This window comes from Leucopleurus acutus, assembly GCF_964270905.1.
Source record: "Leucopleurus acutus genome assembly, chromosome: 13".
Taxonomy (NCBI): domain Eukaryota; kingdom Metazoa; phylum Chordata; class Mammalia; order Artiodactyla; family Delphinidae; genus Leucopleurus; species Leucopleurus acutus.
Genome location: NC_139155.1, coordinates 3,557,303 through 3,629,391, shown reverse-complemented (window position 1 = coordinate 3,629,391; position 72,089 = coordinate 3,557,303). Strand labels below are relative to the sequence as shown.

The window sequence follows — 72,089 nt, the reverse complement described above, 5'->3', positions numbered from 1 at the left end:
CCAGGTACCCTTTACCCAGTTCCCCCCAATGGTAACATCTTACAAAATGATGGTACCGTAAGCACAACCAGGAAACTGACATGGGTTCAGTCAAGACAGAGGACGAGTCCATCCCCGCCTCCCCCCATGCCGTGGCCCTTTTATCTACAACCAGGTTTCTGCAGCCCCACCCGCTCCTTTACTCCTGGCAAACCCTAAGCTGCTCTCCATTTCTATGATTTTATCACATCAAGAATTTATGTAAGACGCACACGATTACAGATGCAAACTATTATTATAGGATGGATAAACACCAAGGTCCTCCTGTACAGCACAGGGAGCTACGTTCAATATCCTGAGATAAACCTTAAGGGAAAAGAAGATTAAAACTGTATATATATATGTAGAACTAAATCACCTTGCTATACAGCAGAAATTAACACCACAGTGTAACTATATTTCAATTTAAGAAAAGAACTCATGTAAATGAAATCAAACCGTATGTAACTTTGGGGATTGCCTTTTTTGACTCAACATAATTCTCTGGAGATTCATCCAGGTAGCTGCATCAACAAAATCCCATTTTATTCCTGAATAATGTCCCATTGTGTGGGCGGACCACAGCTTGCCTAACTCTTCAGCCACTGACAGATACCTGGGATGTTCCCAGTTTGGGATTATTACAAATAAAGCTACTCTGAACATCCATGTGTAACAGGGAAGGGCAAACCTGACTCCGCACTGGATCATTTCCTTTGCTGTAACCTTCGTATTCTATTGCTTTAGCGACAAGTTAATCGCTAAAGGAATGTTGCCTATGGCTTAAAGTACACATAATGGCCCATCTCCAGGAACCCTGCCTCCCATGCCTGTGTCTTAAGCTAAAATACCTTTGTTTAGCTCACAGGAAACATCCTGACCAGGCCCACCTGTGAATGGCTGCAGGAGAGAAGGAATGAACACATCCCCTGCGGAGTCAGACCAAAACCAGGAAGTATTTTAAGAAAATGTAGAAAGAGACTTACAGGTAATTTTTAATGTTGACAACTAATCAAAACTCTTTAAAAATACTGGTTTAAAGAAACTTCTGTGCCTTTTAAAAGAACTGAAAATAGGGACAAAAAATTCAAGGTGGCACAGGTTCATAGCAGCTCTATGCAAAACAGCCGAAGTGAGACAGCACAAGTGTCCATCTACAGATGAATGGTCCATCCACACAGTATTATCCCACAATAAAAAAGGAAGTGCTAACACACGCAAAAATGTGGATGAACTTGCATCGGCCTGATACCAAAACCTCTGCGCGGCCAGGAGTGGAGACCCCAGAGCGGATCCACCCACCCACCCCCAGACTCCCAGGGCCACCGGAAGAAGCCTGGGAGCTCGGGTGGGGGTGAGCACGGAGCCCACTGTTTACTGCTGTGCCCATAGTTTGACTCCCAGGCTGGTGTAAACCGGGAAACAGACGCCACATCAACTTGCTCTTTTGTGCAGGAACTGGCTCGCGTGCCGGCTCCAGGCCCCTCCCTGAAGCCTGGGGGTCACTGGAAAGAGCGGAAGGGCATCTTAGGCTCATTATCGAAAGCCAATGTTAGCACAGCTTTGTGGGTTCTTTGGGGGTTTGTCCCAGGATGACGACCAGAGACTGGAGAAAGGGGCAGAGGAGGTGAGGATGGATGCCTGGCTCGGAGCTCAGCATTCCCCGCTCGCATCTGCTGCCTCTTTGGGGCTGCAGTTTGAAGCCACATTAAATGAAATGAGTTCAACGCTCCCCAGACTGGTCAGGCTATGCATTTGGTCTCTCCTATCCCTCTTTCCAAAGATGGCTAAACTACAACTACTAGACCAACTGTCCCAGATGTACAAGAAGGTACAGCGTTTTCAAAAGCTCCTCAGAGAGAGGGATTCTATCATTTCCCAATCTTACTAACACTCAGTATTTCCACAATTATTTTCCTGTGTCTCCTTCTTTAACTAATAGTTTTCATGTATTTGTTTATTTGCTTCATTTCTCAAGATCTTTTACTATTATGGGAAAACTTTGCAATGATCCCAGCCAGCTCACAAAATAAATTATCTTAGGTTACTCTCAAAACAATTGACCCAACTGTCATTCATAGAGTCTTCATGCCATTAGCCCGTGATAAGTATCTTTGAAGTAGGTAGAGTGAAAACTATTTTCTTAGCCTCTAAGAGAGGAAACTTAGGAAACTGGGGTTGTAGAAATGAAGGGTAGATTTCCTTTCCCTACAAATAACTGTTTGTGTACACATCCTTCAAATAGCAGAGCCAGATATGTAAATAGTTGCACCTGTGAGAGGTTATTTACAGAAAAACATCTGTTCTATCTGGGGTCAAGATACAGAAGAAAAGTAAATTCACTTCCTAGTCTTTGTACAGAGCAAAAAGATATCATTTCTGAGGTCTCTTATATCCTATGTGCTTTACTTGCCATCGTTAGTTATCATAATACCCTTAAAAATTAGTCGGTTTTGATCCCATTTTACAGAGAAACTGGGGCTGAGAACTTGCTCAAGGTCACATAACTTGTCATCGTCTCTCTGCCTAACCCAGGACCTGGGTGGCACGATGCCCTTTGATTGACAGGCAAATGTACCAGTTAGCTATGCCCCAGGGAGGACCACACATTGATAATAGTGTGGATTACTCTATCTGAATCTGAAAATTTTAACATTTTTCCTTATATGAGACTTCTACTTAGTTACCTCGACCTTTCCTAGAGAAAGTGTGTGTGTGTGTGTGTGTGTGTGTGTGTGTGTGTGTGTGATCTCATTTTCTATAATCACTCAAAGTGAATGTTTGTTCAAGACCAGAAAAACCAAGTGACCTGGCACTAAGCCTCCTTCAGGCTTAATTTCATATTTCTTTGTTCTGATTCCCAGACTGGCTGTATGTTAGAATCACTTAAGGTACTGAAAAACACAATGCCTGGGCACATTCCCCAGAAATTTTAATTCGGTATAAAACAATGTAGAAGAATTTCTTATGAAGCAAAAATAGTTTTCAAAAATGAACTTAAAGGGCTTCCCTGGTGGCGCAGTGGTTGAGAGTCCGCCTGCCGATGCAGGGGACACGGGCTTGTTCCCCGGTCCGGGAAGATCCCACATGCCACGGAGTGGCTGGGCCCGTGAGCCATGGCCGCTGAGTCTGCGCGTCCGGAGCCTGTGCTCCGCAACGGGAGAGGCCACAACGGTGAGAGGCCCGTGTACCACAAAAAAAAAAAAAAAAAAAAAAGAACTGAAAGGCATTTATTCTTGTTCTGTATACCTGCATAACAGGAAATGCCAAATAAATTTTCAGGCTGAAGATAAATGACACCGGACAGACACCATAAGGAAAAACTTGCACTAGAAATGATATATGTTACTGTAAAAAGTTATAATTTTATTTTTAAATTCATTCAAGACATGTGATTATTTAAAGCAAATATTATAGCAAGTATTATAGGGATAATGACATATGTAGTTGTAATATATAATAACTATGGCACAAAGTTACAATATGTAACAATAGTGTAGTGTAGAAAACTATACTATTGTACATTTCTTACTTATTCTGTAAAATAGTATAATATTAACTCTAAGCAGAATGTTATTAAAGACGCATTGTAGTCTCTAGAACAACCACTAATAAATGATGCAAAGTGCTATAGTCAAAAAGCCAATTGAGGAGTTACATAACCCAAAATAAGGCAGAAATGGAGGAATAAAGAGAAAAAAAAACCTCAGAAAACCAAAAACAAAAGAGTAAACCTAACCACATAATATTAGTAATTACACTGGATGTAAATGGATTAACACTCCAGGTAAAAGGCAGAGATTCTGAGACTGGATTGAAAAATAAATAAATGAGACCCAACTCTGTTCTGGCTACTAGAGATATCCATAAATATAAAATAAAATATAAACATACAAGCTGAAAGTAAGGGGATGGAATATATATTATTATCAAAATAAGCTGCAATGGCTACATTGATATCAGAATAAAATAGACTTTGAGACAAGGAGTATTATCAGGATAAAATACCTTTTCATCATGATAAAAGGATCAATTTATCAGGAAGACAAAATAACTATAAACATGCACATACTGAATAAAAGAGCTTCAAAATACCTGAAGCCAAAACTGGCAGAACTAAATGGAGAAACAGATGCAAGTATAACCATAGCTGGAGATTTTATCACCACTTTCTTAGTAATTTATTGCACAATTAGATAACATGGTCAACCACACAGTAACTATAAACTGCACACCCTTTGAACTGTACATGGATAGTTCATCAGGATAGACCATATGCTGGGCTGTAAAACATGTCTCAGCACATTTAAAGGGACCAAAGTCTCATAGAGCATGTTCTGTTACCACAATGTGGTTAAATTAAACGTCAGTAAAGTAACTGCAAAGCTCTGGTTTTGGAAAGCAAGTGTGATGGCTACTTTTATGCCTCAACTTGTCTGGGCCACGGTGCCCAGATATTTGGTCAAACCTTATTCTGGATGTTTCTGTGAGCATGTTTTTGATTGAGATTTACATTTAAATTGGTGGACTTTGAGTAAAGCAAAGTGCCTTCCATCATGTATATGCCTCATCCGTCAGGTGAAGACCTGAATAGAACAGGTTGACCACTCCCGAGCACGGGAGAGTCCTCTAGCAGACGGTCTTCAGACTTCATCTGCAACGTCAGTTCCTCCTGGTTCTAGAGCACACAGCCTGTGGACTCAAATCACAGCTCTCTCCTTGTTACTGAGTCCAAGCTTGCTCTGCTAGCCGCAGGACAGGCCAATGAATCGGAGACGAGGTGTTGAGGCCAGGAATACGACTTTATTCAGAAAGCCAGCAGACTGAGAAGATGGCAGACTAGCGTCTCTGAAAAACCATCTTATTGGAGTTTGGATGCTGGTTTCTTTTATAGCACAGAGATGGGGAGGAGATGAGGAAGTAAAGTAAAAAGGTCATAAGTGTTGCAGATGTCCCCTGGAATGGCCAGTCTTGGGGAGGGGACGTGTTAATTTCTTCTGTCTTGCATCCATCCACAGGTGGACAGGGTCAGGAGGTACAAAGGCACTTTGGTTTAATATTCAGGCAGTGGGGCAGGGTTCCCTGAGGCAGGCCATTATGTATGATTATATAACAAAAGCAACGAAAAGCAAAGGTTAAAGTCAAAGACACAGACCGAACATGGAGTCCGATTTAGCTCTTTCCTGTTACATCCCCACTCTCCGGCCTGCCGACCCCGCCCATCAGATTTTTGGACTCACCAAACTCATTTATAAGCCATGATGTGAGATAGATAGATAGATAGATAGATAGATATAAATATCCTGTTTCTCTGGAGAACCTTGACTAATACAGCAGGTGACACATGTCAATACATTTTAAAATAACAATAAGACTCAATATAAAGGAAATTAGAAAATATTTTGAACTGAATGATAATAAAAAGTATAATTAATTTGCTAGAGTGGCTCACAGAACTCTGGAAAGAGTTTACTTGCTATTGACCAGTTTTTCATAAAAGGATGTGATGAAGGATATGGATGACCATCCAGAAGGAAGAGACACATAGGGATGCTAAGTGGAAAGGGGCGGAGCTCCCACTCCCTTTCTGGGCTAGCCACCCTCTCAACACCTGCACATGTTCACCCTCCTGGAATCTAATCAAATCCCACACTTTGGGGATTTTTATGTGGGCTTCATCATGTAGGCATGATCAGTCATGGATTCATTTCCAGCCACTGTCCCCTCTATGGAGAAAGGGGGGCTGGGATGAAAATTCCAAGCTTCTAATCTCGGATTGGTCTTTCTGGTGACCGACCCCCATCCAGGAGCCTACCAAGACTCACCTCCTTAGAACCAAAGACGCTGTTATCACCCAGATTATTCTAAGGATTTAGGAACTCGGTGTCAGAAACCAAGATCAAAGACCAAATATTAGGATAAAAGATTCTCCTAGTGGTCTTATCACTTAGGAAATTACAAGGGTTTTAGAACCTCTTGCCAGGAATTGGAGGTATGTGTATATATATATATTTTTTTTTTCTATTACCTCAAATTATCAAAACTTCTCATAAAGAAAATCTCAAGCCCACATTTTTTCACCAGTCAGTTCTATCAAATATTTACCAAAAAATTTAAACCAATTTTATATAAGCTCTTTCAGAAATACAGGATAGATCATTTCCCAAAGCATTTTATGAGGCCAAGATAATTATCATAACAAAACTTTTAAAGACATGAGAAAAGAAAAGTACAGATTAATATCTCACATGGACACAAAAATTATTAATACAATTGAGCAAATTAAATCCAGAAATATATAAAAAGTAGAGATATGCAATGTTCACGAGTTAGAATCCTCCATATTGTTAAGAGATCAATATTCCACAAATTCATGTATAGATTTAGTTCATTCCAAATCATACTCTCACCATGTTTTTCAATAGAAATTCACAAACTGCTCCTAAAATGTATACAGAAATGCAAAGAACCCAAACAGTTATAAAAAAAAAAATCTTGAAAAAAAAAAGTGAACAAACCTGATTCTAACACTACCTGACTTCCAATATTATTATAAAGCTACAGTAATCAAGAGGGTATAGTGCTGGCATAAAGAGAAGGAAAAGGGTTTCTTTAAAAATATATAGATTCCCAAAAGAGACCCACACTTCTGTAATCAAATAGTTTTGAAAAGGACATTCAAATAATTAAATGGGGAAAAGAAAAGTCTTTTTTTAATGGTTCTGCAAAAATTGGAAAAAAAATTGTTGAAAAAAATAAGGACCCTCAACCTTATGCCTTACACTATACACAAAAATTAATTTGAGAAGCAGCATGTACCTAGGACACTAGAAAGTGATAACTATAAAGGAGAAACAAGATAAATTAGCCTTCAGCAAAACTGAAAACTTCTGCTCATCAAGGGGTGGAGGGAGGTCCAAGCGGGAGGGGATATAGGTATACATATAGCTGATTCACTTCCTTGTACAGCACAAACTAACACACCATTGTAAAGCAATTATACTCCAATAAAAAAATTGAAACTATAAAAAAAAATCACCATAGGCTAGAAGAAAAGACTTAAAAACAAATGTCTGATGATGCATTTGTCTCCAGAACATATAAATAACTCTTTCAAGTTAATAATGAGACAAATACACTTTCTTTAATTCTTTAATCATACTTTCCTTCCATCTTTAGACATGATTTCCTTTAGTTCTTTGAATTTACTTGTAATAGCTAATTTAAAATCTTTGCCTAGAAAGTCCAATATCTGGGCCCCTTCAAGAACCATTTTTTTTCCCCTTTATATGGGCCACACTTTCCTGTATCTTTGCATGTCTTCTGAAATTTCATTGAAAGTGGATATTTTGGGACTTCTCTGGTGATCCAATGGTAAAGAATCTGCCTTACAACACAGGGGACATGGGTTCGATCCCTGGTCAGGGAACTAAGATCCCACATGCCATGGGGCAGCTAAGCCCACGTGCCACAACTACTGAGCTTGAGCGCCTCAACTAGAGAGCCTGCATGCTGGAAACTACAGAGCCCACACACTCTGGAACCCATGAGCCACAACTACAGAGCCCACGCACCCTGGAGCCTGTGCACCACAACTAGAGAGAAGCCCACGTGCTGAAACAAAGAGCCCACATGCCTCAATGAAGATCCCGCATCCCACCACTAAGATCCGATGCAGCCCAAAATAAATAAAATAAAATAAATAAATGATAAATAAATCTTTAAAAAAGTGGATATTTTACATAATGTTATATAACAACTGTAAAAACCAGAATGCGCGCACACACACATTTTGTTGTTTTGCTTTTCTTTGTTTGCATAGTGATTCCTGGGCTAATTCTTTAAAATCTGTACCCCTTTTAGTGTGTGGCCAATGGAGTGTCTGTTCAGTTAGCTTAGTAGTCAGTTAATAATTGGTAAGGTTTCTTTAGGTGCCTTAAAGCGTAAGGTTCCACTGTTTGACGAGGAGCTCTGCACAGGTTGGGGCATGACTTCAAGGCTCAGGCTGTGGAGGGGCTTGTCTTAGCCTTCACTTACGGCTTGCATATGAGCTCAAGGTCATTCAGAGGTGAAAGGCTGGGTGGCTCTCAGGCCTTCCCTGGTGGTGCACACAGCCCTGCACATGTGTGTGACCTTGTAGTTTACCAAGAATATAACAGCTTTCCAAAGCCCCCATGGACATTTCATACCAAGGATCTTCCTTTCACCAAATGGTATCACAGCCTTAGGCAACTATGTCATTAAACAGTAACTGCTGATTGTTTTCTCAACAAATGCCCTGGGGACAGAGCTTTTCCTGTAGGGTGAGCTGAGTCAAGTCAAATGATAACAATATGTTCATGGGGCTTTTCAAGGGAGCTGTGGGGCAGGTCTAGTAGTGGCAATGAATTCCAAACCTGCTTGGTCTCCTTTGATAGCTACCAGGCTGCTGGTTTCCAGAGCAACCATGGTTGCATGGCTTCTGGCGTTCAAGGCTACTATGGGGCTCGGGAGATTTACAGGAAGACGACATGTTCTACCACAAACCCCATCATTCTAACTGAGTCTCAGTCATTTTTCTTTAATACATGACTCTCAGATTGTTGCAAGCCCTTGGTTAATTTCTGGAGTTCTGAAGAAGTTGATTTCGAGCATTTTGCATGCCCCCCCCCTTTTTTTTTTTTTGCTTTTATAGAGGAGTGGCATATTACTTTCCCATTGCTGCAAATTAGCACAAATGAGGTGGCTTAAAACCACGCAAATATATGATCTTAGTTCTGAAGACCAAAAGTCTGAAAGGAGTCTTTCAGGACTAAAATCAAGATATTAGTAAGGTTGAATTCATTCTGCAGGCTCTAGGGGAAAGATCTGTTTTCTAGAATTTTCTAGCTTCTAGCAGCTACACACATTCCTTGGATGGTGGCCACCAATCACACCTCTGCAACCTCTGCTTCCACCGTCACATCTCTTTCTCAGATTCTGACTCCCCTGTCTCCCTCTTCCACACTTACATGACTCGTGATTATACTGCTCCCCTCCCCAGAGAATCAAGATCATCCCTCAACTCAAGATCCTTGACTTAATCATGTCTGCAAAACCCCTTTTGCCATGTAAATTAACATATTCACAGATTCCAGGAATTAGAACATGACCATCTTTGGGGAGCCATTATTCTGTCTGCTACAAACAAATCTAAGGAGGTCTTCAGTCTGTCCTTCCAGAAGTCCTGCCCCTATCTCTCCATTCTTAACCATGTAATTCCATAGAGTTGATTCTATCCTCTGACTCATGGAAGAGCACGTGCCTCAGGCCTGTGCTGACTACGTGTATCAGTCAGCTCTTACTTGGTCATTCCTCCTAACAAATGATCCCAAAGATTGCAGCTGCTTATAGCAACAGTGATTTATTGCTGTCCATGTTATATGTTATGATGCGTCTACTGTAGTTCTACTGGTCTCTGCTCAGCTGTCTTCTTTATTCTGTCATCCCAGCTAAAAAGAATTCCTCACCTGGGCCATGTCAGTAATATCATTTTTCCTTGACCTAAGACAGTAATTCTCAATCAGAGGTTATTTTGTCACCCAGATTCAAAATTTGACTACAGGTGCATATGAATAGGGAGGACATTTTGCATCTCTGAATAAAATTATAATTTGCTCTGGTTCTGGAGGATAACTTTAGAAAAAAACTGTAACAACCAAGATGAAGCTTCTTTCCAGTTGACCCATTCAGCATTTTGTTCACATGACTGAGATCTTCCAGCACCACAATAAGTAGGTACAATTATAATGAAGAAAGAATTGAAGGGAAGATACAAATCTGAAACATCTATTGTCTCCAGTTACTTCTTTAGTTCTAAGAAAATAAACTATATGAATGTTTGAATTAAGGAGGAACAGAAAGAACACTGGAACGAATGTGAGCTCAGGAGGCTAAATGGATTATTTGGACAGAATAGTCTAAATTTCTCATGCAAAAAGAATTTACCAAGCCCATGTATTTGCTCAATTCATGGATTCCTCAAACACTTAGGAAGATCCATGCACATAATCCCAAATTATTTGCCCTGAGATTGTATTATACAGATTTTGTAGCACATTTGCTATCAAAGTGAAGTTCTGTTCAAGCTAATGGTAAAGTTTTCTTGCATTATTCCAAAGCAAAAACCCCAGATGATAAAACCTCAGGCTGGGATGAGCGTCCACAGAAATGGTCTGCCTGTGCAGAGGTAGAATTTGAATGTAGTTTATTTTCTCAAGACACAGTCTCAGAGTGAAATGTTGTGCAGCCTCACATATGTAAGTGTGGAATATTATGTATGTATCGTTATGTTCCACCAATAAATTCAAGTTTAAAAAATGGAACAAATAAAACACAAAGATTAATTCACTATGAAAGACCAAGGGTAAATCAAGGTGTAAACGTTTTCTTAGCATGATTTTGGTGATGGCCGTTTTTCTCCACCCAAAGGATCAAGAATCTATCTTTATGGGGGCAAGAGGTTCATTCCTCGCCTGCTTCAAGTTGCCTGGTCTGGTGCCAGCCAGGCTCGGGTCACGCTATAAATGCTTACTGAATCTAAACACAGGTCTACACAAGGAGCACTGAGCCTACACAGTAGACTAAACGTTCGCTTCTCCCTAAGGACGTGGGCTGTGGAGGATTGAGGCCAACGTGGCTGTTTTCATCGAAATGTCTAACAGAGGAGTCCTGTCCTTGAAAAACGGAAGGAACAACATAAAGAGACTTGTGTGATTCACTCCCAATCTGACCAAAGGAAATGCCTTCCCTCTCTCTCCTCGCCTATATTTCATTGGTCCTGTAGTGTACATGGTAGAGTTCTCTTTAGGGTAAGAAGGTGATTCCATGTGGGTTGCAGGTTGAAACCAAGCAGGACCCCGTGGGGCTCCTGGGCACAAAAGCTTTTCTGTGTACCCCCGTTTCTTGATTATAGGAAATAGGCTCCATTCAGCCTCCAAGACCTTCCCTGAGTTCCAGTGGGCAGGTTCAAAGAGTTGCTAATTAGGGAAGGGAGGGGATGCAGTCAAGAGAAACAATAGCGCAGCCTTGGGGAGGGTCCTGGTCCCCCCTCAAGGGATACACAGAACAATATCTTCCAGCTGTTTTGCAGCTGGAGGGGGTGGGAGAAGTTAACTGTTTGCTGCCCACAGGCACGCAGACCCGAGACTGGTGGAACCAGAAGGTTGGTGATGCCAACTCCCAATTGCCTCACTACCAGCCGGTCAGGAGAATGTCCACGAGCTGACCACGCCCTCCTTGAACCATGGCTATAAAACTCCTCACTACCCCGTCCAGGTCGGGACACACAGTTTTGAGGGCGTGAGCCCGCTGTAGTCCCCTTTGCCTGCAAAAGCAATAAAGCTACTCTTTCCTACTTCACCCAAAACTCTGTCTCCGAGATTTAATTCAGTGTCAGGGAACAGAAGCCAGAGTCGGCTTCAAGGTCAGCTGTTAGTCACACTCCGAGGCCCGGAATGAATGATTCTGACCTAAAAGGCCAGGAGGGGTTTCTCCATTAAAAGTCAAACTGCTTACTGAGTGCTTTGATTTCAGAGGTACAGCCTAGAGAATCCAACTGTGAGGTTGCTCCTTCCCGTACACCCCGGATCTCAGGTCAGGTTTTAAATCCGAATCCAAAGGCCCGGGGTCACTACCCAAAGCCCACAAAACTTCCACCCCCTAATAGACAAGAGTCACAGACCCTGTGCCTAGAGGGGAGGCTTGAGGCAGGGAAACCGGATGTGGTGTTTCTGTAAATACCTAAAAGAAGACCACTGAACTTCAAGGGGTAACATTTTCCCAAGGGCAGCTCAGAGAACCAGCTTTGTGGAGGTGAGACGTGCACAGACAAAGCGCAGCCTCAGAAGGAGGCGGAGTGGAGGAAAACGCACAGCTGAGCCGCAAAGAGGGGAAGAGCTTCTGGGAAAATGAAAACCTAGCGCCACACGAGCATCGAAAATACTAAAACAGCACAGACCTGAGACTTGGAAAGAAATCACGAGATAAAATCCAAAGAGATCTAACTGGCAGTAGCCTGATTTCAATTTTGGAAAGAAAAAATGTGGCCAGACACCGCGAGATGTTTCCTCTGAAACCTAACATAATCACGGCCGTGGGCCTGACACAGCTTCACGTCTGGGGGGGCCTGACGAAGCACTGGTCCAATGTTTTGAGCAAAAAAAAAAAGGCAAATAGAATGGATCTTTGATCAGATTTAAATGATAAAATACAGAAAAACCCTGTCCCACTGGGGAGAGGAGGAGATCTCCATCACTTACGGAGATATGTTCCTTTTTGGATCCAGCTGAAATCTGGGAAAATAACAGAACTTTCTGTGCACATGAAAGCAGCCCCGAGGGGATTCTAAGCTGCTGAAACGCCCTCATCCCCTGCAAGAGACACAGATCTGACAGGGTAAAGGTCATGGGCTCTCAGAACAAGAAAGATTTTATCAGCATTCCAAGACGGCATCCCTACCCTCCAACGGAACGGATTCTTTAGGAAATGAAACACTTGTTTTAACACCTTCGCACATGTTTGCACTTCTTTCTCTTTTCCTTGGAGCTCCTTGGGAAGCCCCCAGAGTGAAAGAGAATAAATTGTCCTCTGCGATCAGTTCTGTGCTCCTCCATCTTCCTGAATGGAAGCCAAGACTCATGCGAGACTTTCCTGTGTTTGGGTGTAAATAACACTGCTCCTCCTTTCCCGTTCATTACTGTCACAGGTTTGAAAAGGAAAAAGCAGAGGTCATTTATTACGGGTTATTTTTCATGCAAAACACCCCGTGTTAGCTGTCATTCAAAAGGATGTAGTCTACGCCTTCACTCATATATTAACAGAGCTTTGGGTCATAACCTTTTATGGCATTTGGAATTCCAGAACCTCTGATTAGTGCAATATTTACATATCCTTCAGTAAAAGTGTTCCTCCCTAGAAATGCATGAAGTGCTGTAAATTCATTTGGCCTTTAGTCTAGACTCTGCGTGAACTCTGAATTCAAAGCAGGGTGCATTAAACCATATGACTTTGTCTCGTGATGGTGTTTCCATTAATGGGATGCCGGTTAACCCCTTAAAGATGGGCAAGTCTTTCAAACCAGTAACATCAACCCAGGGAGGTCTTTTCAATAAAATTAATAGTTGCCACTTACCTGAACTACCTTGACCATCTGATCCCACTTATATGTTACCGTATAAGAGAAATATTTATGTCCAAATCAGCCTTGATTTAATGGCCTCAATAAGATTTGAACCGGTGGAAATTTACTGGAAGTTTTAAGAACATCATTGAATTATTGCATCATTGTATAGGAAGAGATCACCGGTCAGGACTCTGGGATGTTCGATAATAACGGAGCATCTCCTGTTTATGTGACACGATCAATGTATGCTTTTTTTTTTTTTTTTTTTTGAATTTGCCAAATCCCATTGTTGCATTAGCTGAGAGAGCTGTGCCGAGTCTTAGGCTGGCTTGTTGCTGCTGCATAGACCCTTGAAGCCTGCCATACTCCAGTACTGAAACAGTGGCCCAACAGATCTATCAACTCCAGGTTACTTTGCTGAGTCATTTTTTTTTTTAATAAAATTTAACCTAGAAAACGTGTCCATGAGGTACGGTGGAGGTCTCCCAAGAAACAGAGCATCGAATTCCTCTACCAGTGAAACGGAGGAATCTCCTGGACTTCGTCAGAAACAGAGTTTAGAAATCTCCCTTAATCTGCTGCTCGAGCTGCACTGTGGTTTTGAAAAGACAGATATGTTACTGTTATCTTCTTCCCAAAATGGTCTCTCTCCCGGGACATTCGCACGTGTGGATGCCTAGTGGAACTTCATATTTCAAGAAGGATTTTCTCTCTCACGTATCTTAATTCCCACCTGAAGCTTTTGAGCATCGTTTAAAATACGTTTGGTTCAATAGCGAAACAAGGCTATTTTTAAATTTTATGTTTTGAAGCTGTCCAGTCTGCCCTGGATGATGAAAGTGGGAATCTGTCTCCCACCCGTAAAAATGACGGGGCTGGTAGACGCACAGGGGTAAGAAGCAGGACGACGTTGAGAAGACCGGAAGTGGGTGCGTCCTGTGGACATTTACAACACTCCTTCCAGACACGGGGCGGCTGACATCCTTCCCCTACTTCCTCTTCAGATCTTGACTCATAACCTGCTTCTATTCTTTCACCTAACATTCCTCCTTATCCCCATTTTCCACCCCTATTCCTCTCTTTTCTCAAAACCTTTTTCCATCTTTCTGATTATCCACATAGAACCTTGTAAACAAAGTATAAGTATCTAACAGAGCTATGTTTTCAAAACACCTGAGACAGTAAAGGATATCATATTATACTTCAATCCATAAAATCAAAGAATATCATCTTTGCATTTTATTAGTTAGAAAATATATTGTTAAAATGTAATGCTGGGGGCTTCCCTGGTGGCGCAGTGGTTGAGAGTCCGCCTGCCGATGCAGGGGACAGGGGTTTGTGCCCCGGTCCCGGAAGATCCCACATGCCGCGGAGCGGCTGGGCCCGTGAGCCATGGCCGCTGCGCCTGCACGTCCGGAGCCTGTGCTCCGCAACGGGAGAGGCCACAGCAGTGAGAGGCCCGCGTACCGCAAAAAAAAAAACAAAAAAAATTATGCTTTCTCCGTAGCTTCTAGAAAAATATGTTAATTTTTTAGCTTGGTTAGAGAAACAAGTATGGTTGAAATAATACACATTTTCTCGGCAAGGAATCTTCACTTTAGCATAAGAAGCATTCAGACTTTTTCGTTTTGACTCCTGCATATTTGTTGCAGGCAGGAAGCTGGTTTGCGAGGTAAAATTATCATTTATTAAGCGCTTACTATATGCCAATATTGGTGCTACCTAAGTTATTTCCACCGTATTACTTAAGACTCACTGTTATAACCTCTATAGAGCTGGGAATTTTATTCTCAGCTGGGGACCCTGAGGTTCAGAGAGGGAAATTAACTTGTCTAAAATCAGAGCTAGGTTGGTGATGGCAAGAAAGAGATTTGAACTTGGGTCTGACCCCAGGCCGTTGCTTTTGACCGCGAGGTCATGACAAGTGTGTATTTCCTCTCCCTTCATTGGTTTCATGCCTTGTATCTCAGTTGTGATGGACAGGACACAAGGAGGTTGAAGAGCCCCTTGTTCTGAAAATATCTGATCCAAAAGAGTTTAATGTTCCTCCCCTAACCGAGCATGAAGGGGGCAATAAATTGTGTCCGAATGACAAAATACAGTGAAAAAGCTGGCTCTCGCCACTTTCAGAAACAGACTGGCCGTATCCAGCTTCGTTATGGGTTGTGTAGTCTTCTTGGCTCTCATTACGATGCAGGTACAAACACACCTTCCCAAAACAGACACAAATGGCTTGAGGATTATTCTCAGTTTGGAATTATCCACTCCGAGGCACACTTTTATTGCTATGGGGAGTCACAGAGTCTGCCAAGGTCAAAAGCGTTTATGCAGAGGAGAAGAAGAAATATCTGACCAAAAGAGCAGCCCTAGATCCTGCAAACGGGGCCGTTCTCAGCACCGCCCTCAGACCTCAGCTCACGTCGGCAGCAGCTGAGCAGTCTGTAAACCTCTGGGAACAACTCAAGCCTCCCCAGAATAGATGGGCTGTGAACATAGTATCTGAGAAGAAAGGGAGAACACCCGGAAGTCCACAGGTACTAGCATCATTCATTAAAACAGGCGAGTCCAATGGACTTCAGCACTGCGCTCTGTCCACTCTTTCGAGGGTAAGAACCCGACTCTGATAAGCATCCACGAGCGTTTTCACATCGGTTCCAAGTCCCAACAGCTCACTGTGTGTGCACGGGGGCAGAGAGTTGGGTTACTTTGCTTCCTTATGCATAAAAGTGAATCCTAACATTTTATTTAAAAGAAAACAAACACCCACCATTTCTGTAGAAGGATTTTACCTCCATCTTGGTCATTAAAGGCCACATGAGTGGGGAGCTTGCAGAGGAAAAGGGGAAGAAGCAGATGCGTGCAGAGCTCCAAGCCAGGCGGTTTGGAAGATTCTGGACGTGGAGGAAGGGGCAGGCTGGGGAGTGCTGGACTATTGCTGCGGGCTCCTTGAAGAACCTGGGACGAGGCCATTCTCTCCGGGTCTGTGGACAGCCTGTGCTCAGCACCTTGACGGCATCTTCTGCCTGATGTGACCGCATCCCTCCCCTTTCGACAGCAAAGGCAGGAAGACTGGAACCCGACACCCCGGCTCCCTCAGCCACCCGGTGGCTTGAATTCTTGGTCGCCTTGCCTTCGGATGAAAAGTGGATCTTCCTGTGCAGCCCGTGGATTTGATGAAGGTGCCTGGGTGCTGACGTAAAAGCGGAGGAGGACTTATTTCACACGTCAGTTAGGACCCCAGGTCGGAGCGACTCTCAAAAACGCTCCACGCTGTAGCACAGCTTGGCCGTGAACTAGCTCCTTATGGCAGAGACGGCTACGTTCGGGTGAGCTTTAGAAACGTGCATTTCTCGTTTTCAAGGGAATATTTGCTCGACTGATCCCTGACAGTTTTGGAAACAGATACAAATGCTTTTGCTTCAGCAGACAAAGCCGCACACGACACTTATCCATTACACTGATGGAGCGCTTGGCCGGTGGGGCTCTCGCCGTGTGCACTGAAGGAAGGCCCGTGTGCACAGACTTCGGTTTTCGACCAACACTTCGTCTCCTCTTCAAAAGATTCCCATCAAAGACCAGGCCCCGAGTCCAAGGGGAAAATGCCTGCACAAGAACCACCCTGCCACATAGACGTGTGTCAGGCCGATTTTTAAAATTAAGCGCAAATACACATTCTTTTCTCTACATGGTGACTGAGGCAAACACCCAGTGAAGGGCAGCCTCCCTCTGGGTTCACGTGTGCGCGGATGTTTGCTCGACTAGGGTAACCACAGCGACAACACACAATTACACTCTTCTACCCAAATACACCCTGTTCCGCAACATTTATCTTCTTCCCCCTTCTCTAGAAAACACTCCTACCCGGCGAGAAAATCACCAAGGCACTGAAGTTCAAAATGATTATATAAAAAGGGTCTGTTCCCTGAATACTTTTCTGTCCCTCTTTCACAGGTCCTTTCACAGGTTGTCCTGGAGGCGCCAATGTCATCACAAGGGTCCTTATAAGGGAGAGAAGGAGGCGGGAGGGTCAGAGATGCGAAGTCGGAAGCAGCTGTGAAGAGCAGCTGGAAGGTGATAGGCCGCTGGCTTTGAGACGGAGGAAGGGGCCGCCATCCAAGGATGCAGGGGCCTCTGGGAGTTGGGAGGGCAAAGACACAGGTTCTTCCCCAGAACCTTTGGAAGGAGTACAGCTCTGCCAGCACCTTGACCACAGCTTGTGAGACCCATCTCAGATTCTGGCCTCCAGGACTGTAAGATAAAATTTGTGTTGTTCTAAACCATCAACTTTGTGGTACTTTGTTCCAGCAGCAACAGGAAACTGGAATATATATACATACGTGTGGATTTCAATCATTTAAATATGTGTTTATGTAGTTCCTCTTCCCCACCAACTTTATTTCTTCCTTTACATTTTCTTCCTTTATATGAGGTCAATCCAGTTTAACTAATCCTTTACCCAACTAAATCTTCCGTTGCATGAACCATCGCTTTAACACCACATAGAAGAGGCCTAAATAATATATTTTAAAATTGCACTTTATAGATTGTCTCAGTGAATAGGTTCCACTTTAGACTCCTCTCTGGGGTCAGACAGCCCTGGGGGGGATTCCCGGCCACACCACTAACTCGAGACTCAGGCGATCAGCTCTGGCTCCAAAGGCGCGGTTTCCTCATCAATATGACGGGCATCATAGGATGTGCTTTATGAAATTGTTGTGAGGGTCCATGAGCTTATGCACAGGAAGGACTTCCCATCACATGTCACCACTGTTTCCAACACGGTAGCTGAGTCATGGGATAAATTATAGAAACTGCTCTATACCTGCATCCCTAATACCTTGCCAGGGTCACCCCCTTCCCCGCCTCCCTCCTTCACAGTTTTGCAAACTCCCAGTGTCACCCCCCCACCCCGTGACGTCCTCAATTCTCCCATTTCCAAAGGAAAATTAACCCCTTCTGCAGCATTTTCTTTACAGACACAGAAAGTACTTGTATTATGTGAACGATGGTCGTGTCTCCATTTCTAACAATGTGGCTCGTACCCAGCGCTCAAAAACCGTGTAAAACCTACTTGTGTCCCTTGGGGCTCATGGCTGGTAATCCTCTCCGGAAAGGCAGGCAAAGACTTTGTCTTGGTCGTGGTCGTTTACAGGAGTGTGACAACAGAGCTCCCTGGTAAATAGCATTATGTAGCCATATGCAACCAATTCTGAATTTGCTGTGATGCGATGAGGCTTCTCCTTGGCAACAGCAAAGATTCTTGGTAATAATGTAGGAGAACTCACGGGGTCTTCTCATAGCACGGTAGCCGGCGTCTCCATTTCTTGGCCATAAAAATTCTCAGAGACACACTTTAGGTGAAACGGATACATTCAAGATGTGTGCAGAGGAGAACGTTCAACTTCAACGTGAAAATTACAGCACACAGGGAGTCCTCTTTTCGTTTGGAAAGCTCACGCTCCTTTTGCCAAGTGACTAATCAGGTCAAATGCTATTGCACCTACGGTAACGGAAGCACCTCTTTCTTGAGAGGTTAAATGTTGCTTGGAGCGCACAGCGCAGAGGCTGATCCTGCTGGGTTTACGACTTGGGTGGAAAAGTTTGACGAGATGACCTAGATGATGCTACGTAACTAATTACAGAGTAACTGATGCGTGTATGACGGCCAAGAGAAAGTCCGGCTAACTGTACATTTTTTAAAACGTAATTATAGAAAAGTCCTCAATTCAGAACCGATCTCAACAACTTTTAAAAGATGTCCCCCTGTTTATCAGGAACATTTTAAAAGGGAACTTTTTACAGCTCTGTTGTCTTAAGAAGCATAACGAGTGAGTACACTGGCACATTTTTAAACACTCAAGGGAAAATATTTTTGCCTTTTGAATGTTCCAGGGGAAGATACAGAGAGGCAGTCCTTTGTGTTAAGCTGTATTAACCTGCTTATTTAAAAAAGAACTCCATGTTTGTCAGGCTACTCAGTCTTTAAAGTAAAATATTCAGAGAGTTCATTAAAAAACAGAGAGAAAACTGAAACCTTCCAAGGGGACTATCTCAATTTCTTCCAAGCTACACAATTTAATTCAAGCCTTTCTCTAATGGCCTGGATTTATTCAAAAGTGGTCTAAGGCAATGACCCTGTAATTACGGTGCCCTCCACACTGATCCAGGGCTGATTCCCACTCAGGATCTTAAATCTCAGTAATCTCTTTGAAACATTATTAAATATTAGGGGTTCGTGTGATTTGCTTTGTCATCACTCTACTTGTAACTTCTCTGCCACTCACTGCCAAGAGATTATGAATAAGAGCTGCTACTTTAATCTCAATTCGTTACACTAAAAATGCAAAATTAAAGAAAAATGGGGAAAGTGTAATATTACCAGGGAATGTGATTGATAACATTGTGTCACGTTACGAGCTTTAATATTATAAACTCAGTTTTATGTTACTCACTTGTAATCGTGACACATTTAACATTTTAAGACTGGATATAATAATTTTATGGGGTAAAATGGATATTATTAGATGATTATACTGTAGTACTTTGTCAAATTCTTGTATATTAAATACAAAAAAACTACAATAAAAATAAGAGGAAGTTCTGCCTTCAGCTGAGTGAAAAAAGACGATTCATCCCTGATTCTCTTCTTTGCTCAAGTGTTACCCTGGCCCACCTTAGGGACCTGAATCATGTCGTTTCCGTGGCATCGGATAAAGGCCACGAATGGTATTTTATCCCCATAAATAATTTAAAATCATTTGTTGCTGGTATCGTGGCTGTGTCTTCAGTTTTATTCTCAGGCAGCAGTCCCCCACCCTGATCTCATTCCTATCTTGGAATGCATTCTCAAAAGTCATAAAGAGCAGGGTGTATATGGCCAGTTTAAGAAAGGCTGCCAGATGACATTGCAGACCCTGGGATGCTGAACTTCTAGAAGAGTCTCTTCCAGCAATGCTGCTTAAACCTCTGGAATTACAGTGAAAGGCAGATCAAACTTCCGTAGAACACCTACCACAGAGGAGCAGTTTTCTCCGGGGGCAAAGATTTCACATACTGCACACGGCAGGCATGTGTAAGACCTGCTCAGGTAAGAGCCACAGAGGTGAGATGAGAAAAGGGGAGGAATCAGGCTTTGCGCTCCCCACTGAGATTTCGGGAAATTCTAGTCCTTCCGACCAAACACGGAACACACAGCGGGGTCTGGCGGCGGGCACTGAGACCAGGAGCAGTGTTTTTTTATGCCGTTTATACGCACTCTCTTAGCCTTTCCATGTGCTGGGTAGAGCCGACATTTCAAACATATTTGCACTCATCTCCACACTGTTTCAAGGGATGTGGCACTACTACTCCTTTGTGGATTAAGGCACATCTCTCTCTTCCTCACCTCCCTTTCCCGATACACAGCCTCCTGACTCACCGCTCCCCTCAGGGCAGGAGCTCACGGTCTCATCCCAAAGGCTTTCCTCTCCTCCCTGATCCTGGAATAGGCAAGTGGCAGTCGATCTTTTTGCTTCCTTTCTCTTTTTCAGAAAAAAGGGAGGAAGAGGAAATTAAGAAGGTGAGGATGCCGGGAGAAAAAGCAGAAAATAAAGCCAGGTCTTCCTACTCATCAGTTCTCACACGAGCTTAAGATTTGTCACAAGCCTGAGGGTGTGACGGGGCGTGATCTGAGAAGTGAACCCAGCCGTCTTCTCAGTGTGCTGCCGTTGGTTACCTGGAGAAAGGCACTGAGAAGTCCTGTTCGCCTTCACCTCAGGAGGGAGCAGGGCTGTGTTCAGGTGAGGACACAGAGAATCGCCAAGGCTTCTCCACACCAGCTCACCTGTCAGTGACGCTCCACAAATCCACTGTTGGTGCAGAGGCTTTGGGTCACCCCTGAATTCACATCCATCCTTTTCTGAAAACAAGAAAAGTGAAAAGCAAAACTTTACCTTCACTTTCCTTTTTTTAAAAATACATTTATTTATTTATTTATTTCTGGCTGCAGTGGGTCTCTGTTGCTGCGCGCGGGCTTCCTCTAGTTGCGGCGAGCAGGGGCTGCTCTTTGTTGTGGTGCACGGGCTTCTCATTGCGGTGGCTTCTCTTGTTTCACATCACGGGCTCTAGGTGCGCCGGCTTCAGTAGTTGTGGCACGTGGGCTCAGTAGTTGCCGCTCGCGGGCTCTAGAGTGCAGGCTCAGTAGTTGTGGCGCACGGGCTCAGCTGCTCCGCGGCATGTGGGATCTTCCTGGACCAGGGATCGAGTCCATGTCCCCTGCACTGGCAGGCGGATTCTTAACCACTGCGCCAGCAGGGAAGCTCAGACCTTCACTTTCAAATGCTAAAAACACAATTACATCCCAAACACCTTATGACTGTCTCCTCCAGGCTTTCTGTTACTCTCGAACACACATATTCTGAATATCAATACAGATCTAAATACAATATAGATTTGGATATAGATACAAATCCCATACAGATAAAGGCATAGATACAGATAGAGATTTAGATGTAAATTTTATCGACAGAGATATATGTGGTTACCTTTCTGCTAGCTTCATAATTTAAATATCTGTGGTCATAGTAGCAAGCCTAGTAAAAAAAAAAAATGATCCAGTGGAGAGATGTCAAAAAATAAGAATACCCACCATAGGTCTGCTTGGCGCACCTTACATCCTCTCAGCCCATTGGAGAGGAAAACAAGGCCCAGCAATGTCTCATCACTATCGTTCACTCAGAACACCTATGATAAAAGCAGGCCCTGCAATATCTAAAAAATTCCCTCTGTTCTGATAGTAAAGCACAACATAGGAGTGAATCCAAGGTCCAGTCTACGTGGAAAAATTCCTATCAGGAGATGCACACGTTAAACCTCATTTCCAGTCCAAAAGACAGATTTCTAGTATGATTTGTTACTTCAATAATTCAATTTCCCTGACTCCCCTGATTAGAACTTAAAAGAAATGCAAGCAGCCTCCAGGACCCAAGCCCAGGGCCTCACGAAGATCCGGCATTGGAATTAAAAGGTGGTGATGTCACCACCTGGTGTCTTTTTTTCCTGTCATATTTGGCTTTTATGTGGCACAATGTCGGTCAACGTCGTCCATACAACCTTTCAAGACCAGCGTCTTTTTCCTTTTAGGCTGATGATCAGAAAAGGGGGCTTAAGGATGGACATTCGTCAGGATGGGAAGGAAGGGTATTCAACAGACTGTGGTCCAGGGATGGGAATTTGACCCAGGGCAGCAAAATGTTTGCAGAGCAGTTTTTTTGGAAAATTATCTGGAAGGCTGTATGTATGTGTTTTTCCTTCTAAAATCTTGTTAGTATAGAACTTTTCCCTTTACCTATATGGGAAAAGACAGTCAACATGGGTCCAGCTCAAGGATCCTGGATTAACCCCAGAGTTTTGACCAAAGCATCAAGACATATTTGAATTTGAAGAAAAGTTTATTTACAGTGTTCTTTCTTAAAGAAACCCAATCAACCTACCACACAAAGAACAAAAGATAGAAGCCAGAACTTTGCCTGAAAACTTTTATCGATATTTTCTAAAGACTAAAACAGTTAGACTAGCTTCTTCGTTATACAGGTCTACTCAAAATTTAACTACTTAAAGCTTTCAAATGGCTGAATTTAATAATCATAAGAGTAAACAAATTTGCATTTGTGCACTGGCTTCATCAGGGGCTCAGGCTCATCTCGCTGGAGTGTTTTACAAGGTGAGCCCTGTGGTCTCTTCAGGCTGTGGACCTGGGTGGGAAGAGCTGAAACCCCTGATTCAATCCCTTTCCAGTCTCCCTCGCCTCTCAAGTCTCGGCCCGGGAACCAGGGATCCCTTCTTGGGAAGCCCTCCCAGAGAGCTCAGCCGACCCTCAGGACACCTGCCCTCTCGTCCACTCACGTATCACAACCTGTGTGTCAGTGCAGCCCGCTTGTCCTTCTGGGTGCTGGGCTTCCGGAACCAGAAACCACATCTGTCCTGTCCAGGTGTGATCAGCCTCTTAATGAATGAACAGGGCCACCTTTCCATCACGTGCAGGCGACCGACACCCGTAACCGTGCAATGCTGGCTGTGTGGCCTGTGACACGAGCTCACAGAACATGCTGGCAAAGTGGACAAGGCGTATGGCGGCTGCATTTATTAACAATGACTTTGAGTTCCAAGAAAGCCGCATGCACATTGTGCAAAATGCTCCCTGTGACCCCCAGGGGCTCTGTAGCACTGGACAAGACCCCAGCTGTCTTTAAGTGGTTGAGTCTGAGGCCCCCAGAGCATTAAAGCAGCAAAGCTCCAGAGAGAAGAAAACAGTCAGTCTTTGGAACTAGACAGATGCAAGTTCCAATCCTGGTTCTGCCACTTTACATGGGGCGCCATTTGATAAGTTAATTAACCTCTCTGAGCCCCAGAGTGGTGATATTAATAGCTCTGACTCTCCAAAGTACAAATAATAAAATCATCCTTAAGAGGTAGATATAAATAAGACGTGTATATGAAGACCACAACAAGATATTTTAGATGAAAATAACTCATTAAACTGCCATGAAAAGCCAGGGTGAGTGGGAAGAGGAGAGAATGAAAGGCTGGCTTCGAACTTGGCGAGAGAAAAAAAAATTGAGAAGACATTTAGTGATTCAGCTGCGCTATTATTAATGTTATTATTTATCAAGCATGTTAAATGAGTAAGACATTTTACCAAACACAGACAATAACATGGTCTCTATTTTTACTTAACCATCACAAAGACATAAAACCAACCTCCTAATTGTCTCAGTCAGATGTTTCGGTGGTGTTTTAAGTAAATATAGAGTTCATGGTGCTATTGTAATGCTGTGTGTGACTTATGTCTGCGAAGTACAGCATCACACACACACCCCAGACCACCTGGAGAAATGTGGGGAAAAAAGAGAAGGAGGCTTACTGTTGGCTGTATCTTTATCCCATAACTTTAAAGTTTTTTAATAAAAAAAAAAAAAAAAACAGATTCCAACCAAAGCTAGAATGGCACCAGAAATGTCGAGAAATATGAAAAATAATTACTCTTCAGGAAGAAATTACTAGAAATACCAGTGAGTGTATATTTTAGATCTGATTTCAAGCCTGGGACAAAAGATGGAGGATGTAGAGAGTCAAAGTCGTCTTCCATTGATGTTCCGTGTAGCAGAATCCATCCCCTGACTCGTGACAGACGGATGATGGTGTCAGAGGCCCAGACGGGAGGGGCACTTCCTTGTTCGACCCAACTGTTTCTGTGGACTTTTTGCCTAAACTCTTCTGGGGGTTCTCTACCCACCACTGCTTGTGAGAGATGGAGACGGGGGCTTCTCTTGCCCTCCCCCGCATTGAAACCCAAGAAGCATTCATCTCATAAACGAGGGTGTTTGTAGAGAGCGCTTTGGTTGAGTTTCAGATTGTCCAAAATTATGAAGCAGCCATTTTCTAAGTCTTAGCACCACCGAGCTAATTGCAGGGACCATTTTATATTATGACATGTTCATGGCACAGCACAAGGGTGGCACGTGGACTTGTCAAAACAAATAAATCTCTTGTTTTTTTAAATGAAATCTATTGCACAAAGAGCTAAACAAATTACAGGATAGAGGCAAATGTCTACCTCCCTAACAGCATTTACTACCTGGAGAAAAACAGTGGAAACGTTCAGGAATTGACTGAAAAATTAACTGAGCACAGATGAAAGGTGAGCACGAGGGCAGTCAGGATAACATCCTCCTTTATCATTCAGGGACCCGGGGTCCCACCCCACAGGCCTAGACACAACTCACTGCTGAGACCGCAGGGGACTCTGTGCAGAGGCCCAGGAGAGGTGTCAAGGCCCTGGGGTGGCACAGAGAAGGGAAAGGAGATACTTCTCAGGTTACAGGACTGGGTCCATCCTTGGTCCCTGAAAGTCAGAGACTGGTTCAGCATCCAAATCTCTACCTTCTTGTTTTTAACCAGAGATGAGAGAATCGGCCCGAAACGAGAATGGCAAATAGACAAGAACCAGGGAGTCAATAAAAATAAAATTTAGAAGAAAGGGGCCTGCTTTAGAACGAAATGAATGAAATGTTTAGTTTGGAGGGCAAAGGAGCCAGAGCCGAGGAGAACCGATAGAGCCTGTCTGGATGGTCCCTGACAAAATGTTTCAGTTGCTTTTTCAGATCAGGGTACAAGAAAGACTGGAGCAGTGCCCAGAGATGGGTGAGCCAAGGATGCTTCTCAGAGCTTTCCGTATATTAACTTTTTTCAAAAATAGAAAATAATCTATAGGCCCTTCAAAACAAAGCTGGTTAAGTAAATAATACATCCACAAAACAGCTGGCTTTGCAACCACTAAAAAGGATACGGTAGACAAAAATTTATTAGCATGGAAGATGTTCACATGATAGATTAAATAAACAGGTTACAGAACACATGTAAAATATAATCTCATTTTGGAGAACGTAGGGTACTCTATCCTATTATATTAGCTATCACGTCATATATAAAAACTCTTTGGAGACATAGTGACCAAAACAGCAGTGGTTATCTCTTCATTGTGGGATTTCAGATAGTTGCTTTTTCTTTTTGAGAACCAGTCTTTTCTAATTTTTTAAAAAAATTAACGTGTTTAGTCTAATTTTTTTTTATAGATTTATTTTACTTATTTACTTTTTGGCTGCATTGGGTCTTCATTGCTGTGTGCTGGCTTTCTCTAGTTGGGCGAGCAGGTGCTACTCTTTGTTGCAGTGTGCAGGCTTCTCATTGCGGGGGCTTCTCTTGTTGTGGAGCACGGGCTCTAGGCGCACGGGCTTCAGTAGTTGTGGCATGCGGGTTCAGTAGTTGTGGCATGCGGGCTCAGTAGTTGTGGCATGTGGGCTCAGTACTTGTGGCTCGCAGATTCAGTAGTTGTGGCGCACGGGCTTAGTTGCTCCATGGCACATGGGATCTTCCCGGACCAGGGCTCGAACCCGTGTCCCCTGCATTGGCAGGCGGATTCTTAACCACTGTGCCACCAGGGAAGCCCTAGTCTAATAATAAAGGGGAACTACTTGGAATTTTTTTAAAAGTAAAGTGAAAAGGAAGAAATAGCCAGACGTGGTACATAGTAAAAAAAATAAAGAGAGAAAAGAAAAAGAAAAAGCCCACAAGCACACAGCAGAGGAGGCAGGTGATACAGAAATGCAGCTGCTGTTACTACAGACAGACAGGCTTCCTTCCTTCTGTCTATGATCAGCCCCATCCATTTGTTTCCAAAGTGTGAGACCAAGTCATGGTCTCCTTCTCTGTTTCTGAACGTAATAGAAACAAAGCCTGCAAAACCAGCCCCGGGTGACGGCAGAACATGCCTGGCTTTCCGAAGCACATTCCAAGTTTAATAGTCCATCATTAGCTAGAGACAGAGCACACATAATACTCTACCCGTTGACTTTTTTTTCCTCCTAATTCATTTAAAAGAATAGTGTCAGTAAATCCAAAATCAGGCAAGTCTGCCCGGACAATAGTCATTCATTAGACAGGTGATGTGTCTTTAAAATAAACATGGGTGTGTGATGCGGAAGCAGACACACACACAGATCTATAATAAGACCGTCGCTGGCAGGACGAGGGAGATGTTTGGATCAGTGGTACTAGCAGCGTTATCCACCGAGGGACAGCAAGGGACACACCGCACGCGGTGGTGGGCAGGTGCTTGGAGATGGTGGCCGCTTCGGATGGAAAAGATGCCCCTCTCCTGGGGAGCCTGGGGGCACAGGTGAGGGAGAGCCGAGGTAGCCCAGGACCACAGCCCCCCACAGAGAACACTGCAGCCTGGCAATCACTTCCACCCCTCATCAATATCGAGGCCATTCCCATGGCATCTCCTGGGTGAAAAGCATTTCTTTCATCAACCTCATTTCTATGGGGAAGTCAAGCTCATTGCAAGCTGGCTGGACCTTGTATGGCTTTCTCCAGACCAGATTACTGGAAATGCCTACTTTTTTTTTTTTTTCAAATAATTTGCATGGTTTTGGTGTTGCTGCCAAGACAAACCTATAAAAGGGTCATTTTCCAAAAGAGACAGGATGTGAACGACTGTAACAATGACATAGATTTGCTTCCTGGGTCAACGTCCCTGAGAGCCAGCACCACCTCTTACAGATCAGCCAGAGGTTAGTTCTCCCCTTGAACCCCACGTGACGGGGCTTCGTCGTGCTGCTCTGCGCCATCTGAGCGTGTCCTCTTGGGCGTCAGCCAAGGACACACACTGCATCCCTGAAAGAATCAGCCCAGCTCCGCCCTGAGCCTACGGCTAGAGAGATTTCCTGCTGCAAACGTGGCACAAAATCATTTGCACGTGGGGAAAAGGACCAAGCAACTTACAACGACACGTGAGGGGCATGCATCATTTTAATGCAAAGCACAGAAGGGCTAGAACTAGCTCTTCACCTCCACTCTTACTTTTTGGTTATTTGAGACTGCGTTCAGGTGAGTGTCTCACAGGGACACACGCTCTCCGAAGAATCCCCGACATCATCCAAGCTTTCAGTCAACCTCGCTTTCCAGGCTGTGCTGTTTCCAGCTCTGTAGGTGAAGGACGCCCCGGAAGAACATTTATACAAGGAGAGGGACACAGAGGTTAACCAATACAAGCGCGTAACGTGTCCGTTTCTGGGTGAGGTGGGCAGACAACGTGGCACCCTCTTTACCCAGTCTTGTTTGCTCGTAAAACCCTAGGGAACCCAGCAGAGCCCACCAGTTCATCCTAGAACCCCAGGGAAAACGGCACACTTGAGGTTTAAAGCAGACGCGCGGTAAAGAAGAAAGAGCCGAGCCTGAAGGAGAGAACCTGGGGACTGGTCAGTTCCAGCTCCAGCTCATCACAAGGGGCGATAGCACAGAGCACCCCCTTTCGTGCTCCAGGTTTCCAAACTATGAAACAGAGGCGAAAATATTGCACTGACATCCCTCCCAGAGGCCCCAACCCTCAGTGTGAGAGCACAGGACAGCACAGGACCATCGAGTGTCCGATGCTATTCACTCTGCGTCGGTGTGTCCACAGGAACGCACAAAGGCCATGACCTTAGAAGATGGAGAGTTCCAGAAGCTTTCTTATTGGAACGGTTGCCTTAATTAATTTGCGTCCTCTTCGAGCTCTGCCCCCCCTGCCCGCTTTAGGAAGGGGCACCGACAGGTACCTGGATCATTTGGCCAATGCAGTGGGTCCTCCTCCCCTGGGGGAGGAGCTTTGGTGTGATGAGTAAAAGAGATCAAAGCTCTTTGTCCTTCATGTGCTTTTCTTTCTTTCCTTCTCCACATTGTAAGATGATGTTTATGGGACCCGGAGAGAAGCTTGCAGTCCGCGAAGATTCTGTTTGGGAGTCTCCCTTGGGATGAGTCAGCAAAGGCCCGGGAGCAAGGTGTTTTGTCCCCATACTGTGGGTCATGGGGGTCCTTTTTCACCCCCCTCAGCATGTGTCCTGCGTCTTCTCCGTCTTCGTGGGAGTTGTTCATATAAATACAGAAGAGCTCGGAGCCCGAGGCAGCCGCACACAAATGATGGCGGCCTCTCAGCTCCGCTACGCGTGGCTCAAGCCTGACCCTTGCCCTCCCTCCAGGTACCTGCTCCTCCTTCGCTGACTCCCCCGCTCAGAAAAGGACCCCATGGGCTTCTCCTCCAGGAAATCTGGGAGCAGCTTCACACTCCCTCATCCGGTCCCCTCCCGTCCAAAGCATCACGAGATGCTGCGACTTCTGCCCCCCGGTACACATTGGCGTTGGCCTTCCTCACCTCCACCCTGGATCACAACATACTCCTCTCCCCTCACCCAACAGCCATGACGAGCCTTCAGAAATACAGTTCAGATCACGTCATCATCTGCTTTGGAGAGCCATCCATGTCTCACGTTTTCACTTAAAATCAGGACCGGAAGTCCTGGCCCTGGCATAGCAATAGGTCCCGCCTTTCTGGCCACTACACATCCTGACTCTTCCCACATCTGCACCCTTTCGTTTCCCCACTAAGCCATGCTTCTCCCTTTGCAAGCTCTTCCTCCACCTTTCCTGGCGCCTCGCTGCTCATCCTTCAGGATTCAGCCTCCACAGCCCTTCAGCGGAGAGTTCCCTGACCCCTCCTCCAAATCCGGATCAGGTCCCGCATTTTAAAAATATCAATTTGGGGGCTTCCCTGGTGGCACAGTGGTTAAGAAACCGCCTGCCAACGCAGGGGACACGGGTTCGAGCCCTGGTCCGGGAAGATCCCACATGCCGCGGAGCAACTAAGCCCGCACGCCACAACTGCCGAGCCCGTGCGCCACAACTACTGAAGCCCTCGCGCCTAGAGCCCGTGCTCCGCAGCGAGAAGCCACCGCAATGAGAAGCCTGCGCACCGCAATGAAGAGTAGCCCCCAGAGTGGCTGAAACTAGAGAAAGCCCGCACGCAGCAACAAAGACCCAACGCAGCCAAAAATAAATAAATTTTTAATATCAATTTGTCATTATAAATGCATTTGCATAGGGGTTCATTAAATACCTTTTGAGTGAACAAGTAAATAACTCATGAAGAGGTCTTTTCATTTGTACATATGTCCAGGTCATATTTTTCACTTTTCTGCAAGAAGAGCTGGTCACATCCCTTGCTGCAGTGCAGATACATGATTTCTCTCTTAATTTGTCCATTTACTAATGTTTTTAAAGCTTTCAAAGGAGGAAATGCGGTTAGACTCAGCATGATTGTTTCAATAATTTGTATTTATTCAATAGACATTTCCAGAATACAATGATATGTCAGCCCTGGGCCGGGAGGGGATGATGTGGAGGGACCAGTGACACAGTTCTCAGTGAACTGTTTCCTCTTCCAGGTGCTCTCAGACCATCTCCGTAATGCCATCTTCCAGAAGACTGCTCAAGCAAACCGCTATGGACTGTGCGAATCTACCATCTTATTATTTTAAAAAACTAGAGCGACATTTGTCTCTTTCTTGGAACTTCCTCAATTTTCAGAGTCCCTCTAAGGTCGCCGACACCGCTCTCATCTGCAACTTATTTCCACGTCTTCAGATGGACTTGATCCAGTACAGGACATTTAAGGGAATTTCAAATATCTTGGAAACGCTTCTTTTTAACCCCACAAATTCTTTTGACCCCCCCCTCTCTTTTCCCTCCCATCTTTCATCAAAGTGACAGTCACAGTGTAAGGTATTAGACACATAAACATGTCCCTGCCCTTGAGAAACGTTTTACAGTGTATCGGCCCACGGTTACATAATCTAGAATTTATCTGAAAATAATAAGCAGCTTTACTGATGCCAGACATTTTATATCGTAGTCACTTATCTATTTGCCTTGCAAATTATTTTGATGAGAAAGTATTCCAGTGACATTGTAAGTTCATCACAGTAGTTCCTGCAGTAAGTTCACTCTTTTTCTCCCCTGAAGTCTTACATTATAACAGATGCTTCCTCGTGGCTTCCTGAAGTGATACTATGATACAAGAAATGGTCTGAGAATCTCCAATGACCACTTTCTTCCATTTAATAGCTATGTAACTGATTTACGTGGCTTCTAAATGTTTTCTATTAATAGTGCAAGTTTAAATTCTAGTTCTCCAAGCAAACATGTCAAAAGAGGCTCCTTAATTTGGTTCATTACAAACCCAGCAGGTGTCCAGCCAAGGGCCAGACTTGTACGTCTTCTGAGGAGCAAAGGCATTTGGGTGGCAGAAGTTCTGCCATGTCTGGCGCCGTGAAAGGTGCACCCTGCACTCTGAACTCTGTCTCCACACTCCCCAGAAAGCCCACCCTCCCCATTCACAAAGGCGGGCTTCTTCCAAAGCACGGCAGCCTCATCATGGTCCGTGTTTGCCTTGATCTCACTCAGGCATGGAATGCTCCCCGTCCCGGCGGCGCTATGTCTGACCCTTAACTGGCTACAGTTCCTCCACCTTCATTCCTCCAGAAGCATCATCACCTAGCAGTACTTTGATCTCTTTTTCATTTTTATTTTTTCTTTAAAGAGCACACGTATTTTCCCGGTTTTTGCCAAGAGTGACTAATTGCATACAAATTTTTATTTTCAATCTTACTCCCTAAATCTTAGGCCTATGTTTCCAGCTATTTTATTGTATTCCAGGACGCTGTCATTTACATATGAGGATAATGGTAATGGTGAGGACGGTGGTGATCAGGATGGTGATGGTGATGATGGTGATGGTGACGATGACATCATCAGAACCTCACTCTTGCCCTGGACGGAATCCCTGCCTCTGGAAAACATGGTCATTCAGCAGATAATTTACCGGGAGAGAAAGAAGAACAACCTAGTCTAATGAATCTGCAGATCGCTGAGAGATCAAGACACTCCAGGGTGTGAGACAAATAAACAACAACAAACATATGTATATACACATATATGACACACAGTGACAAGTACCATGAAGAAAAACAGAGCAGAGAAGTGCGTAGGGAATAAGGAGGATGGTTCCACTTAGATAAGACAGCGTGGGAGGGGGGGCTGCTCCGAGAAGGGGTGGAATGAAGTGAGGCGACAAGTCAGGCAAAGATCTAGGGAAAGGGCCTCCAAGAAGCACAAAGGTTTTGTCAAGGACAGTAATACTTCTCCCCCACGACGTGCAGCCCACTCGCTGGGACGCAGATAATGCTGCGTATCTGTTCACCAGAATGTGGAAAAGCACAGTGTGTCTATTGGGCTTTAGCGATATTTCCAAATGCTGACCAAAAACGTTAGATATGAGTCTTTCCCCAAAGCAGAAGTACTTCCAGCATTAGTGAAACTAACGGTATTTATAGGTGAGCTCACTGACAAGTTTGATCTAGAAAAATGCTTAAATCTGCAAATCTAGAAAGACCTTACAAGTCTACTCACCTACATTTCACTCGCCAAGCACTGTTTTCCAGAACCTTCCCAGTATTTTTAGTAAAGTAGGAAACCCCAGGGTCGTTTGGAGTCATTCAGGGCAGGCGAATGGGCCAGTTCCAAGGAGGAGGCTGTGTCCTGCCTGGGCCCCCAGCTCGTGTCCTGGGATGTGGCCTTGGACCTGGAGCCATGCTTCTCGCTTCATCTTTGCCAAATTCCGGGATTTACGCTCCCCTCGCCAGGTCTGCACACCTGGATCCCGGGGGGTCAGCAGGACCCGCGCGGATGGGGCCGGCAGGGGCGGGGAGGAGCTGCTGTGTGACCCACGCTGGGCCTGGCCTGGTGTGGCCTCAAAGACACCCCCCGCCCCGGGTGCCCACGCTTCTTCCCCACCCACCTTCTCCGCAGTCAGCACCGTCTTCCCACCTTTAAGACAATTCACTCACTCGCGAGCCCCTGGAGCCCTGAGACAAGTGCGCCACCGACCCACCAAGGCCACATCGGAGCTGAGCGCAGAGGGCCCTGTTGCCTAACCCCACCCCCAAGCCCCGCTGGGCCTTTATTATCGTCCCCGGGACCTGAAGGCCTGTGGGCAGAGCTCCCCGCCTAGACCCGCTCGGTCCAGCCTCTGGCAGAGCGCGTCCTCGGAGGGCTGACCCCAGGCATGATGGGGATGACTTTCTCCGTCTCCCCTCGCCTTGTGCCCGGACGCTGTGTCCAAATGGCCATCCCCTTCTCCTCCTGCATCTCCCCCGCCCGCCCGCCCTCTCTCCCTGGGCTCCTTTCGGGGAGATGTTCACTGTTACGGACTGTTACGGACTGCATTGCATCCCCCATCCACTGGTGATGCCTAACCCCCAGTGTGACTATTTCTGGAGATGGGGCTTTAGGGGCGTGACTGAGTGGGGTCCAACAGGACTTGTGCCCTTCTAAAAATTAAAGGAGACCCAAAACCTCTCTCTCTCTGCCGTGCGGGACCCAGCAAGGAGACAGCCGTCCACAAGCCAAGGAGAGAGGCCTCCCGAGAAATCAGTCCTGCGGACGCCCTGCTCTTGGGCGTCCAGCCCCCAGACTGTGAGACAATGTATTTCTGTTGTCTAAGCTGCCCAGTCTGTGGTGCTCTGTGACGACAGCCTGAGCGGACAGATGCGTTCAGTATTCCATTTATATTACAAAAGATGGACAATTTTATTCCCCGAATACAAAAGTCTGTGTCCTCTGCAGTCACACCTCCTGCACCCCTTGCCCCGAAAGAACGTGGCATTCCAAGCCCTCGCCATCCTCCCCGCCCCCACCAGCCTCGGCCCATCTCCTGTCTCCCCACCCCGGCTCCGTCCTGTCCTTCCTTCCGCTCACACAGCCACAGCGCCCGGCCCTTCTCCCTGCGGGGCTGGCGGCCTCTTTCCCCTCATGCCATGAGAATGTTTGAACCGTGGGCCCTTCCCAGTGTCCTCCAGGCAGAGCTGCCAGCCTGCTCCCCCTTCCCTCCTCAGCGCTCTCTCTGGAGCGTCCCCCGGACTCTGGACCGGAGATGTTGTGTAGACGCTGGCTGCCCCCGCCCTGCAGCACAGCGCTCCTCTCTTGCGCCCGGCGCAGACCACGGGGCCGGTTGCCCTGCCCTGTTCCCGAACCTCTAAGGATGCGAGGTCCCGGCCCCGCCGTTTTGGTAAAGAGCGCCGTGCACATGCCCCGAGACCCAGGCCCCCGTGGAGGCCTCAGGCCCGGCACAGCCCTGGTCAGGGCCCGGGAAGCAGGACGTCCCGGGAGCCTGGGGATGTGTCCGCCCTACAGCCTGTCTGTCCTTCCTCCACGCTCGGGACCCGGGACCCCAGTCCAAGCCCGGTCTGCTCCGAGCCCGAGGGCAGGGTCCTTCATTTCCACGACCCAAACGCTTCCTGCAGGCACGATAATCCACTCCGCCAACAGCAAAGCGAGTGGCCTTCGACAGACAGGAGGGCGGTCACGTCTGCCCACAGCGACCCCCGTCCTCTAGGGTCCCGCGGCCCCGCCCCCGGCCGCTCCTCTGGCTCCGCCCCCGCCGGCCTGAGCTCCTGCAGCCCTGCTTCCCCTCGGCTGCGTCGGCCTCGCGGGCCTCCTCGGCTGCGCACACCACGTGGTTTCCCCTCCAGCCCTTTGTCCTTCTCGCCCTCGGCTTGGATGTGACATTTGTCCTTCTGGAGGAGGGTACACGTCCGCAGAGGCCCTGCCGGCCACCGGCAGCCCTCTTCACGACTCCCGGCCTTTCTCTGTTTACCGCACTCATCTCCTTCCGAAAGCTGTGCATTTGTCCTTTGACCACTGAGTGTGTACCCCCAGGAGAAAGTAAACGCCCTTGAGAGACGAGCGCTCGGCGTCCGATGCACCCCCCCGCATCCCAGGTGCCTGGATCCCAGCGGGAGTCCAGCAGGTGCTCACTTCGGGGACAGCGGAAGGAATGCCATCGCCGCAGACGGCCAAGGCCTGCGCGCCCCCAGCGCCTTCATATGTCTTCATCTTGGCAGTGCCCTCACCAGGCAGTAAGCCCACTGTCTGGCATGCAGTAGGTGCTCAGTACTTGTTTGCTGACAAAAGTGATGAATAAAATGAGTTTGAAATGGGGGTTCCTTTACATTCTAGTGTGACCGCCATCTGCCATCTAGTGGTGAGAGCGGGCAACTTCAGGACGACGAGCTTGGGAGAAGCAGTGAGGGAGCTGAACAGGGATGAAGACCTATGGGTACCAGGGCGACGGCGGGGCTCCCCTCACCTCCATCCTCCGTCTGTAGGAAGAGCCCTGAGCATTCCGCTGTGGAGCCAAATCTTGCCCGTTACTGCGGAGTAGGGTGGGTAACACGTTGAAACCCCAGCAAAATAAATGATGCAAAAGAAAAGGAACCCCAGATAAATGCACATTAAGCTTCCAGTGGTCCCACAGGTAAGACTGTGCGAATATTCGTGGTTGTGTTTGATGCTCCAGTGGGACGATCTGCTTTTCTCCCGACTTTGGGGAGATCAGATCCGTACGGAGTTTTGACTGAAAAGTACAGCAACACTGCGTTCCGAGTTTCCTTGGGGAACCTACAGACAGTGGGGGAACATTCAAGTGAATTGAGAAGGAAGGAAGGATGAGAATGAGGGAAAGGTGAAGAAAGCACGGATTAGGGATCACAGAGATGCCCGAACGACACACACTCACTACGTAAGATTACAAAAATGCCGTAAGACTGCAAACTCCAGGTACCTGTGGGTGTGGGGGAGTCACGTGACCCCTCTGGACCCCAGCTTCCTTCGTATAAACAAGAATTTTGGAAGACGTGGTCTCTGGGGTTTTACAACCTTCAAGTTTCCTAGGCAGATCCCTAACTAAAACCTTAATGTACATTCATGACAGGTGTGAACTTTTCAAATATTTCCTTGAATAGTGGTTTGTTATGTTTCTGTAGGGTTCACCTCAAACTGAAGGGCGCTGATCCCAGATGAAATGTTACATGATTCATTAATACGTTAGCCTGCGCCTCGGTTATGTGGAACCCTAACAAGGCTTCGAGAAAGCTGAAAAGACACAGGATTGAGGAGACGGGAGTGGGCCTGCCACTCTGTGAGCCGTGGCCTACCCCGCACGGGGCGAGTCAGGCCACACAGGTGGCCAAACACAGCATAATAAACAGAATCGCTGTCCGCGATGGTCCACCAGCAGGCGTTTTAATAAATCCCAGGCATTGCTTGACCACAGGCTACACAGACAACCGTGGGATGGGCGCAATCTTATTCTTGGGGTAGTTAGCCAAGAAGCCCTGGGGGTTCGGAAGTGGCAGCCCCTCCCCTCCCCATGCCCACACCCTCCCATACTCTCAGTGCACAGCCTAATCTCTCCCAGGTGTGGTGGTACCTGCGGGGCACCTCAGCCCACCTTCCACGCCGGACGGGCACTCAAACCATCCCAGGACGTGAGCCAAGGCCCCCCGCCCCCCCTGCCCCATATCCAGCCCCCGTCCACCACCCAGCCCCCAAGCAGAGCGTGCCCAGAGAACATCCACCACCTCACTCCTGAGAAAGAGACTTGGGACCAAGACCCAGACACTGGGTGATGGAAAACCGAGCGAGGAGCGAGGTTTGAGAAGAAATTCCACGGAAGGCTCAAGGAATATGAGGAATGCAACATTCCTGTTATTTTGGTTTTTAAAAATACATCCCTCGGAGATGCACAGTGACATATTTACAGTTGAAATGTCATGACGTCTGGGAATTACTTAAATGATTCCAAGTCAAAACAACCACGACAAAAAGTAAAAGATACCAACAAACCTTGGCAAAATGTTGTCATTGTTGGAACCCGGATGATGAATATGAATGAGTGTGTGTAACTTTGCATTAAGAAAAAGTTAGAATAAATGTAGAATAGAAGGAAAAACTAATCACAATACATGACTATAAGGGCCTTGATAACTTAGTTTTAGGAAAGCAGATGTCTGGAGCATGAAGGAGAGAATGGAGAGAGAAGGAAAGACCGAGTCTGGGCAAGATTGGCTAATGGTTCACTGTAGGACCCACCTGGAAGTCACACTCAGAAATCCCAGTCAGTGTTTTCATCTCTATGTATGTCAGTTCTTAACTTACAGAAGGTCAGCCAAGAGAAACTCTGATACTTCTGAAATATGAACGCAGAAATCCAAAATGTCTTGTTCTGATCCAGTGATGGCCCTCCACCCATCTCTTGACGGGCCGTGCTAGGTACACCCCTTACCTGGCGAAGGCTGCGGGGACCCACGGGATGATGGGTGTCAGTGCTTTGGAAAGCGGTAGCACGTCCCGTGAAGTTCATCATCGTTGCTAGGCTGCATGCAGGGCATCACGGCAGAACAGAGCAGGGGGCTCGCAAGCCCAACACAACCGGGCTCTGATGGTGTGGCCGCAAGTTACTGGCTGTGTCACTTTGACTAGGCTGTATCTCCTCCTCTGACCACCTATTTTTTTCGCTTATAAAATGGAGCTAATAATGCCTGCTTTGAAGAGTGCTGTGAGGCTTAAATGAGTTAAAACAGACGAAAACTTTCTACCTCAGTCCCTAGCACACAGTCCTCTAAAACATTAGCCCGTTGTTGCTATTGTCCTGAATATATACCTCAAGACTGAAAGGTGTATCACCTAGACCTAGACTAAGACAATTCACTGTGCAACACGGTCTGACCCGTGTCCTTCCTGGCCTTTGTCTTTCTTACCTAGAAGGTCTCACCCTTTGTGCCTCATGTTCAAGCTTCCCCTTGAGCCCTGGACTTCCACCCCTGGCTTGTCTCTAGTCCTTGCACGACGGCAGACACACACAGGAACTCCGGACAGATGGCAGGCTATCGCGCTGATGCCGGCTTTTGTTACAGCAACTTCCCCACTGATAACGTGTTGTGGATCTTTGCCTGAAGCCTCACTTTGAGTTAATGTCATCAAGGGATAATTGACAATGATCTCCACCCCTTGCCTCTTGTCAGATTTGACAATTCAAAATACGTTCTAAATGTACCGAGGGGCATTTCGCAGAATGCGTTTCCTTAGGCTCTTCCTCGCGGAAACTCACATGTCACTTTTCTCTCTCGTATCAAGATCTTCTTACAGATGATCCAAGTCAACTAAGGTCTGATGCCAGACGCAGATTCTAATTCCAAGTCATCACCCCGAGCATTTTATAAAATTGTTGCCAAAATTTCAGGCGGGTGCCACCCGGTCCTGGGGACACGTGGGCATCTGGTTGATTTTCCGAGCTCCTTGACCTCTCTCCCCAGGTGGACCCCATCCCTCTTCCATCTACACCCCCAGAGCTTGTAGCCCTCTGACTCAGAACTCATGTTGACGTCTGCCTCCCCCCCTCCCCCGACTGGGAGAGCGCCGAGAGCATGTGCTATCTTGTTCCTCTCTCTATCCTGGTATCCAGGCCTGCCTGTACTTGGCCACAGCGGGCACCCAGAATTTGTTGAATGAACGTATAATGTCAAAGTTTCTGCACAATTTCAGAGAAGCCTGAAGTATTTTGATCAGATGAGACTTGCGTGTTCATCTGGTTCCAGCTGCCCTCTCCGTGCGGCGGCCCCGATACTGATCCCCTCCCACGTGAACATGGAGCTTCTGTTTGACCTCTCCAGGGTCAGGGAGTCTGTTGTCCTACTGCTGAATGGCCTGACCCTCAGGTCATCCCGTCTGTTAAGTCAAAGTCAGCCTGTGCCTTCCGCCCACTAGTCCCAGGTCTGCAATGCAAAACACCCCAAGTTCTGACTTGAGCTATGTCTCAGGGCAGACCTCCGATCACCTCGGGACTGCTCACCTGTCTCGTGTGACACCTGTCTTCTCTGAAAGAAACCCCCTCTTCTGGTTTCTGTTACCCCGTCCTGGAAATGTTTCTAGTTTGTCTTAACCACTCTCTAGATGTCATGCCCAGCACTGAACAGAACATGACACAAGGAGACTCGTGGAGCACAGTCAAGCGGGAATGACCCTTCTCGTGACCTGAATACTGCTCTTCTGTTGGCAAATCCCAGGACGCTAAAAGGCCAGCTTCCTCTTGCCCTTACAAGACTGGAACTGTTGGCAGCAAAGCTAAGGGTTCACTCTGATGCCCTTCTCTTAGCAGATCTGACATCCCGTTAGGAGAGGGGGCTTGGAATGGGTCTCTCCATTATGTCTTCTTTAGTTGAAAAAAGAGAGAGAGAGGGAGAATGAAAGAAACAGGAAGGAAAAAAGGAAGGAAGGAAGGAAGGGAGGGAGGGAGGGAGGAGGGGCGGAAGGAAGGGAAAGAGAGAAAGAGAGGAAGGGGAGGGAGGGAAGAGGGGGGAAGGAAGGGAAAGAAAAAGAGGAAGGAAGGAAGGAAGGAAGGAAGGAAATATTCTCAGTGCAATCTTCATTTCACTGCATCTTTCCTCTTCCCATAAAGGAAACTGACCGGAGAGGGGTGTGTGACCATCACAGGCTTCCAGATTCCTGCAGGACTTCCCCGACCTTGTAGCCTGCCAGGGCTGGTGCATCAGTTGGCAGAAAGGAAGCCAGACATTCCAAGAACTCGTCACAGAGGCAACGACCAGCGCATTTCACATTTTGTTTCAATAATCTTGCTGATCTCTCGCCTTTTAAAAAGGTAAGACTGAGAACATGAGCAGCACAGATCAGGAATGCACCGCTGTTGTTTTCAGACAGCAAGACAGCGAGGGGGAAAGAGAGGTGACACCACAAGTGGAGTGATTTGTTTTGTGTGCGCAGCTCGGCCAGATCGCCTCCAGCAGGGCAAGGGGTAGGTTACAGCCACGGCGAACGTTCAGGCGCCGTCTGCCACCCAAATCCCACCGCCAAGGATGACATCGCATGGGCATGTGGCAGGATATCTACACCGCTCTTTGGTGACCAGTGGACGGACAGAGAGAAAGGACAGCCGCTTTCCTGAAGGGGCACGGTCACGGTAGGACACCCCAGAACCGGGGGAAGTGTCTATCTTGGCTTTGACTCCACGAACATCCCACGCCTGTGTTCCCTGGAGGGAATTCCCCACACCTGGTGACACACACAGAGATCTGGGCCTATTCTGGTTGTGTCGCACACCAAGAGTGCTACCAGGCTGGCGCTGCCCCTTCCTCATTTAGAATCAACACCCTTCTGCTCAGAACCCGCCGCCCGGGAAGAGAGAGGTTCTAGATAAACTGAGTCATAAACCTCCCCCGTGCCGGGTTGGTTCTGCAGTTTACAAAACTCACAAGGCCCTCCACAAACTCCTCAAATCGGCGTTTTCATCCAAGAATGGAGGGGCATGCAGGGGCCACCAGTGACCCAGGCCTGGACGCTCTATTTTCTGCACCGACACAATGTGAAAGCCACATTCAGGTCCTCACTCCATCCCTTCCTTTTCCTGCCAATTGGGACACAGATCTTTTAACTTCCAAACACGTGTTATCTTTTTACATTAAAATTCTGTGAGTGCATCTGAGGCCCCCAAGTCCTGTTTCTGCCATCTAAGCAGTAAATCTACTGCAAGTCTTAGAACAGTGTGTGTATTTGGCGTCAGGAAATGAGAGGTGCCCGGGGAAAATGAGAAATGCAGAGTCACCTTTAAAAAAGAAAAAAACTGTGCGTGTCCTGGAGTCCACAAAAGACTTGAAACAAATACTGCGGCCATCTTGGCATCTTTTTAGATGAACCATCTTGTAAATCATCCCCAAACTCTTCTGCTTATGTACATACAGCGCACTAACACTTGGGGTTTGTGTTCAGACAACAGAAATTTTCAAACCACAGATCCGGACGGGCTGTCCAAGGATTTAAGCCACCTCCTGAAACAGGGGAAAAAGGTCTTACAGATCTCAAGAACTCCAAGATGTTTTTATTGATTTCAGTTTCCAATAGAATGAATATGTTTTCTCTAAATATTTTTTATCACACAACTGAAACATTGAATTATTTTTTCAGAAATAGAGTTAAATACAACAATCTAGTTACAAATTCTAATATAAAGAGTACAAAATATAATGTTATAACTTGTATTTTAAAAAAGAAATACAAACTCTATGGTCTTTTGCCTTTTGCTGCCTCAAAGCATAATTAGCAAAGTTGAAGAATGAACATTCTCCCCTCAGTCGCTCCACACAGACACACCACGGGGCGCCTAAACCATCACTTGAAGTCCTGGCCTGTGATTTTTTTATTCCCTTTCTTTTTGCTCGGTGTATAAAATGTCCTGCGATGAGAACACACCCGAGTTAAAAGCAGTGAAACAGCATACGCTGCTTCAGACACGGAGACATTCTGAAAGTGGAAAAGTAAAGTTGTACAAACGCATTCGTTGTTTTGTGCGTCGATCACACCCCCCAGGGGGTGGTTTGCCTGTTTTCAAGACGGCACGTCGGTAAAGAGAATCTGGCCGTGAAAACCCAGGAGGTGTGTTGCGTTCCAGGCACAGACTGAGAACTGCCATTCACCTTCTGTGACCCTGTGGGCTACACTCTATCTCCCGCTGGAAAGAAGGTGCAGCTACCTGAGTCAGGTGCCTGGGAAACAGCAGGCAGGTGTCACCTGCGACCTGCTGGGCCCGAGGCCGCATCCCAGAGGCCTGCCAAACGATGACCCTGCGTGTGCACGTGCCTCCGTGTACTGCCTGCCTGACACTGTACGCAACCTGTGACTCAGCGGCCAGATCTGAAGATGGTTCTCGACATCCCGGGCAAAACCAAGGCTCCATAAGCTTGCCAAAGTGGCGTATGTCATCCCCAGGGCCATTTCCTGGAGCACCTTCGTTTCAAGAAACTAGTGTCTTTCTTGGTTTACAAAATAAATAAGTAAATATTGGGAAGCATCTCTTAAAGCACTGAATACTTTTCAAAACCAAAAAGGCAAAATCCACTTGGCCTGAAAATCTGTACTGTACCATAACCGAGGTGAAACGCCTCCATCTGAGATGGTCCCAGGGCCTTCCAGGAACCAGGGGAGAAAAGCGACAGAACGGCTGGCCAACGCCCGGAGAAGATGCTTCAACAGCTGAGTTTTCAGAGAATTTAAATGTTCATTCTTCAAGTTAAGGAATATGAGTGAATAACCTGAAAGAGTCTCTAAGCTCATTATTTGTGTTACAACAACGAGGAACAGGGCGAGCAGGGGAGGGGGAGGAGTGAGACCAGCAGCAGGAGTGTGCAGGCGGGGGCGGGGAGACACACGGAGAAGCTGCAGTGTAGACAACCAAACCCTTTATTGTCTAAGTTACATTGACGCCAACACTGTCAAATCCTGTTAAGAAACAAGGAAACAGCAGATTGGTAGAGGTAGTAGAAAGTCTGTAACAGTCAGAGGGTGACTTACAAGAGAGACCATGCGGAAATTATCCATCGAAAAAAAGTGAATCAAAACACATTGGCTAAATAAATAAGAAAAACACAAATCGTATTAAATACTATGGTCAAACTGACATAAACACATGGACAAACCAATACAATACTGATGCTCAGTGGAAGAAGGGAAGCACAGTCGGGCCCCCAGACGGCTTGCCTTGGAGGGTGGTGTTCTTGGACGCCGCCCCCCCACCCCGGACCCCCGTCTGCTGAATTCAGGGAAAACCTTATTTCTGTGCTCCGGGTGGAAACAAGTATTCCAACTGGCTCGGGTCGCGTGTCCGGCCAACGGGACCCCGGGACGCGCCCCTCTCCACCATGCTGCCCGCAAAGGGGTCTCCCGGGATGACACCTGCGGCTCTGAAGGCCGCCTCTGAAACGGTAAGAACGTACACGATCGTGTCACTCTGGGTACAGAATTCCTCTGAATAACTAAAACACAGAGAAACAGACCGAATCACGAGCCCCTGTGCGTTCCTGAACTGTCACCCTTCGCTGTCAGCCAAGAAAATAAAAGCTAGAAAATGCAGAAACCATCACCGTGGGGAGACTACGGAAGTGATCAAACGGAAGTCAACAGAAAGGCATGTCGATTTCTAGGGTGAACAGAGGAATGTAGCTCTGAAACTTTGCTCAAAATAACTTTAGAGGACAGTCACTGAATCGTATCTGCAAGGACATTCCTAATGACACCAACACGACAGATCATTCTGGTACATATCCGGTGTAAGAATATCAGGAAAAAATAAGTAAAAAAGTTATATATATATACACACACATACATGCAGCTATATGCGTGTGTATATACATGTATATATATATTTATAGATAGAAGCTAGCCAGTTACATTGCATTGTTTGCAAATGTTGCAAAGTAACCTGAACGGTCAAGTAATTTAAATTCAGTAACAAGGAGAATCCACACCCAAACATTAACTAAGAACAACAACAACAACAATAATAATAATAATAAAATTCAACGAATCATTAGAACAGGAAAACCACACTTTAGGGTGTGTGTGTGTGTGTGTGTGTGTGTGTGTGTGTGTGTGTGTGTGTGTGTGTGTGTGTGTGTGTGTGTGTGTGTTTCAACAAGTCTTTGTATCAGAAGCCCATTTTCTACAAAAACTGCACTAATCCATTACTGTATTAGGTAAACTGTCGCTCTCACCAGTATTAAAGATTAGGATAATTTCTGTACATGTAAAATTATTGCTTTTTTGAAAAATATATTTAGCATATGCTCGTTTTAATCCATTTCCTGCCTTTACAAAATTTCACAATTAAAAAAAACCTAGTAAAGCTTTTGCAAAAAATTTCACAGAACGTTTTCATTCAAGGCAGCAGTAACTTTTGATAATGCATAAGATCATTATGTGCAAAAGTCTGACACTCTCAGAAACGTCACCATCACACACGGTGTCATGGTAATCGGAAAAGAAAATATCTGTATCTGTGGAATACAACTTCAGCTGCGTACACTGCAAGGTTTAAGACCCTTTGTTACGGCCCTTAACTCCCCACCGCTAAAACTGGCATCTGCGCGACTGAGGAAGAGGTATATAAGCTGCCCGACCCACGGGCCGGGGGGGCCTCCACGCTCTGGGAATGAAGGGACTCGTCCCGTGGAGGCCCCCCGGCCCAAGAAGAAAAGACGCCTACTTGCTGGGACAGATGGACAGGAAGGCAGGGAGGGAGGGCGGCGCAGGAGGCCCCAGAGCACCAGGACCCCGGCGACCTGGGCCCTCCCTGGGCTCAGGGGATCCTCCCGCTAGGACTAAAAGGGTCCAAATCGAGGGGGCCTCAGTGGCTAGATCATTGTTAAGACAGGCAGTCTTCCGTTGTAAGCAGTTTGCAGAATGTAGCCCTGTTGCCAAAAGGTCCTGAGAATAAACAAAGAAGCCTGCTTTACTTAGTGCTCAACCAGCTCTCTTTTCCCAAGCACAGCAAAAGCCTTCCCACGGGTGTGTCTCCTCTGCCGGATTCACTGAGCACAGATGGGAGAGAGGGACACACCTGGGAAACGCAGAGGGCCCCCAAGGGCATGCGATGGGACCACTGCGGAAGGAGGACCTTGTCACCCGCCCGCCCCCCATCGAGCCTGTTTCCACAGCACCTCAAGGCCCATCCTTCCTCTTTTATTCACTATTTTAAATACCCACTAAGACAAGGAGAGGCCAGAGCGTCAAAACTCCGTCAACCTGGACCCCTCCGCCGTCTGTTGTGACGTCACCTCCAACAGGCCTCTGAGCAGCGGCGGCGGCTCCTGTTTCAGTGCTTGGCTGCTTCACTCTGTCCGACACACACGAGCATCTTTCTTCCAGTGTCTCAAACCTGTCTTGAACAATATCGATGCTTTGCGCTCCTACCGTGGCTCCCACCTCCACCGTTTATTATAAGAAAATACGGGCTACGGTCGGTGAGCACGTATATGCATATAGAATATCTACATGTAATTCTAAGTCGAGCATCTTTGTTGATGTTTAACGTGTAACAAGGAGAAGCCCTCCCTTCAGCTTCCGCTCCGCCCAGCGGCTGCAGGATCTGAGGTGTCCGGTTGGGAGTTCTTCCACGGGGCGGTCAGGGTCACGGTCGGGACATCCACAAGGGAACTGCGGACGCTGTCCCAGGGCACCGGGGATGGTGAAAGCGTGTCTCTAGGTTCCCTTTCTGAGAGGCACTGTTTGGACAGTATCTGCATTAGAATGGTCTCTCCCCTGGGGAAAAAAGAGACAAGAGAAAAGCTCATTTCTGCCTTTGGTTTCCAAGTGCATTTTTCCTATTAATTTTCTTAGCAACGCCCGAAGCACCAACAGCAACCTTCACAGAGCCACTGAGTCAGGTCGGCAGAGACCCCTGGCTTCAGCTTTAACTCACTGCACACGAGCAGGCTATGTTTGCACTGTGCCTTCCTGCCTTCCAAGGCAGCTTGAGAAAATCACCCCCAACGATCTACAGAGGTCCATTAGCCGTCTCTGTTCCGCATGCAAGAACAGCAAATCATAGCGCCTGAACCAGCTCCGGAGGAAAGGTTACAAAGATGGCCAGATGGGGCCGGAGGACTCAAAACAACAATGGGCCGTGAGTAACACAAAGCGGGGTTCACAGGTGAACGACAGCGCCAGAACAGGGTTGGATTTGGGGGCCACACGAACCAGAAGAACAGCACTCCCACGGGTCTGTCAGCACCCGAGGGAGCGTCCACCCATTTCCGTAAATAATTACCACGTTGGAAAAATAGAAAGGGTTATTCTACAGTCAAGGGAACTGCAAGATGAAAACGAGAATGAAGGAAAGCCGAAGCTTTCAGAGGAGGCTCTCGCGCGACACGTGCAGCATCGCTGTTTGAACCGCGGAGTTTACAATCTGAGGACACGACAGGGCAAGATGAATCTTACCTAACTGCATGCACCTTCAGCTAAAGTCCCGATGAAGTAAAACCGGCAGCTTGAACTTAACATGCACACATAAAATGCAGCGCTCGTGTGAAATTCCAACTGGTTTCCAGCTATGCCTGCAGGAACCCTAGAAATAAGTGTGTGTTGGGGGGGTCTGGTTGACATAATGAATTAAGTGCCTCTCTTTAGTTAATAGTTTCAGAAAACTCCTACGTACAACTAGCTCTGCATTCACGACACCTACCAGTCGACATCTAGCGGAAGTCAGAAAGATACTCAACAAAATTTTATGGGGGGCCGGGGGGAGTGGGCACAGTGGTACGGACAGTAGTTTATTTGAAATGTAGGAAACAGTAACGGAATGAGAGAGGTGATACAACTTCCTTAAGTAGATGGTGAATTTCCTGCAGTAAACTGAGAAGGATGTTTTGCAGTTTTGCACAGCGACATCACGCCGTGGGGAGATCCATCATCGACAGGGCTCATTTGGAACTGGTTCCAGATACGTTCGAGGACGGAAAATGGCCTTTGTGTTTACGGACAGAAAAACAGGAGTTATTGTTAGCTGTTAGGTGGCTGGCCTTGAACGTTTTGAGGAAGTACGTAGCAAACAGACTCGCTGGGGAGTCCATAAATGGGCAAGGAATGTGTATGAACACGTGTGTTGTGTGTGTCCAGATTCTGTATACACAATCCAGGCACCTCCTTGGATTTCCCTTCCTTTGGACCAGAATACACAGACTTGTATTGGAAGAAGGAAAAAGGATGGTTAGAGAAGAAGCATGAAGATGGCCCTCTGTCCGTAAAGGACTGAAGTTTTACACTGCAGGCTCAGAAAGTTTTAAAGCTACGTATTTTAGAGGGACAGAAAAATCTGGCTAACCCGAACAACCAGGTTGTTTAATTCAGTCCACAGATCTAGAGGCACAGATGCCAAGTTTCTCTTTATAAATGAGGGGATGTGTTCAAACAGCACCTCACTTTTAAGAGAGCTGTTTTCACTTCCGATTCGTTGGGACCAACACCTTATTCCTCAATACAGCAGTCCTATATAGGGTTTTTAAGAAATGACTGAAATTCATCTGAGAAATGAGGCCCAGGGGAAAATGCAGCCATGGAAGAAGGAAGTCACAGAAATACTTAAATTAAGTGGACACATGATATCTGAGCGCAAACAAGTTGCTTTTATTCTCCCACAAAGAAAGAGGCATCAGGAAATGAGAAGCACGCTTTCAGAAAACTTGGCTTTTCTTTATTGCAGCTGTGTGAATTGTGGACTCTTCAGTAAAACTGAACAATATTTATTCAGAAATAAATATTATCTTTCTTTAAGGCGTTTCAGCGTTCCAGGGATGAACAGTGACTTATGGAACTTGATGAGGCCTACCTACTTTTTCTTCCCCTTTTGTCTTATAAGGTAAAGGAATGCATATGTGCTCATGTGTGGGAGTAAGTGACCTACACCCACAAAAGCCTATATCCTCTGGGACACAGGTGAGTCTCTCGGCCTCCGTGGACCAAGGCCTGCATTAGACATGCGTGGTGATGCTAAACGCTTAACGATGTACAGGGAACATCTTACTGGCAAGGACCTTTCCCAACAAGCCAACAGGTAGCTGGGACTCACGTTATGACAGGTCATTTTGGATAAATCACTAGTTACATTCACGACTTTTCACCTTATGTTACACTGAGTGGGAAAACGGATACTGTGTTTCAAGACATTTGGTTTACATGAGTAAGAAAATTACTGAGACAAACCAGCTGAATTTTGAAATGCGATCTGTGATACTGAGAATCTAAAAGTGACACTGAAAACAGATCATACATAGATTCAAATATACCAGCCTATGGGATTTCTCCATCGTTTGCATTCTAATCTCCGTAGCTAAAAATGAGACAAATTAGGTTGCCATTTTTCTCCTCAGTTCCCTTTATTTTGATTAATGGAATTATTTCTCCAGCTTAACTATTTTAAAATAACATTTAGAATAATAAATAAACTATTAATCATAGTCTATAAATTTTGGCAAGGAATTCAAACAAGTCGTAACACCAGATTTCGTATTTCAGCAAAAGACGCTCTGGTCTTTTAAGTCCCAAAACCAGGGGAATGGAGGGAGAGAGGGTTAATTTTTCTTGGTTTTAGAAAGACCATTATTTAATTTCTAACATTTAACGAACAATACAATGGAAAAATAAATTTCTCCACAACATTAAAGAAACCCCCCCTACTCTTTTCTCTAACATCCATAGCGCAGTGATACCAATATTTTAAAAAGCGTATTATTTTCAAAAAATGTTCTTTCTAATGATGAATTTTGATGACTACTAGAAATTAAATGTTCAGCTGTGTTAAATCTATGGCAAAGCATCTTGAAAATGATGCTATACGTGAATTCCTCCTCTTACGTAGAGTTTTGCTTGGAACATCAGCTTCTCTTACGATCAGAATTATCTTCCTAATACAACAGGCGCCAGTAGCGGGTGCCTTTATTCCCCAGGGCTGGGAGATTCATCCCCACAGCTAGGGAAGCTCCACTAATGAAGAGGGCTCCTGGCTGCCAGGGCTCAAACCCTTTTACAACAAATGCAAAGGAACGGAATGCCTACAGAATAGATACTGTGCCCAGGAATAAACTATCCGATACCCTACTATTACCCAATCCAGACCTTTAACTTCCAAGGAGTCGGTAATCCTTTCCACCCCACCCAACAGAGGAATGTGCTGATAAAGAAACTGCTCTGGGATCTCCGAGTTCAAGTGCAAGCCTGTAACACAGAAGGGGCTTAGCCAGTGTGCGTGCAGAAAAGAGACCACGACCAAAAACACATCAAAAGGAAACTCTCTGGCGGAGGGGTGTGGGAGAGAGATGGGTTGGGAGGTTGGGATTAGCAGATGCAAACTAGTATATATAGGACAGATAAACAACAAGGTCCTAGCGTACAGCACAGGGAACTATAGTCAATATCCTGTAATAAACCATAATAGAAAAGAAGAAATAAATAAACTGCATGTATGACCTTGTAAACACAAAAACAAAAAAGGAAACTTTTATTCCTCCTCAAGTAACTGAATTAACTGAATTTAATCCACTCCAACGTATGTATATTATGACATTAGGATTAACTCACATAGGAAATTCAGATATTAATACAGCAAAGTAAGGGCAGCTGCTGTATGGTTGTGGGTACAGACATGGTGTCTGCCCGCCAGCATGATGCTGTCTGAACACAAGGCAGCAAACTAGGGAATTACATTTATGTTGACAACACTTTTCTCAAGCTAAGAGCTCTCCCATCTTCCCTTTAAGGCACGACTAGCAGCTAGACTGTAAAACAAAACAAGACAAAACCAGGATGTTTACAAGCACACGACCAGGTTCTGACAAAGCAGGGAGATGCTGAGAAGAGGGAGTGGCCGTGACGACTGAGCACAACGGTCCACGATGGGCACGTCCACACAGGCATCAACACGTGCATTTACATGTTTACACGCATGTGCACCGTACATATACATGGCGCCCGTGTCTCCCCAGCTGCTCAGGACAACTGTTCACTCTTGGAATAACTGACAACAGCTAACGTGCTGGACGTCTGGTCTCTGCCAGGCTCAGTCCACCGTCCTCGTTAATCTTCTCAGCAAGTACAGGAGTATGTGCTGCTGTTGTCGTCATTTTACAAATGAGGAAACTCAGGTGAAGTTCACCTGCCTGAGCTGAGGTCTAGGTTAGAGTCTCCTACTCAATAAGCCAACATCTTAACAATTCAGGCTACTGAGTCCCTCGGAGTAGAACTGGCTGATCTTCAACGCTGAGAGCTATTAAATATTTATATGTTCTCCACCAGCATCAAACCCACTTCAAACCCACATATGCGCCTGCCAAGAGGCATCACAAACTTGACTTGAAGGTCAGCTGGAACTGGTTTTGTCCGGCTCCTCCTGCCACGTTCCAGGCTGCAGGAATGGCTCCTCCCGAGAGCTGGAGCCTGAAGCCAGCACCCGGGTCCACTCCATCCCCTTCCCCTCCCTCCCATCCTGCATCCAACCCCCAAGTTCTTCCTGCCGCCAAACATCCCCACACCCATCTGCTCTCCGCAGCCTCACCCCAGCTCGGGCCACCTCTGGGTGTCGCTGGGATGACCCCAAGCACCTCCAGAGCGGGGCTCAGCTCACTGCCCGGAACCTCCGCAATCCATCCCCGACCCAGACCAACCCGACTCTCCTACAGACACACTGGTGACGTCATCCCCGGCTCAGGGTCCCCACTGCCCTCGGGATGGAATTCCCACATCTCAGCGCTGGTACCCAACGGCGGTGTCTCTCCCCAGGCTCATGTCCTGAGCGCCTGGCCACCTGCCCAGCTCTCCCCCCATACGATTCCTCCAACGAGACATCTCTTCCACCTCTGGGGTTGGGGTTGGGGGGGTATTGGCAGGGGCACCTGCCGGCTACCCGCACCCTGGCACAGTCTTCTCGATGCCCCAAGCCTGGTTCCAGGGCCCTCACCCTATCACAGCGCTGCACCTCTCTGCCCTGTTTTCTTATCTAAACCACCCACTGGACCTCAGGAACCACGAAAGCAGGAAAAGTATTTACCTTGTCTCCCAACATCCTCGTTATCTCCACCAATATGACAGAGCCTGGCACACAGGAGGTGCGCAATAAATACTGTTAATGAGTGAATAAATGATTATTGTAAAACTGAATTCCCAAATACTGTTTCCGTTAGATAATTTAACATCTATTATGTATATCTATAAAAGTCCATCAACTGTTAGTGTTACATCAAGTAATTTATGCGTGAATACAGTGTTGTGTGATTTTAAAAACTCCCCTGATCCACAGCTTCTAAAGCCCACAGGAAAAGAATGATTTAAATATTAATTAGTTGATGTTTGTAAAGCACACTAAACATGAAAAAGAACACGGCTGGCAAGTATAATGAGTCCCGTTCTAGACATAAATAACCACAGAATTGTCCTATGAATCTAGATCGTATTCTGAATCTAAGACAGTAGTTGGGATTTTTGTAAACAGTGAGAACTCCAGAATAAGAGAGAACAGTAAGATATAAGCCGACAGCTACTACTGCTATGTTGTGCACTTATCCTGGCAGACACATCTCTATGAGAATTCTTAAATTCCAAAATACGTTAAAGAAAACAGAATTTCCTTCAAGAACCAACATGTTCAGCGATTGACCAACAAAAGCTCCTTTTAATGCGACAGAGGACAAAAAGTACTTCCAGAGGCCATATCTCGAATATGCGAGCACGAGAGGTGTATACATCCAGCCCAGTTTAGGTGTCACGGGCCTGACAACACGGTCAGGAGACTGAAGAGCAGGACAGCTGACCCACGGAGGCCTTGCAACAGGAGCAAACAGCTCCTAAGACCACAGTCACTGTACACGTGAAACTAAGAGGTGGGCTGGTCATAAGTACAAAAGTGCAGAACTTGGGTTTACGGAGACAAAGACGCAAATACAGAGACATCTTCTCTTTCATCCCCAAGAATGGGTAGCGACTGTGATGAATCCCCAGCGTAACTCTAAGTAACAAAGAACTAATTTAAAATAGAGTCTCAGTGATCTGCTTTGTTGATCTATTTCCCCCTGTACCAGAAGCCCTTTGAAGAGGCTTAGGTAGAGCCCCTGTGCACCAGGTAAACTGACGTGTGCTCCTGAGGAATCTCACTGTTATTCAGAGACCTGCCTGGTGCTTCCCGGCCCCGTCAAACACTCCTCTGGAAAAGCCGAATCTTAGGTGGACTGAACGGGCCGCTGTGTCTGCAGGAACGCTCTGGACTGACTTCACTTGTACTGTCAGTACGTAAGTCTCCAATTACGGCACGACCTTGCCGCTACTACAACCCACAGACACACCACCGTGTGCGCCTTGTCGAAAGGGGGCTTTACTTCTGTTTAAAAGGAGAGTGTTGCCTGATTCGAGCTGAGGTCACGTGTGTCCAGAAATCTTTTAATTCTGCGTTCAGTGAGATGTTATTTTTTTCATCAATTGTCACAGCATCGTGAAATAACAGCTGTCGTTCTAAAACTACGGGTTTTATTAAGAGAGAAGTCACTTACTAAAAAACTATAACAAAGGGAAAGGCATTCTGTCCGTGACATATGAAGAAAAGGCTTTTAACAAAAAAACAGGGATTCTGAAAATTCGATAAAAAACAACACCAGAGCCTCTGAGCAGGTACCGTCCATCCTAAGGGCAGCTCCACCATGAATTAGCAGCAGGCTCTGGGCAGTGTTTTTATCGCTCACTATTCTCTTCTAGAGAAACGGACTGGAATTTCTGGAGGTTCTTCTGTCATCTATGTCACCGTCGTCACTGTCAACGACCGTGAATCCCACACGTGTCCAGGCAGGGTGTGCTACCGGGATCTGACCACCTGGACCGGATCCTGGATGTTTATTGTGGCAGCAAGGAAACGTTCCCCTCTTCATTTACAAGGGGGAGAGGTTGCAGTTACAGAACCTCCTACGGCAACCAATCAGAAAGCAAGAAGGTTATGGAGAAAATGCTTGTGGGAGAACGAGGACGGGTGTGACGTCCTGTCAGGGGCAGAGAGGAAGAAAAGCTCTGAAACCACATGCTCTTAGCCCGGGATGACGGCACAGACCACCTAGGACGGCGTGTACCCCCTTACTTCAGAGCTACAGACCGCATCCCAGTCACTCGTGCCCAGAAGCTGGCCACCTTTTGTAGATTGAATGCACTAAGGCCACACGTCTACGGTGACCTACGTTCTATGTACACGCGTACGGGTATCTTACGCATTACGGCCGAGCCGGTGGTGTGCATTAGACAGAGAATCAAATCAGGACAAAGACGAGGCCCTGAGACACCAAACTCAGCAGAACGCCTCTTATGGAGTGATTCAAAAATACGGTTCTGAAATAATGCCATGTGCAGCGACATGGATGGACCTAAAGACTGTCATACAGAGGGAAGTAAGTCAGACAGAGAAAGATAAATATTAATCATATAATATCGCTTAGATGTGGAATCTAGAACAATGGTAGAGATGAACTTATCTGCAAAGTGGTAACAGAGTCACAGATGTAGAGAACCGACTTATGGACACCAAAGGGAGGGAGGGGGAAGGGACAAACTGTGTGACTGGGACTGACATATGCACACTGCTAGATATAAAATAGACAACTAGTAAGAGCCTACTGCACAGCACAGGGAACTCCACTCAAATCTCTGTAATGGCCTATATGGGAAAAGAAGCTAAACAAAGAGTGGATATATGTATAACTGATACACTCTGCCGTACACGTGAAACTAACACAACATTGTAAATCAACTCTACTCCAATAAAATTTTTTTAAAATACGGTTCTGAAGGGCTTCCCTGGTGGTGCAGAGGTTGAGAGTCCGCCCGCCGATGCAGGGGACACGGGTTCGTGCCCCGGTCCGGGAAGATCCCACATGCCGCGGAGCGGCTGGGCCCGTGAGCCATGGCCGCTGGGCCTGCGCGTCCGGAGCCTGTGCTCCGCAACGGGAGAGGCCACAACAGTGAGAGGCCCGCGCACCGCACAAAAAAAAAAAAAAAATACGGTTCTGAAGACAAGAGACGAAGCCTAACTTGTTCTCAAGCTAACCTCCAAGCAAAACATCTTGAGTGGAAAAGTATGACTTTCTGGTCTCTACCAATTCCGTCACCCACAACAAGACCCAACGCGGCTGCATCGACCCCGACCGTGTCATTCACGGCCTGCGCCACCTTCAGTGATTATCAGGCACCCACAGACTGTCCCGCAAGACTGGGCTCTCATTCACAGCAACGAAAAGCTACTTACACATCTGGTAAAACACCACGTGGTACCCTTGTGACGACCATCGTGACACCCCTTTTCCCAGCTACGCGACATGAAAACCCACACACCCGTGAGTCGGGAGACCTACTTGTTTGGGGGCATCTGCGGAGGTGGCGTGGGCTGCAGCACCTCGGAGGCCGTTAGGCGCAAACAGCACTGTGAGAGCAAGTGCGTGCGTTAGCAGGGGGACGCTAGCTTCCCGACGCCCCGCGACACGCATCCCTTACAGGTTAAGCACTTGCGCGGAAAAACAACGAAAAACAGACCCAGCGCCCAGCCTGTGGCCGCAAAATACCAGTTTACCATAACACTTACTGTAAGAAACCGAAAACGCTGCCTGGGGCCGGTGCCCTTTCTAATTCAGGCTTCGTCGCCAAAGAGACCCATCAGTGACAACATTAATTAGCCGGGCGCGTGCAGAGGGCCCCTCCTTCTGCGTCACTTACCGTTTGGCCCCTGTCACTTTGCATCAGACCCGACCCGGGTACGGATGCATGCTTCACGCTTGGGATAAAGCACCCCCGGCCCCACCTCGCCCTGGCTGTGTGGTGTTCCCACCACACACACATTGCTTCCCCCTGATTCCATCTCGGGCAAGCTCTTGACAAACAGGCCGAGGAATTCTGCCACTCGGCACCCACCGGTCCACAGAGGCCAGCTGGTGCCGAGGAGGAAAGCAGGCAGCCCGGTGTCATGCCGATGGGGGATGTGGGTTTCAGTGCGTCCTGGTGGCAGCGTAACTCATTACCCCGTGCACTTCTGAGAAGTCCACTCTACTTAAAGTGGAGCATTTGCAAGACAGGCTTATCTCAGATGAAACCACATAGCACTTGGATGCAAAGGAAAAATCATTTCCGGTGCAGGTGCCAGATGGGACAGCCTAGAGTGTCATCCCAGGAGAGAAGGCCTGACCCCTCACCTCACCCGGGCGAAATCTAAACCTGTCACCGACTGTGGAAAACAGAGACTGCCTCCCCCCAGGGCCCCCCGGGCAGGTACCTGTGTGAGCCCGCGTGTGGGCCCGGAGATGGCTAGACTGGTGGAAGCACTTTCCACACTCCACGCAGACCAAGTCTCCCTGGTGGGCCGGCGTCCGGAGTGTCCCTGGGCAGCGGTGCAGGGGCGGGGGAGGGAGGAAGGGGGCGAGAGGAAAACATCGTCAGCCCCTCCGCTGTGTCCTGATGGCGGGCACCTCCAGGCCCCCGGACAGCCCACACACGCAGGACCGCGAGGGAGCACAGATTAGAGAGGATTAAACTCCACTCCCATGACGCGCCCTCAGGTGTGTGGGACCCAGGCAGCTGGTGGCCCGCATCCGGCCAATGGAGTGATGTGGCCAGACCAAGTGAGGGACCAGGAAAGCAGGGCTGGGCCGGGCCCCCAAGGCGACGCTGGGCCACACGCCTGGGAGCTGCGCCATCCCCACCTACCCCCCTGCCGGCCCCTTACCTGTGTGTCCTGCGCATCCCGGGCAGAGCACAGATGGGACACCTAGGAAGGAGGCCGGTCTTAGAGTGCCGACCTCCCGTTCCCTCCTGACCCTAAAAGATGTCCGGCTTTTGCTAGAAAAGGGACGCAGAAGACTCACACCTGGTCTGTCTGCCTTTTCTGGATGAGGGCGTCTCTCTGAAGAAAAGCCTCATTTTTCATGTAACGGTAGCTCTGAAATGACTTCCCTGAGCCTAACCTTCCCCATCAGGCTCGATGGTAGCTCAACTCAATGGGGAAACAAAAATACTAACTAGAAAAAGGTATGCCTATAACAACAAATGTTTTTAAATGACGCTCCCTGAGCTGAGTATTTACACACCTGACATTTGAACGTAAAAGGTGAGTGAAAGGACGACCAAGGCGGGGGGGGGGGTCTTAGCCAAACAGCTGAGACCGTATCCTTCTCTTGTCCTCATTCAGAAGCCACAGCACATACAAATGATATAAAATTGTTTCTACATTACAGGTACTATTTATGGAGATAACAGTCAAAGAAATGCACGAATTGTAGGGCAGATGGTGGATTTCTCGTTGGACAAGTCATGAACGTGAGTCTCCGAGAAAGAGAAGAATTTGCCCACAAAGTTCTCAGCTTCTTCACCACCTCCTTCAGGGATGCGGAGAATGATGACACATTTTAACCCACTCATGCCCTGTCATTAGTAAAAGATCAGGGTGTCAGCTTCCCAGTAAAACACGGAAAGTGTCACCTGGCCACGCGACCCCAGGAGCCGCGGGCTCATGTGCTGAGACCACCCGCCTCCTCTTTCCTGGAGTTCTGACCAGGCCAAGTCGGGGGGAGGAAAAGCTGAGGAGGGCGTCCCTGGATGCCTGACCGATGGGCCCAAGAGGGGGGGCCGGGGCTCCTGAGTGCGCCGGACACCCCAGTTCTTCTGACCACAGGCAGCCAGCGTGAAGACGGCTTCTAACAACAGCTAACGTACTCAGCCGTTCAGGGCGGTCCCTCCCTCCCCTGATTCCAGGAAAATCTCAACTTTATCCTCGCTTTTGCTGCTCCCTCCTTTTCACTGTGAGCACCCTCCAGCTGGGCTCCTAAGAAGACCCTCTCTGACAGCCGCTGTGCTTGCCTGGATTTTCCCAAGAATAATGGGGCTGCATCTCAGTGCAGGTCCTAAGGATGCCCCCAGGACACCCACCGATGAAGACGACTCCCCCATGTGGCCTCTGCCTCTAATGGTCACAACATGCAAAACTAAGCCATTACCATACTTCGTTTTCTAAGTAATTCCCACCCAAACTAGCAGCAGAGAAAGCACAGCCCTTGCACCCACTCCCCACTCATTAGGTATGCACCAGCACACACGCACGCACACACACTGTCTTCCCATGCATTCTATCGTATCATTTTCTCCCTACTTTTTAAAGAAAAGACCCTTGCCCTTTATGGTCAATAATATTATGCCCAAACTACTTCAAAATTCTGAGCTAGTGAGAAAGGTTACAAACTTCATTTGAATTGAAGGCTACCTGGTGAGTAAACAGCTCTGCCGCTCTGACCTCAAAAGTAAAGTTGTGTATAGAAAGTGGGCTCAGAAAGGAAGGGAAGAGGCCTTGACGGGTCTTTGGGGGCACCTGCAGACTCTCCTCCAAAGCCCTGCCAACATGCACTCAACTTCGTTACGCTGCCCCCGCCAGGGGAGGAAGGAAACTGAAGGATCCCGCAAAGGTGCTACCGAGATTCACACAAAGAAGTACAAATCTTCTGTCATCATCCTATTAATATGTCTTGGGCATACAAGCCTTTTTTAAAGTCTCAACAAGAAAAACCTTATATGTTATCCTATCCAGAATTATCCTGTTCTTTTCGATTTTTTAAATTCTAAAATCCAAATCATCCTCTACTACAGGCTGGACACAAATTCTGGAAACACAGATAATTTAGTATTTTATGACTGTTCTATCAACAAACCACTCACGTTACACTCATACCTGTTTCCAGACTTGGGATCTACACAGCAGAATGATCCCAGGAAACGTAGCTTTTTTTTATCCTTAAAGGATTAGGCTTCAAGCCCCTAAGGGAAGTGACGATGATCGTTTCCAGGTAACGTCTTTTCTCTTCTGGCAGAGTTTCCAGACTATTCATTTCTACACAAACATCATTTGGTCAAAACACAGGTGGGGAAAAGCTCTCTGAGGACTCTCTCTCTTAACCTCATAAAACCTTGATGTCTCAGAGGCATCGCCCGAGAGCACCGTTCTCTGTCTCAAGACAGTACCTCCCTCGAGACTCACAGGATCACACCTCCAGCACCACAAGGATGTCGTGTCCACAACAGGTGAGTGCCTCTTCTTTTACAAGATTCCCTTCTGCACGTTTCTGCCTTCCTACCGCGATACGTGTCACCCACGGCCCGCGTGGGGAGGCTGCGATCTTCACTCGCAGACGACACCCCTCGGGGAAACACAGCGAGACTGCATCAGAGGACAGCGTGAGCCCCCAAACTGCTGACAGACTCGTGGAGTGGCGATGAATTCGCTCAGATTCTAGACTCTCAATTCCCGATACCAAAGTCAACCACGTATGTACTCAAGAAAAAAATGGGTGCTCAGCGAGGAGTAGAAACCAAAACCTTAAGAGTTTAGTTACTGCAAATTCAGTAACGTGTCGGGAATGTAATTTTTGGGAGCGGCTGCACACAGTTTCTAGGCTGCAACAGGAGACATAGAGTCTCTGTAACAGGAAACATCACTTCTCTGTTCACCTCTCAAATAGACCTCACCACACCTGCTGGGCTTCCCTGCAGCTACGACACTTTCAAAGCATCATAACCAAACACTCAAGGGAGAAAGGAACCAGCGAAGGCCCCCCGTAGGCCAAGCAGGGACTGATACCCGTCCGCCGCTGGACCAGGAAAGGGATGCAGGAGAGGCAAAGGACAGGGTTTGAAGACGCAATGGGCCGGGGATGAGAAGAGCTCTGGATTTGCTCTGAACTACCCCCAAGTCCAGACCAGGAGCCAAACCGAGTCCATGAGGGAGAGAAGGGGCCACCGGGGGGGAGCAAGTCCCTCCTGGCGGGGCATTCAAGGTAAACTGAGGCAGGCCAACCAGGATTTACACAGCTGACCTCAGTTCTTCCCTAAACCCAAGAGCTTCGGTTCTCAAAACACACCTATGAACTCACACACCAAGGCCAAAAAATTTTAAGCACTTCCCCTAAGAAACCCAAACCAGGGTGAGGGAAAACACCATAAATCTGCACACTTACACCTGACACGAGAAGAGTAAATCATCCAAGAACAGCACACACGCTTTGAGGACGATTTAGCATTTTTCACATTTAAAAGATAAATATCTAACCTCTGTTTAAGGGGAGGGGGGAGCCTTAGAACCATGTATTTAAAAAATCTTAAAGAAAAGGAAAACATTTCAGGTTACCTGTACTTCAAAGTCTGTCGTGTGAAATTCTCTAAACCTTAACTTAAAACGCACTTCTACTTTTTTGGGAAAAAGAGCAACAACAAGGCAGGTCTACACGCAGCACAAAGAGCCTTTAGGAAGTGGGCATGTGGGCCGCTTACTAGGTGCGAACTGGCAGGTTTAGAGCTGTGTTCGGGCAGGCTGTGGGTTGTAACAAAGGACGTTCAAGTCTGGTTTACTAAGTGGAAGTCATCCAAACACTGGTGCAGACTCCACTCACTCTGCAGCCGGGTAGAGACTCCAGGAAGCACTGGACGGAGGGGAGAAGGTGACCAGGAGCACGGCGCCCACGAAACTCACCATCATCTATATCTAAGTCCTCTCTGTTTTAGGGTCCGCGAAAACCTGTACCTAGAGAACTGAGGTTGGCGTGAGATCCCGAAAGGCCAACCAATATATGTTTATTCCATCTCAGAGAAAATAATCTGCAAGACTGGGAAACACTGCTGAGAACATGGAAAGCTCACTAAACTTAACAAAATCCAAAAAGGTGGAAACGCTAAGCTACGTGGTAGCAGCCATTCCCCACCTACCAAGGGCCGTGCGCCCAGAGCACCTGAAGCACAGGGGAGGGGATGAGAGCCTTAACCAGGACACGCCCTGTGCACCGCATCTTAATGAAAGCCTCCGCCACCTCCAGGCAGCCAGGCCTCCGCTTCATTCTAGAAATTCTCAAGAAACTCTGTCTCTGAGCCACAGCCCCAGAACCACCTGGGGTAAGGACCCCACTGGCAAAATCTCTAAGCCTGTGGAACGCCTGAGTTTTCTGCTAGTCGAAAAACACCTTCGTTTTTCTCTAAGGGTCAACATGGACCAAAGGCCTCCTCGCCACACCAACGTGGCACCAGTGATGGAGCTGGGCAGGTTCCAAGTCATAGGAGGAAACCGGGAACTGAGAGACGCACATCCGTCTGCCGGGAACCACGGCCACCAGGCATCCCACACAGCGGATCGGGTGCCTCTGTGCTCGTGACTCCCCCGATCTGAACTTTGTCCCCAAAGGTGCTTCTGAGCTCCTGGAATTTGAGGGACTGGATCTCACAATTCACCTGAAATGGTACCCTACTTTAATAAATTACAGATGCTTGGTGTACGGTTGTATGCAAAAAAAGGTTAGGACCACCCAGGTAAGGTAACTGAGAGCCGGAGCCCCACAGGGGGTTTTGTCTATTTATTTTTTAATGGAAATACTTAGACTTCCCAGGGTTCTGGATGTTAACTGAGAGCTACCTTCAATTTATAATCAAGAACGAGGGCATCATATCCCATGCAGGCATTCAACGGAGTCTGTGGAAATTCGCTGACAATTCCTAATTATTATTCCTATTAGGTATTAATACCGAGGTGCTGGGAGGAAAGGAAGATGATGATCTGAGGTATAATTTTTTCCAGAATTTTAAACATGAGTCAATTCCCCAAAGCTGGTAAGGGACATTCACATTCTGCAAAGGCTCTGCTAACGAATGCTGGAGTACTGATGTGCGCTTTTAAAATTATATACGTGTAAAGATAAAACTTAAGTAACCACTTCAAATGCATTTGAAGTGGTTACTTTATAGAGGCATGAGACAATGAACATCTACTGATCCTTGTTTAAAATAACCAAATGGAGGGACTTCCCTGGCGGTCCAGTGGTTAGGACTCAGCGCTTTCACTGCAGAGGGCCTGGGTTTGACCCCTGGTCGGGGAACTAAGATCCCGCAAGCTATGGGTGCGGCCACAAAAATACTAAGAACAAAAATAAGATAAAATGGCCAAGTGGGTAAGTGCCACGGAGGCCGCCTGCTAGGCGCGGAGGGGGCGTGGCTGGCTGTGCCGGAGGGCGGGGGGGGGGACGTCAGCAGGAGGCCGGGCACAGCAGCCAAGGCGCACTGCGCCAGGGCTCACACACAGCCAGTGGGCAGCACTGCGCCCCTCTAAGGAGGGGCGCCCCCGTGAGGTCCCAGAGCCCCCAGGGCGGGCGGGGAGAGGGCCCGCAGCCCTTACCTCTGTGCTCGAGCGCAGGGCCGTTGCCGCCCCAGCTCTGGTAGAGAGAAGCAAAGTCCTTTGGAATGTGCGTCTTAAAGATACTGAGGATGTCCAGGCGCTTCTCGGGGCCCTCGGACGCAGGCTCCTGCTTGATGTTGTGTAAGACGGGCTGGGCCTGCGAGGCCGCAGTCCCTCTGGAGCCGACCTTGGCGGGGGGCTCTCGGGGAGGTAGAGGGGGGCCCCCGTCACCTTTCCCGTGTGCTTGACCCTGAGGCTGAGGGCTGAATTTGGCTTTGGGCGGGTCCAGGGCACTGTGCTTATTTGGGGGACCGAGGCCGGCCCCCGCCGGGGGGAGGCCATACTTGTCGCCCTGCCTGCTGCTGGCCGGGGGCTGGGGAGCCGCCCGGGCGATGACGGTGGGCGTCGGTGTGGCAGTTCTGCTGAAGCCCCCGCTGCCCGCCGCGGGCCCGGGTCTCGGGCCGGCCTCCTGCTTGGGCTTGGACGGGGGCGGTGGAGCCCCGGGCTGCTCGGGGCCGGGGCCGGGCTTGGTCTGCCGATGCCCGTCGGGGCCGGCCGCCCAGAGCGCGCAGGGCCCCCCGGGGTGGCTCTCCTTGCTCCTGGGCAAGCCGGCGGCTTTCGTGGGCACCCCCAGGGGCGAGGGGCTCCCTTTGGGGCCCGGCGCCCCGCCCGGCACCTGAGTGCGGGTGAACCGGGAGATGGGCAGAGGCTGGCACTCTTTGCCCCCGAGGGCAGGCGGGGGGCCCGTGCGTCCGCTCCGGGTGAGGAAAACCAAGTTGTTCCTGATGCTTTTGTAGCCGTTGGGCTGAATCCACTGGGGGGCCATGGAGTGGCAGCTGACCCTGTGCCAGATGCGCTTGTGCATCCACAGAACCTCGGGGTAGTAGGTCTTGTGGCTGCAGTAAGGACACGGGTGGACGGCCAGAGCTGCCTGCAGGGAGGAGGCCCCCTCCTTGCGGCCGGGGTCATCCCGCGTCGACCGCTCGCTCAGGTCCAGCGGGACCAGGTCCGGGGCCGGCGCCCGTCTCCCTCCCCCGGAATGCTCTTTATTGTGCAAATCAGACAGCTTCTCTTTCGGGTGGGTGGCTTGGCTCTCAGAGGGGAGCTGCACATCTGCAGTCTGAGCGGGATGCGAAGGGAAGTCCGCAGCATCCCTGGAGCCGGGGCCTTCTTGCTTGGGGTGAAATGCTGGCATCTTTAAGTCCACAGAAAACCTAGGCTGCTCTGCTCTCTTGGAAGTGTCTCTGCTACTGCTTTCAAGTACGGACACAGCAGCCGTGATCCCCGCGCTGGGCTCCCTGGCGGCTCTTCCCGATGGGTTATTTCCAAGTGTGTGACTTTGGTCTCCGTTGGAGAGCGCAGCGGAGGCTACTTCTTCAGGAAAGCAGCAGCGGTGTGGCTTTGTCCCTGGAGGATCGAAATGGAAAACGTGACGTTACCATTTCTCTTCAGAACAGAAGACAGAGAAGCACACCCAAACCGCCACGTGCACATGTGGAGGGAAGCGTGTGGGTCTCAGGAACGGTGCGATCCAGGACCTGGATCAACAAGCTCTGTTAAGAGCTGATCAACCTTGAGGGCAAAATGGCGCTATTTGGGGTGGGGCTTCTTTTCCGATTAGACGACTCAGTAGACTACAGGGGAAAATACCATAGCTGCCTATCTAGTGACATATAACTACACTGTTGCTAGTCAACAGAGGGGGACTAGTTCTATCAAAAAACAGAAAAAAAACTTAATTCTTTATAACAGCATAAGGCTTTCCGTGGCTTTCAAAGAACCCCTCTGCCCATGGTCACAGAGAGGCAGGGCTGGAAAACAGTGTGCTCTCCCCGCAGGGATCCTGCAGCTGCCTCAGAAACTACGGGCCGATTCAGGATGGGCCCCCGTGACTGTCTAGTAAAGTCCAACATTCAGCTTCAAAACCTGGACACCAACAGTTTCCTTTGGAGGCATGAGGGGGAAGGGGGTGAGTCACTCCTCATGCCCACGCCTCCCAGGGGGTATGCCCGGGAGAAACGGTGCTCCCTGGGTGGGACGCCCACTGCCGCTCCTGTGGGGTCTGCCTGGAGCCTTCTACAGGGGAGCTGGCCGGGCAGGGGTTCCCTGCCACGGGGCGGCCTCGCACCCTCCCGGGTGAGTGCCGGCGACATCACCCCAAGTGCAGCCAGGCTCCCTGAGCTTGGGCACCGAGGCTGCAAAGCTTCTCCCCGACCAGACTGCACTGCAAGTGGATTCGACACGATTTAACAAAAAACCCACTTGAAGTCTGCACTGACGACCTTGGGTTTATTTCAATTAGAAGGTGCACAAACGTTTCTGGATGTCTTAAACCTTTCCGAACTACAGAGCGTGGATTCTTCCCATCAGTACGAGCTCAGAGGTGTTTCTTCTCATTACAGGTATCATAGCGGGGATGGACCAAAATCTTAGGTTTTCTTTTATGAGAAAGCCCAATACTGTTGGTTTTTAAATAGGAATTTTTTAGAGATTTTAACATTCTCATGGAATGTAGGTATCTGTTTACACAGAATGTTAAAATTTTTCTATACTCAACGTTTTACTGTATTTCTAAACTAGTATTTTACTATACTCAATATTTTGTAAAAACCTATAAGGGAAAAGAATCTGAAAATACATACACACACACACACACACACACACAACTGAATCACTGTGCTGTATACCTGAAACTAACACGATATTGTAAATCAACTATACTTCAATCAAAAACAAAAAATAAAATAAAACAAAATTTTTCTAAGTATATTTTTGGAGTTAAGACAGTAATCACATCAAATTGGTAAAAAAAAAAAAAAAAAAGAAGAATAAAAAGTGTATTCCAAAGGGATCTTCAGGAAAGCAGGAAAGTGTCCTTCACAGAAGGCATTTACCAGAGATCTGAAGGAACACAGTAACAAATATTCATTTTCAATTAGTAGGTAGACAGCCACTTATAAGCAACTTTAAAGGATTACGTCCACATAAGAAAGGTTACCACTATGTAGTGATCGGCAGAATTGCTCAGGAAACAAGACAAAAGAGGAATACGTTTTCTGATCCTATAGGCTCTGAAAAGCTAACATTTAAATAAAGTTAGATATACCTGCCTGTCATGTGGGTACCTAGCGTTACTCAGAAAGCAAACCAGGCGGCCCTGGAAAGCCCTGATGATAAAAAGGGCATTTAACCTGGAATTAAATGCAGGGGATTGTCCTGGCCTTTGTTTAATTCAGGCTGAGGCTCAGTCTATCAAATTCACTTTCACATTTTCAAAGAGAGTCAGGACGGCGGCTTGGGGGACCTAGTTTTTCCTGCATTAAAGGCATATGGATTTATGAGAACACACACCAAAGCCTGTTAGTTGAAACAACAGGGCCACTGTACCTGACACTACGCATCTGCAGGTGTTCAGAGCACATCTGTCAGAGCCCCCAGAGGTTATGCTCCCACAAAGGATTTCAAACAGCACGAGAACCTCCAGTACCTCTGACCAAGACACCAAGTGAAAAATTACGGCAGGCCCTCCGTCACAGTACCGGAACTGAGAGACACGGCTCTGAGGACCCCCGCACCGCACAGCGGGCCGGCACACCTGCGTGAGGGTTCTGAAATGCCTTCCCTAGCTCCTCACCTCTGTGCATGGGTCTTAAATTGCACCAAGTAGCAAAGGAAGCAGTGTGTAGCCATGTTAACGCAGATCAAAACACACTTTTCAACTGACCTGCTGAGAAAGCAGATTAGATCAATGCTGTGAGCTTTGGTATTCTGGTTTATAAAACAGGTACCATTTCAAAATTTTATCTCTGGTTTAGGGGGTAAAAAGCAATAGCACCGTAAAAGCCCATGATTCCCTCTTCTGAGAGGCTTACCACACTGGTCATTTAGGGGACAAAAGGACACATGGGTCTGGTGTCTCCTGACGGTCTTGGGCACAAGATGAAATGTGGCTGGACAGGGCGCACTGGGAGCTGACCCGACACCCCTGCCCAGAATCCACAGGGAGGAAGGTCTCCTAAGGATGCTACAGCATCGGTCCTCCCACAGCCCCACCATCATTTATTGGCGGCCTAGATGGAGAAATGGGACTGGACAAAGGTATCAGACCCAGGACTGACACTCAGCTAGGAGGGAGAGCCAAAACCTTCACCAAAAAAAAAAAAAAAAAAAGACAGATTCAAAAGTTTTCAACAGGATGGAACAAAGGCTCAAAACTAACAAGAAGAAACAAAGTGCAGGAAGTGAAAGGTCTGGCTTAAGGGCTGTGCTGTGAGAGTCCAGGCTCCTAGGGGACCACAAGCTCAGCGTGAGTCTCCACGGCCCAGGGTTTTATTGATATATCAAGGTAAGGCCACAGCCACAGCCAGGGAGGCAAGGGCACCAGCAGTGCGCACCTAGCTGGAGGAGCCCAGTCTCAGCTCCGAGCCCCATACTAAGAAGCGTCAAAAGCATGTCCAGGACAGGCTCATGGAGGGAGGTCTCTGGAAACCAAGTAATGTGGAGAATGACTGCAGGAACTTGGACTGTGCCACCTGAAACAGAGGGCTGCTGGCTGGACCACCACAAACTCTGACATTCAGTCCCTGTGTCCTGAAGGGAGGGAGGGAGGGCTAGTTCATCCAGCAGCATTCTAGCTGCCCCCTGGAATCATCTGCAAAGGACGTGAACCATCGCTGGAAGAAAGACCCACGGCCAGTGCCTAGACCAAAAAGCAGCCTTTTGGGAAGAAGGGTCTGCACGTTTTTTGAAAAAACCTTTGGGTGATTCTAACTGTGGCCACGATCAAGGCGCGCTGGGGTCGACAGAGGACAAATCACTGGGAGTCATGGAGAACCGGATTTCAGGAGAGGCCGAGACAGACAGAGCCGCCGTGGGGCTGGAGGTCAGCCCCCAGCAGGTGGGGAGGGGCCGGCCTTCCGGGGTCCACAGGCTGCCTCTCTCTCCCTTCAACTCCAGGGCGGGGAGGATTATGCAGAAGGGACCAGCGACCACCAGAAATGAACCGTTGGCTTCACAGGCACCTCAGTGGCCTCACTGCTTTCCTTTCCATTCAGTGGACTCGGATGTGGTGGATTCTGCACAGGTGTGTCTGAGTGATGTAAAGAGGAAACATGCTTCTTTTTTTAGAAAACGCTCTGTCGTGGCTTCATGTGTAACTTTCAAAGTAGCAAGTTAGCACTTCACTCCGGGGAGCGCGTGTTCAGCCACCACACATAAACGTGGGCTGGGCCAGCAGGGAACGGTTTCAAGTCTGGGGACTGAAGGCGCTATTACAAGAAGAGCCTCATTTCTAAGTCCTCGGTTATCATATGTCACCTCATCAGCTCATCTTGGTTTAGTCAGTCCACTTACTGTACGACTGTGGCTCTTTGCCTCTCTTTTTATGTTTATTATAATTTCTTCGCTTCCCATCCTTGGTTAAAACAAAACAAAACAAAAAACACAGACACTCTCAAAACAGAAACAAAAACAAAACAGAAACTAACGCAGCACAAAACCCTGCATGCCTTACGGTGGGCCTTCCCCTGGCACGAGTGTCCCGACGGACCCTTCAGTAAACCTACGGTCACGGCAGGCAGCTGTGTCCTGGGTAAACCTACGGTCACTGCAGGCAGCTGTGTCCTGGGTATGGAGGGAGAAGCTTTATGGACTGACTTGTCCCCGCCGTCAACTGATTCCTGACCAGTCTCCCCAGTTTCTCACCCCAGTTAGTTACGCTGTGAACACAGATGACTCGTTCTGACAGGAACCTAAGCAAATCTCAGAGGATGTTATCAGCTACTAACGTCTATAATGGGATCGAGAGGAAGCAGGAGGAATGTGGGTCACCAGTCCCGCCTGCGAGACGCGGCTCTACGTCACCGGGGAGGGTCAACCGCCGCTGGCCAGGCTTGGTCCCCGGCGCCCGCCAGCCTGGTTCCCGTAGGCGAGCGGGATGTGATGCCAGACACCGGCCGCGGTGCCCCGGTCATGGCTGACCTCACCATCCGGCCAGCATCGCCCGGCCTCGTCTAGGGGTGGCGTGGCCCTGATGGGGTCCCCAGGCAGCGAGGGCCTGGCTCGCAGCAGGATCCACACAGGTAAAAAGCAATAGCACCGCAAAAGCCCATGATTCCCTCTTTGGACAGGCTCACCACACTGGTCATTTAGGGGACAGAAGGACACATGGACCTGGTGTCTCCTGACGGTCTTGGGCACAAGATGAAAGGCTGTTGCCCTTAAGGGGAAGGAGGCGTCTTGGCTTCTGCCGGTGAGCTGCCGTCCAGCCGGGAACACCCAGCGCGGGGCTGGGATGAGGACTCCCCCTTCCCCAGGAGCCAGCAGCCCAGCGGAGCCAGCTACACCCGCCATCACCTCTCTCAACACACCCAGGAGGTGAGGCTGCTCTCCCCCGCGTTGCAGGTAAGGAAACTGGGGCAGAGAACAGCTTCCACAAGGCCTCGCTGTGGCTGGTGGAGCCCGAGCCCTACCCTGGCCATCCAGCCGTCGCCCGCCCGCCGCGTCCACGGCTGGGGAGGGTCCGCAGGGCTGGAGGTGACCCTGTCCAGTAACTGCTGGGGAAGAATCAGATGCTGTGGTGGAAACCTAACTTGACTTTTCCAAAAGCTTACCCATATTTGGGCTGGGTGCTCGTAAGGTGAAGTACTGAGCCTCACGTGTGCAGCAAGTTTCTAGAACTTTTCATATTGGACCCCAGATGCCTTCAGGTCCTGCAATTCTAGAAGACGAACCTTCTCTCCAAAGAGGATGCACAAGAACACGGTAATGCAGGAAAACTCAAAACGACGGCCAGGTAAGGCAGTTCGCTAAGTACTGACGGACCCTGGTCCCGCTGGAGAGGCCGCCTGGCCGCCTCGCAGGGCCTCCCCGCCCCCAGCGCCTCATGCCCCACGGCCACAGGACCAGCGCGTGGCCCCAGGAAGTGTGCGAGCTGCAGAGGAAACAGGAAGAGATGCTCTCCCCTGCGGCCCCTCCTCCTGCCCTAGGAAGGGATCCGGGAACGACCTGAGTGTGAGACTCCATCAGCAGCCCCGTCCCTGAATTAAAACCCGGATGTAATAACATCTGTAGTGATGACCGCAAACGGCAGCTGGCGCTCAAGGCTGAGAGCAATCTGCGCGTTCAGGTCATTGGTTCTCCCAACCCCAGCGGCTGTGACCATGAGATCGTCTCTTCCTGCCCCTTCCTAGCTGTTCCTCTTCGTTGAAAAGACCCACCAAACTAATTCCACACACGAGTGTATGAACGGGGAGTGGGGTTAAGGAGGTCCTCGAGACAGAAAATAGCCTAAACCCAAATTATTCTCGTGATTTGAGCCTTATATGGGACAAACAGTAACTCTCTCCCCAAAGATACAATATCCCAAGTACTGTAAGCCTGAAGAATTCTCACCATTAAGAACTCCCGGATTAAAAGTAATTTTGAGACTTCAGCGGTTATTTTTAATATTTGTGAGTTCCTAATAACTTTTATAACAAATATTATCAGTTACCGAAAACTTGTTGTGACAGCAAGAACACCCGTTTTTAAATAATGTTTCTCAGAAGACCCTTCTTTTCTGATTTTTATTTTACCCTGTCTTAAAAAGGGACAGCTGGGGCACTTCACTAGTGGCGCAGTGGTTAAGAATCCACCTGCCAATGCAGGGGACACGGGTTCGAGCCCTGGTCCGGGAAGATCGCACATGTCGCGGAGCAACTAAGCCCGTGTGCCACATATACTGAGCCTGCGCTCTAGAGCCCGCGAGCCACAACTACTGAGCCCATGAGCCACAACTACTGAATCCCGCGCGCCTAGAGCCTGTGCTCTGCAACAAGAGAAGCCACCGCAATGAGAAGCCCGCGCACCACAACAAAGAGTAGCCCCCGCTCGCCGCAACCAGAGAAAGCCCGCGCACAGCAACGAAGACCCAACGCAGCCAAAATTAAAAATTTTAAAAATAAAAAAATTAAAGAAAAGGGAAAGCTGGTAACAAAAATAGATACAGGGCAGAATAAAACGTATGATGTTTTAACAGAAATGAGAGCCATTATGCATCGAGATTTAGCTGAAACTTGAGAGTTAACTGAGACAATTAAAACACAAGAAATTAACAAAGAGAAAACTGCATAGGTATCTGGGGGTGGAAAGAGTCCCTGGAAAGATATTTCAGCTAAAAGAATCTCAGAAACACTGAACCTCAATGAAATGTGATGAAGAGGATTATTATTATCATAGGATGTCTTGGATACAATGCAGAAATGACTTAAGAAAACGTTTTAGCTGCAATATCCATGGGGCTTTTCAATTAGCAAACACGGTTTAATAAGCTTTCTGTGCAAGTGAAGCAAAGGAAACGCTGAAAAGCACTGCCCGGGGCTGGTTCAATGTGGAAGTTCTCCTTCTGGGAGAATAAAGGAAAATAACCAAGGGGCAAAAGACGCTCTTATTATTGGTCGTATACAGAGGGGCACCCAGAAAAGCACGTGACCAAGTGACCTACTTGCGAGGCTGCTTTAAAGGAGGGGTTACAGCAAAACAAGGAGATCACCAGGGCTTCCAGGCCCAGGAACAACACCAGTACCAAAGTGAAAGTCCCAGCTCTGCTCCACTTCACCCTTTGTAAAAGGACAGGCTTTGTTTCCATAGAGAATAATACAGAAACTGCTTCTAATGGCCCAGTATCTATCAAGGACTATTCAGCTCTATGGTCAGAAAAATCTCTTTAAAAGAAGTGTTTCAAAGCTCTCTCACTCGTTACACATATAATATAAACTATAATAATTAATAATAATAACAAAGTTTCAGTAAGGAAACCAGACAGAACTAGAACAATGAGTGACAACTGAATAATCATGTTTTAAAATTTGTATAAATGAACCAATATTTTATTCCCTAAATCGTTCCTGCTTGTTTTTCTGTCTGAATACAGTATAGGAGTTTTCATTTTAAGTAATTAATCTGTTCACATAAATAACTCACAAAACTGTAATTTATCTGCGTTAATAGAAAAATATGTAAATATCTTAGCACTCTGGAAGCCGGATTTTGATTTCTGAAGAAAAACACTTACAGATTAAATACAGGACTTCTGACTAAACAGTGTAACCACCGTTCCACAAGGATACTTAAAGCTTGAAATCTGGGGAATAATGTTTTCAAGAACATTCCTATTCAGAGAGTACAAAGCCAACATTTTAAAGGTTAATCAAATACCTCGCGTTTCCACTCAAGCTTCCAGTAACTAGAGGGTAGTCCATCCTGCCATAAAACATAATCACATTCTAGAAATCTAGAACTTACTGCTTCCTCACTGATACAACCATAAAAATGTGTCACTCGGGTCATTTGTGTGTTTTTTTTTAAAATCGAATCCATGCTGAAGTGAACAGAATTCAGGTATATTTTCACAGCTACTGTCCATTTTATACACCCTCCTTCACTCCCCAAATCCTAACAGAAAGTATAAACTTGTCCACGTGACAAAATTCAAACAAATGTAAAAATGAAAAGAAACCATTAAACAAAACTTTACAAACCACGTTCTGAAGAGTAATGAACATTTCCACTTTACTAAGGCAAAGAGAAAGTAAATAGAATGTTATAAAGAAGTACGTTGAAGCCGAAGTAATTGTTGAAAGAAGGCATTTATATAGCTTTTAGATTTTAAAATGTCATTAAAAAGGTGCAGCAAGGAACAGCCCAGGGAAGCTTAGCACATGACTCTTCTTTTGTGTCACCCTCCAGCCCTGTTGCTTCCTAACGGGCAGGACGGGTACACCAGCTCCTCAACCGGTACAAAAAACTCACGTCCCTTAAACCGCCTTCGTTTTTTCTTCCACAAGCTGCCTTTTAAGAGACCAAGCTCAGAGCAAGACTTCGGCAGAGAAGTCACCCTGTACATCTCCAACATAAAAACAATTACAAGAGACACAAACTAGCTTTCACGTGGTTGGAAAGTTTGCTGCTTAATTATCCCGAGATACAAAACCCGAGTTCTGTGTATTTACAAACAAATTATAATGACCCTTTTTAAAGAAACTGGGACTCTTTATCAGGACAATCTTTCACATGTAAAACCAAGCACGTGCTGACCTGCAGAACAAAGGCCACTCTGGGGCACAGTGCTGGCCGGGCTGTCCCTGGAACCGCGGCTTCCGGCGCCGTGTGCGGACATCACCACTAGATGGCGCCCGCTCCCAACGCGAGACCCCGCTGCCGGCGCCTGCGCTCCGCGTGGCGTCCCGGGTTTCAGAAACGGACCGAGGAGGCATGACTTTTGAACAACAGGTACGTGTCAGCCAAAGAGGTACACCGACAACTTGCTTTAAGTGTGCATCAGTACAGTTGCGCATATTTCCTCTGCAAGGGCTTCGCAAGTACCGAATGTATCTGAAATGGGTAAGAGTCGTTCATCAAAAGCTCTTGATGTGTCTGTTCATGAGCATTTTCAGAGGTTAAAATGTGGAGAGCTGTAAGCTAGTGATATACTTGGATGATCTGGCTAACTCAGGTGAAATGATCTGTCTATGCCATTAGACCGTGAGGGTTCGATTACAGGCAGCACCTACAAAGGTCCAATTTTGGGACAGAAAACCGGGGTGCTTCAAAGGGGAACTGGCCCAAGACAGGCACGACATGGCCTGATGTCCTTCCACACAGAACTCTGTCTACATGAAAACCAAAATTCTTTTCATTCGTGGGGCACTGTCGTATGTGCCTTCAGACTGAGGGTGGGCAAAATGTTCTGGGGACACGATTTCTGAGCACTTGGCATCTACACGCCCGCAAAGTTAACCCTTTATTAGTTCATGAAGCTGACCGTATACACTAAGCGTCCCATCTTGCCTGGTCCAGCATCCCTCCTCCTACGACGCCAGCTGATGTGCAACAAGGATGGTCCTGACCTCACACGGAGTTAACTGTGAACTAGGAAGCCGTGAGCCTGGGAAGGAACCACGGAGAATGTTAACTAAGCAGCACCAGCTTGTTGCCTAGTCATCTCATCCCCACCAGAAGCTGCTTCTCTAGCCTTTTATGGTTATAAATGTATAAGTGAGTATAAAATACAGAGATGTTCTGTATCGCTCACATAAAGAGTTCAAACTATTTTATAAATATCAAATCTCAGATGTTTCACTCCCCCAGAGACATTTAGTGGCAAGAATTATTTTATATTTTACTTAATAATTTAAGCAAATATTCCCAAATCACGTCACTAAACTGTTTGGACTCTTCGGCAGGCTGCCCAGGCCTGCTGCTGAACAAGGGGTTGTAGTTATACTGTTTCCCATTAAAATGCAAAAACAAAGCATACATACATTTCTTCTTCACGAACTTCTTCACTCTCTGGTTTTCACTTTCTCCCCCCCTTTTTTTTTTAATAAAGAGGAAATACCTGTATTCCTCTTTCTTGCATATCTTTGGTTTTTCTCCTGACTGATAGCTCACCTTCAATTTATCCAGCTTTTTAAAAGTCTAGACAAAGAATTACAACCCCGATGGAGCAATGCCGCACAGAAAAATCGCAGGAAAGCCCCAATTACTAACGTTTATTTTCTCAATCCTTTAGTCATATTTCTATTTTGAGAAGCAGTTGCAATATCGTATTTCTGTGACTGTTTTCCAGGAGCTCGTTGGCTAAGTGGGAGCTGTGAATCTATGAATTAAAAATGTTTAAAGCTAAGTAGAGGGTTTTCCGTCAAATTCTATCAGCTGAACTCAAAAGGGAAGGCCCTCCACCCGGCCCCTCTGCTTCCACGGGCTTGGCATCCCATCCGAGGCCGTCTAAGGGGAACTGCAGCTGTGGGATCCCTCCCGCCCACCCGCCTGGAGAGATATCTGGGGGGGGGGGGGGGATCAGCAAACACACTGGTCACCACTGTCACTCAGCCCACGACAGGCCCTGCTGCACTCAGGCGTGCTCGGCATTCTCTGGGCACCGGCTGAGTGTGGGCAGCTCCTTGACAGTGAGGTGTGCACTTGCGTGTGTGCACGTGTGCCTGTGCATGTGTGCACGCGTGGGAGGGGGCGATGGCCACTCCGGGGGTGGGGGATGGCTCTCGGAGGACATACTCTGAGGACACAAGTCACATCGCAGCCCCGTGTCTTCCACTCGCTAAAGGTGCCGTCTCGGTCAATACTAATTAA

General features: G+C 47.5%; 1 protein-coding gene across 2 annotated transcripts; it reads right to left on the bottom strand.

Annotated features, from left to right (window-relative positions):
• Positions 1-43,963: 43,963 nt before the first annotated feature.
• LOC309970426 (zinc finger protein 516-like) lies at positions 43,964-61,286 on the bottom strand. 2 transcript variants are annotated; one of them, XM_082852823.1, is made up of 4 exons: positions 59,961-61,286; positions 54,039-54,143; positions 53,128-53,195; positions 43,964-44,515 (listed from the first exon to the last, which is right to left on the bottom strand). In XM_082852823.1, the coding sequence occupies exons 1-4, from the start codon at positions 61,153-61,155 to the stop codon at positions 44,456-44,458; spliced, it is 1,428 nt and encodes a 475-aa protein (XP_082708949.1). In that variant the 5' UTR covers positions 61,156-61,286; the 3' UTR covers positions 43,964-44,455. The 2 variants fall into 2 exon arrangements, with proteins under 2 accessions (XP_082708949.1, XP_082708950.1); XM_082852824.1 differs by lacking the exons at positions 53,128-53,195; positions 54,039-54,143 and having other exon boundaries at positions 44,463-44,515.
• Between the last annotated feature and the right edge of the window lie 10,803 nt (positions 61,287-72,089).

Excerpts from the sequence above, each read along its gene's own strand:
- LOC309970426 (XM_082852823.1), bottom strand. The coding sequence starts at position 61,155 with ATGCCAGCATTTCACCCCAAGCAAGAAGGCCCCGGCTCCAGGGATGCT. Across the intron at positions 54,144-59,960 it reads CCCTGCGCTCGAGCACAGAG|GGACACTCCGGACGCCGGCC; the intron begins GTAAGGGCTGCG and ends ACCGCTGCCCAG. Across the intron at positions 53,196-54,038 it reads CCACACGCGGGCTCACACAG|TGCTGTTTGCGCCTAACGGC; the intron begins GTACCTGCCCGG and ends TTGCTCTCACAG.